The sequence below is a fragment of the Salvia hispanica genome, chromosome 3, assembly GCF_023119035.1.
Source record: "Salvia hispanica cultivar TCC Black 2014 chromosome 3, UniMelb_Shisp_WGS_1.0, whole genome shotgun sequence".
NCBI lineage: Eukaryota > Viridiplantae > Streptophyta > Magnoliopsida > Lamiales > Lamiaceae > Salvia > Salvia hispanica.
Window position 1 is genome coordinate 23,933,267 of NC_062967.1, and position 68,794 is coordinate 24,002,060.

The 68,794-nt window shown below is 35.6% G+C and overlaps 11 protein-coding genes across 18 annotated transcripts in view; 3 read left to right on the plus strand and 8 right to left on the minus strand.

The window, feature by feature from the left end:
• Positions 1-8,176: 8,176 nt before the first annotated feature.
• Positions 8,177-10,182, plus strand: LOC125210721 (NEP1-interacting protein-like 1). Its single transcript, XM_048110300.1, has 5 exons — positions 8,177-8,438; positions 8,962-9,140; positions 9,277-9,360; positions 9,452-9,619; positions 9,734-10,182. The coding sequence occupies exons 1-5, from the start codon at positions 8,255-8,257 to the stop codon at positions 9,854-9,856; spliced, it is 738 nt and encodes a 245-aa protein (XP_047966257.1). The 5' UTR covers positions 8,177-8,254; the 3' UTR covers positions 9,857-10,182.
• A 4,080-nt stretch (positions 10,183-14,262) lies between these two features.
• Positions 14,263-18,427, minus strand: LOC125212027 (la-related protein 1B-like). 2 transcript variants are annotated; one of them, XM_048112036.1, is made up of 6 exons: positions 17,591-18,427; positions 16,658-17,243; positions 16,408-16,555; positions 16,235-16,325; positions 15,149-15,220; positions 14,263-14,871 (listed from the first exon to the last, which is right to left on the minus strand). In XM_048112036.1, exons 1-6 carry the CDS (start codon positions 18,023-18,025, stop codon positions 14,734-14,736), a joined length of 1,470 nt encoding a protein of 489 aa, XP_047967993.1. In that variant the 5' UTR covers positions 18,026-18,427; the 3' UTR covers positions 14,263-14,733. The 2 variants fall into 2 exon arrangements, with proteins under 2 accessions (XP_047967993.1, XP_047967992.1); XM_048112035.1 differs by having other exon boundaries at positions 17,576-18,426.
• A 3,043-nt stretch (positions 18,428-21,470) lies between these two features.
• On the minus strand, positions 21,471-24,953 carry LOC125212028 (la-related protein 1C-like). 2 transcript variants are annotated; one of them, XM_048112037.1, is made up of 6 exons: positions 24,297-24,953; positions 23,757-24,186; positions 23,516-23,681; positions 23,339-23,429; positions 22,289-22,360; positions 21,471-22,092 (listed from the first exon to the last, which is right to left on the minus strand). In XM_048112037.1, the coding sequence occupies exons 1-6, from the start codon at positions 24,618-24,620 to the stop codon at positions 21,970-21,972; spliced, it is 1,206 nt and encodes a 401-aa protein (XP_047967994.1). In that variant the 5' UTR covers positions 24,621-24,953; the 3' UTR covers positions 21,471-21,969. The 2 variants fall into 2 exon arrangements, with proteins under 2 accessions (XP_047967994.1, XP_047967995.1); XM_048112038.1 differs by having other exon boundaries at positions 23,516-23,660; positions 24,297-24,949.
• Positions 24,954-26,357: 1,404 nt separating this feature from the next.
• LOC125212029 (rac-like GTP-binding protein RHO1) lies at positions 26,358-29,681 on the minus strand. Its single transcript, XM_048112039.1, has 8 exons — positions 29,567-29,681; positions 29,195-29,332; positions 28,367-28,454; positions 28,133-28,242; positions 27,936-27,999; positions 27,025-27,089; positions 26,832-26,897; positions 26,358-26,727 (listed from the first exon to the last, which is right to left on the minus strand). Exons 2-8 carry the CDS (start codon positions 29,291-29,293, stop codon positions 26,626-26,628), a joined length of 594 nt encoding a protein of 197 aa, XP_047967996.1. The 5' UTR covers positions 29,294-29,332; positions 29,567-29,681; the 3' UTR covers positions 26,358-26,625.
• An 84-nt stretch (positions 29,682-29,765) lies between these two features.
• LOC125212026 (cell cycle checkpoint protein RAD17) lies at positions 29,766-36,003 on the plus strand. Of its 3 annotated transcripts, none has more exons than XM_048112032.1 (12): positions 29,766-30,155; positions 31,340-31,397; positions 31,838-31,917; positions 32,000-32,047; positions 32,792-32,848; positions 32,983-33,085; positions 33,219-33,529; positions 33,609-33,963; positions 34,568-34,693; positions 34,936-35,122; positions 35,192-35,252; positions 35,699-36,003. In XM_048112032.1, the coding sequence occupies exons 1-12, from the start codon at positions 29,949-29,951 to the stop codon at positions 35,912-35,914; spliced, it is 1,809 nt and encodes a 602-aa protein (XP_047967989.1). In that variant the 5' UTR covers positions 29,766-29,948; the 3' UTR covers positions 35,915-36,003. The 3 variants fall into 3 exon arrangements, with proteins under 3 accessions (XP_047967989.1, XP_047967990.1, XP_047967991.1); XM_048112033.1 differs by having other exon boundaries at positions 30,074-30,155; positions 31,340-31,387; XM_048112034.1 differs by lacking the exon at positions 29,766-30,155 and adding an exon at positions 31,697-31,758 and having other exon boundaries at positions 31,340-31,387.
• A 512-nt stretch (positions 36,004-36,515) lies between these two features.
• On the minus strand, positions 36,516-38,503 carry LOC125213249 (L-ascorbate peroxidase 3-like). Its single transcript, XM_048113682.1, has 9 exons — positions 38,384-38,503; positions 38,171-38,295; positions 38,025-38,074; positions 37,889-37,954; positions 37,769-37,817; positions 37,301-37,383; positions 37,151-37,230; positions 36,974-37,076; positions 36,516-36,887 (listed from the first exon to the last, which is right to left on the minus strand). Exons 1-9 carry the CDS (start codon positions 38,482-38,484, stop codon positions 36,705-36,707), a joined length of 840 nt encoding a protein of 279 aa, XP_047969639.1. The 5' UTR covers positions 38,485-38,503; the 3' UTR covers positions 36,516-36,704.
• Positions 38,504-39,453: 950 nt separating this feature from the next.
• LOC125213247 (pentatricopeptide repeat-containing protein At5g08510-like) lies at positions 39,454-41,559 on the plus strand. Its single transcript, XM_048113680.1, has one exon. It carries the CDS (start codon positions 39,517-39,519, stop codon positions 41,119-41,121), a length of 1,605 nt encoding a protein of 534 aa, XP_047969637.1. The 5' UTR covers positions 39,454-39,516; the 3' UTR covers positions 41,122-41,559.
• A 65-nt stretch (positions 41,560-41,624) lies between these two features.
• LOC125213248 (alpha/beta hydrolase domain-containing protein 17B-like) lies at positions 41,625-46,648 on the minus strand. The gene is made up of 5 exons (XM_048113681.1): positions 46,143-46,648; positions 45,642-45,678; positions 44,172-44,408; positions 44,026-44,073; positions 41,625-42,228 (listed from the first exon to the last, which is right to left on the minus strand). Exons 1-5 carry the CDS (start codon positions 46,445-46,447, stop codon positions 41,797-41,799), a joined length of 1,059 nt encoding a protein of 352 aa, XP_047969638.1. The 5' UTR covers positions 46,448-46,648; the 3' UTR covers positions 41,625-41,796.
• Positions 46,649-56,753: 10,105 nt separating this feature from the next.
• Positions 56,754-60,098, minus strand: LOC125210664 (putative lipid phosphate phosphatase 3, chloroplastic). Of its 4 annotated transcripts, XM_048110224.1 has the most exons (10): positions 59,974-60,098; positions 59,377-59,442; positions 59,072-59,153; positions 58,300-58,521; positions 58,131-58,218; positions 57,910-58,019; positions 57,717-57,807; positions 57,408-57,596; positions 57,267-57,326; positions 56,754-57,122 (listed from the first exon to the last, which is right to left on the minus strand). In XM_048110224.1, the coding sequence occupies exons 3-10, from the start codon at positions 59,084-59,086 to the stop codon at positions 56,944-56,946; spliced, it is 954 nt and encodes a 317-aa protein (XP_047966181.1). In that variant the 5' UTR covers positions 59,087-59,153; positions 59,377-59,442; positions 59,974-60,098; the 3' UTR covers positions 56,754-56,943. The 4 variants fall into 4 exon arrangements, with proteins under 4 accessions (XP_047966181.1, XP_047966182.1, XP_047966179.1 ...); XM_048110225.1 differs by lacking the exon at positions 59,072-59,153 and having other exon boundaries at positions 59,974-60,097; XM_048110222.1 differs by lacking the exons at positions 59,072-59,153; positions 59,974-60,098 and adding an exon at positions 59,622-59,882.
• A 2,114-nt stretch (positions 60,099-62,212) lies between these two features.
• Positions 62,213-64,128, minus strand: LOC125209640 (probable pectinesterase/pectinesterase inhibitor 51). Its single transcript, XM_048109227.1, has 2 exons — positions 63,240-64,128; positions 62,213-62,895 (listed from the first exon to the last, which is right to left on the minus strand). The coding sequence occupies exons 1-2, from the start codon at positions 64,126-64,128 to the stop codon at positions 62,213-62,215; spliced, it is 1,572 nt and encodes a 523-aa protein (XP_047965184.1).
• A 4,356-nt stretch (positions 64,129-68,484) lies between these two features.
• The window catches only part of LOC125209641, a 333-nt gene continuing 23 nt past the window's right edge, over positions 68,485-68,794 (minus strand). The window contains exon 1 of the mRNA XM_048109228.1: positions 68,485-68,794. This exon is cut by the window's right edge and continues 23 nt beyond it. Within this exon, the coding sequence (XP_047965185.1) occupies positions 68,485-68,794 (310 nt within the window).

Below are 68,794 nucleotides of genomic sequence, written 5' to 3' on the forward strand. Positions count from 1 at the left end.
TTAAAATGGATAAATGTATGATACATTCTCAAATATCTCTTCTTGGGGAATAATTTTTCTGTAAAAGAAAGCAAATGGTAGTTATAAGACTTTACATCTCTATCTACCTTTCCCCTTGGAGATGGGAGATAATTTTATATGGAGTATTATAATTATTCTAGTTTTAATATAATTTTAATATATTTATTCTAAATTTTAGATTAATTTATATTTTTAAAAATTTCTTCTTATATTTGAATTTTCTTAAAATTGATTGAAAATACAATAAATTTAAATGTACATATTTATTCAATACATAAGTATAATATTTTTATTTAATTTTAAAATTATCCAACAAATATATATAAATTATAACTGAAATACAAAATCTTATAAATAATTTAAGTTTTTATATACAATTGTATTTTTTATTGTACAGGTATTCCTCAAAAATTTAAATTAATTTGAGAAATAAAAAAAATATATGAACTTTTATTTAGCAGAATTCAGCCCAGCCCAGCCTATTTAGTTAAGTGGGACTGGACTAGGTCTAAATTTATTGGAAAAAAAAAATCAGCCCTATCCGGCCACGCCAGTGGTGGGCCTAAGTTGGGTCAGGTCCCAAGTTGCCTGGTCTGAGGCGGGCTTGTGCGGAACTGGGCTTGACCAACGCAATCCATGTGACAACTCTACGAGCGAGCGTGATTATATTCTTGGGTATTATAAATTAGTAGGAATACTACATTCGTCCACCAAAAATAGACTAATTTTACAATTTCATTGTGTACCTTAGTCCAAAAAAATTAGGCTGATTTTACAATTTCAGGGTGTTCATCTAAATTAGACCAATTCTAAATATAAAAAGTTTTAACAAATATACTAATCATACACATCATTTTAAATGTGGATTCCACAATCTAGTAAAACTATTTCCACCATCTTTTTTCTCCATTTCTCTTACTTTACCAATTACACATTAAAATCGGTGTTATTTATAATTTTGTCTATTTTTTTTTTTGAACAGATGTAGTATCTAAGACTGAGATTGTCATTCATTTCTCACCACCTTTAATTAATGTTGGAATAAGCATGATCTCAATGGATCCACAAAGCTAATTAAAAGTCCTAGCTATGACGAAAGTTGAAATAGTACTACTCCATTTTTAACACTATGAAAGTTTTTATTGCAAATAATCATGGAAATTAGTATATAGGAGCACATAATTATATTTGTGTGCGCATTGTTGCATTTAATCTATGTCAGTGTTTCTATTGTACTTTCAATTTTTTTTACTGTATAGTGGAGTAGTATCTTATATACATAATGGAATCATTAATTTATATATTACATAGAAATCAAATTTGAAGATATATGAATTTTTCATTCACTTTTAAGAGATGGACGGAAGTGCATATTAAGGTTTGGCAAATGTTTTGCAATAGTTCTCCAAACAATTTTTGAAAAAATTAGACTAGTAGACTTCAATTTTCTAATTACCCCTTTATTTACAAATAATCATAGAGCGTAGGGACTACGGAGAGGGGATTTAAAAGATGAAATACGTCATTTTCTTCAAATTTAATCCTTTTATTAGTAGTAGTTTAGAATCTATTGCTCTATTAAACTGAATACGTCATTTTCAATATAATAAGAATAACTGTCTTTTTCTCTTTTCCTTTTATTATGTATTGTATATAACCACACTATATCATAATTATCATTATTAAATATTTTTTTATCTAAATTCATGCAATTTGGTTCTTAAAATAGTAGACCTTCCAATATCATTTTCCTACATCTGATATTTCAACTAAATGGAAAGGGTACTCCATATTATTCAGCTGCAATAAATGAAGTGTATTATCTTAGTGAGGAAGAAATAATAATGTCAGTAGAAGTAGGTTGATTCCACCTCCTTTCCAATTTACAGTTGAGGAATATCATAAATAATAATATAAATTAATTAAACAATAAAAGCCTTCTACTAGTTTTGCAGAGGATCCGACAAAATTCTTCATTTCTTCTTCGAATTAATTATATTTCAGATTTTGGGTCCACGAATTTGTACATATCTCCAGACGCCATTAATAGTATTTTTAGGTTTTCTTATTATAAATTTTGATATAAATAATCATAATTTTGAGTAACCTCTACCATCAATATTTGCGTGGCTCACCTTCCTCTAATTATTGGCACATCATACGGCAACATCAATAGTTGCAAACTTGCATGCCATTAGATTTGGGGTCGAGGTCTACCCTAATAAAGTGAATCATGTAGTATACCTATTTACAAATTTTTTTTGTTTGACTATCGAATCCCAAAATCTGATTAATCTTATTTGATCGGATTTGAGGATTAAGGCTCTTAGCGAGTTGAACTCGTGACCTCAACGTCACTATAACTCTATATTGTCAACCACGCTACGACCAGTTGATAATACTACTGTATAAAATTTAATACTACAGTATTGATATGAAATAAAATATTGCGCATGCATTTAAAGATTGAATCTGATCTGGACCCCCCTAACCCCCTTATATAACCAAAACTTGAGATTTAAAGTTTGGATCTAATTTTTATAACTAAAAATATGTATTTTAGACTTCGTGACTAATTATTTATTTGCATGACGTCTCACACACAAAGTCCGATATAATCATATTAGTGTAAGTTGCCGATCCAACTGGGAACAATAATTTTTTCGTGTTATTATATAATTATCAAGTAGTATTTATTACATATCTAATTATGTAGCTCTAAAAAAATTATTAGCAATTTTCTTTGTTATTTGAATTTACCGATATGTCCTTTCTCTCAACAATTCCGATTCTAACTTCTGCGTTCGGAGTCAATGTAATTATTTAATTATCATAATAATAATAAATTCTTTTAGGTATAGCCTGAGATATTAGTGTCCACAACGACTTGTTCAACTAAAGTAAGACTAAAAATCTTGATTAAATTGATTTAATTAAGATTTAAAGTTGAAACCGCCCATGGGTTGAAATAAAAACTGAGTGCATTGTAAACTAGTGGATGAAGAGAAATTAGAGAAGGTGAAGCATGTGACAATTAGTGGACCATTCTCAATACTTTTATAACACGCTTTCTATTTTGTCAAAAAAGAAGCATCCCCTCTCCACTGTCTCTTTTTATTTATTTACTTTATTCCTCATGTAGAAGAAAACGACACAACGGTTATCATCACAAAAACATTGTTGTGGTGTTGGACTCTTTAGTTTATACTCTCTGTTAACAAATAATAATCTTGTTATGTATATTAAATCCTTCATAAAAATTAGGAGTACTAGTATTCATTTTCTATATTAATAATTTACCTTCTAACATGATAAATCAGGACAAAGGCAGATTTTAATATTGGAAAGCTCAAAAAGAAGAAATACTTAGTTCTACCACCGTTAATAATTGCAAGTATTTCTCTCGATGCTCGTGTCCCCAAGAAGAATAAAAAAGAGCGGACATATAAGAGGTGTAAAAATAGCACTGGGAGAGGGTGGGAGAGGGTAGAACTGAATAGTCAATATCTCATGATAAGGCTTAGACCATCTCCAAGAATACACTAAAACCTAAAATGGGATAGATATTTAGCTCTAATAGTACTTAAAAATGAATCTCGTTTTTGGTTTTTGACAAAAAAAATACCTATTTTTAGATTTACACTAAATCAAAACCTAAAAGTTTTTCAAATTTTGTGAGTAAAAAAAATAGTATAATATAGAGAATATTCTTTTAAGTTTGAGTTTAGTGTAAATAATTGGAGTAAAATCATATTTAATATGACATTTACACTAAAATAGGTTTAAGTTTAGTATAAATAGTTGGAGATGCTCTTACATCCCGATCAACTGCACAATCAGCCTAAAATACTATTTCCTAAATTTTTGAATTTAGCTACATCCCCAACAATATTAGGTTGCCCCTGACCATATGCATACGTATCAATATTTTTTAGTACTTTTTATATGCATATAATATATAACTAATTTATTTAGTACGGAGTACTTAACTAATTTTACATTTAGATTTATATTACTTAATATCAAGACAATCGACAGTGAACAAAGAGAGTATTTTTTCAATCCATCTGCATCAATAATGTGACAATAATCAACCGTTAGAGCATATACAGGGGCATGCTTAGTGGCTGCCCAAATCAGCTGGTGACTTGGTGCGTGCTTAGCGCTTAAGCACGATGCTACGACAATAAAATATATAATGGGTAATTTTCTTTTAAACGATCATATTTTATTTTTCATTTTATATAACCAAAATTACCCATGAATGTAACCCCCAAACATTTTCTATACGACCCACCATCTAATTTCGTATTATATTTCACAATCTTATTTCTATCTAGTACTTAATATTTTTGGTTTCGATTTTGATTTTTCATTTTATATAACCAAAATTACCGATGAATATACCTTAATCCCCCAACATTTCCTATACGACCCATAATCTTATTTCTCTCTAGTAGTACTTTTTTCGATTTCGATACATCCAATCGAAAATGATGATGCTCCCTCGATGAGGAGTTGCCGAGCACCGACTACAACCAATTTTTTGGGTGCGGCAATGTGATAACTGAAAAGCACAAGAGATCAATGAATGTCGTCGTAAGACATACAAACATCGGAAAAGAGAAGCAACATACCAATGATTGTTTGTGGATCATTTCTTCGAAACCCCGTAATGGGGTCTTGGAATATTTCCTGTCGATTCTGTACTAGTCATGGTTTATTCCTGCGCATTGGCAAACCAATTGTGATCACTAGCAATATTGGTTTAATGAAATTACTAATTTTTGTTTTTATTATAAATCTCTACTGTGACATATAAAAAGAATAATCGATGATGAATGATGATGATGATGATGATGATGATGATGATGATGATGATGATGATGATGATGATGATGATGATGAAATAAATAAATGTTAATAAGTGTTAAATATAGTATAAGTGTTTTGTGTATATAATCGGTTGGGCATACTTTTAAATCATGAAAAAATCAGTGTACAATCAATTCAGATTTTCAGTGTGATGCATCCACTTACCAAAATGAATCGATGGTGCATGCTCTTAAGTTGCTTGAAATTCATGCAATCTTCAATCTTCATTATTCAATTCATGTTTTGAGTGTGATGCATCCGCTTATCAAAATGTTTAATCATATTTCTTTCGTTGTCTTATATACCAATCAATTTAATATTTCATTTAATCATCGTGCCAAATAAATCAATTTGGACACGCATGCATTTCTTCTCTATGAACAAAATTATTTACTATACTTTTATTCGTCTGTTTTTCAATTTAGTAGAGGAAGACTAACTTCGACAGTTTCCAAACACAAATATATAAGCAAATAAAATTGATTATACAAATAAAGACGTACTAGTATTGTGTTTGAGTGGAGTTCCTGAAGCCGACTGAATAAATCAAAAAGAAGAAGATTTTGTTGTTTTATTTAGTGAAAATTGTCTTAAAAATCATAAATTTTGGTTTAATTATGGCATGTCTAACAATTTTAAAATCATCTTACAAATCATAAATTTTACTAACATTTTTCTTATTGCAAAACATTTTATTTTCCTATTTGTAATATGTACTGATCATTAGCGGACAAGTGTTTCAAATTGATGACATGCTTGAATCATTCACTAAATTTATTTTAAAATAATTAAATTTATTTAAAAAAATAAGTAAAATTTATTGCCAGTCTTGTCCTCGGCTAAGTTTTTATAAATTATTATTTCACTCAAATGTACTATTCGAAAATTGATAAAATTGGAAAGTTTTATGGCAAAATTTTCTTGAACTTTTCACTGTTCCATAGGTTTTGTCAGTATTTTTACTATTAAAAGCTATTGGTTTTGCTATAATTTTATTGTAATCAATTACTACATACGTATATAAATTTCTTTTGATATGGTTATGTCATCACCCTCATCAAATTGTGCGCTGACATTTTAATAGTTGTATATAACAAATAACTACTCCATATGCATTGGAGTTGCGTAGACAAATTCACTAAATAATTAATTTCAGGATTAATTACATTTTGAAAGTTGAATTTATGAATTTTTATATTGCATGTGCCCAGTCACATCGCAATTGTCACTTGAAATACTATACATTGCATTCATGGGTTAGGAATCAATTTATAACTTAAATTTCTATAAAATAAAAATAAAAAAACGAAATGTGGTTGGGTTTTTGGTGAGCATGTTGAAAAAGATCAATAAACTATATCAAATTGACAACTGCAAATTTCATGCTAGTAGCAAAAAACAAGCGAAAAGGGATATGCAATCAATCATTAATTTACTATGTACTTTACAAAATCGATTGCTCATTATCATGTTATATTAGTAGTAACTTTTTGACTTTTTACATATACGTCACACGTTCACGTACTTAGGCTTTTTCCTAGAAGAAAACTTGATTGAAAATGTTGAAATATCAAAAGGGGGAAAAGAGAAGGGTCTGAAGATTGAAGCATTTATTGAGTGAATTATATACCATATATATATAACTATATGGGCATGTTTGATAAGTTAGTAATACCAAAATAGAGAATTATATATGGACATTTCTAATTGTTTGATATCATAATTAAGCTTAACTCAAAGCCCAATATAAAACCAGGACCCTATCTAATCTTACCAAAATTATAACATTAACCTTGTTTATGTATCCCACCAATTTGTCAAGTTAAGCCATGTTATTTAATATACAATACAAATTTAGATAATTTCTTTTCTATCAAACAACAACGGAAAAAAATTATATATTTGCATATCTTGACATGAAGCCCGTATTTCTTATCTTGTTTTACATATCTTCTCATATCCCATCTTTTTTATCAAACGAGTCCTAAGAATCATTGACTATTTCCGTATACAAGAATTATTTGAACGCGATATAAAATGGTCATTAAATTGAATTGAGTAGTTATGAAAATTCGTAGCTTCAAAACGAGTTTATATAATGAAAGACATTAAATGAGCAATGAAACATTTCGTGGCAAGCGTGTTATGTGACGACTTCAACAATCAACAATCAACAATCAACAATTTTGAAAATTATATGTATTACTATTACTTCAATATTTTCTAGAAATCTAATTTTATGTTCTGACTTGGTTAAGTTCGTCTGAATTAATCTTGCACTTATTATTGTCATTTACTACTTCTTTTGAAAGTCCACTTATTGATTAATATGAAATTTGTAAAGTGAATAGTAATATTAAGAAAATAATAATAAAAATAAAATTATTGTTCTATCCGTTCATAAAGATAGATACTTTGAGAATGAACGAGTTTTAATGTGAAATTAGTAAAATGTAGGAAAGATATAAGAAAACGTGATTAAATATTGCTAGTGGAGATTTAAGCTCACACCACCAAAGATAAAACTTATCAAAAAGTGGAAGTTTACTGATTATACAGAACTAACCAATATGATAAGTTGTTGAAAAATGCACGATTTCTAAGCTTATTTAGCCATTTTCTATATCAACAATTTCAATCCTAGTTTTTCAGATAATTTTTCATTGTAAAAGAAAATTTTACTAATCATATTTTAAGAATGATAATAATTAGTAGTAGTATTTATTCTGTCTTATTTAAGATCTCTATTTTTTATTTTATAATTTCTCATATTTGCATATTTATCATAAATTTCTCTTTCTTTCATCTCATTGAAATATTAAAATATACTATTTTTTCTAATTAATTGTACTAAACAATTCTACCTAAATTTGCATTCAACTTACATGTGCATAATTCGCAAACTAAAAATCACCCTATTCATCTTTCATTTTTAGTCTGTCCATCTTTTTTATATTTTGCCAAAAAAAAAAATCAATCTTCATTCTCATTAAAATATTAATATTTTTATTATTTAATTACACTCAACAATTTGACGTAAAATATAGTATTTGATCAGCGAATTACAATCCAACTGAAATTTAGTCGAGTAAATATAAATAAGTGTGGCTGTTGCAGATATTTTTCGGAAATGAATAGATTTATAATAAAAAAATTGGAGTCGCGGAAGCGCAGAGATATTTCCAAATTAGTAAATTGAATAAATAATTGGTGACAAATGAAAATGAAAATGAATATTAAATTGATACGTGTTTATATATTTGGGACAGCTGTTTCCTCACCTGAACAAAATAGGGGAAACCAATTTCAAAGAAAGAGAAAAAGGTTTGTAATTGTAGACTCTCCGTTTCAGGAATCAATGGAGTTTTACGCATACCCGTCTCATCATTTCCCCCAATCATCATCATCATCGCCTTCCTCCTCCGAAACCTATTCCTCCTTCGGATTTCTACTCAATAAGATCAAAGATTTCATTCGATGCGCGGTTTCTGCTCTACTGGGGAACGTGTTCTCCGCAATTTTCACATTTTTCTTCGCTTTGAGTGAGTAATTCCTCATTTCATTCCGTTTTGCTCATTTTTTTCTAATTTATTCTGCACATTTTTTGTGATCTTTGCATGTTGTTGGGTTTCCCTAATTCTTGTTCGTGCTTTGTGTCTTATCCCTCAATAATTGGGCGAATTAAGATCTCTGTGCCTGAAAATCTTTATCACCTAATATTATTCAATTGCTCTCAAAATTGGCTTCTTTTTTAGGCTTTTTAGCTGTATTGATTTTAGCGGGGGAAAACCAAGGTTTGGACTAATCTAGGTTTTGAGATTTTGTCTCTTTTTGAGGGGTTATTATTTATATGCAAAGTTGCTATTTTGCCATTTTACAATGCTTGCAATGTTAGATACGAGGTATTATTGGACCTGGATTTTTTTTATTTCGAATTCGATATACTATCATTATAGTTTTGAAGATTTGGTGCTGGGATGATGCATTTTGGCATCATATACTTCTCTGTTTTGTGTCCTTTTTAAATATTTAAGCTAACAAATGCGTCGGTCCATGTCTATGCAGTTGGAACTCTACTTGGGGCAATTACAGGAGCTTTGATCGGCCAAGAGACGGAAAGTGGGTTTATTAGAGGGGCTTCGGTGGGAGCCATTTCCGGGGCTGTTTTCTCTATTGAGGTCTTCGAGTCGTCTCTGCTTTTATGGCAGTCGGATGAATCTGGATTAGGGTGTCTCCTCTATCTGGTGAGGGAAACGTCCTTCATCTGTATCATTGTTGCGTCTTTTAGTTTGTCCATTAAAGCAATGTGCATTGTCAAGAATCACATTTTTAAATATGTTCAATTCCAAAACCTTATAATTGGTTTCTTGGATTGTGTAGATTGATGTCATAGCGAGCCTCCTGAGTGGGAGACTTGTACGTGAACGTATTGGACCAGCTATGCTTAGTGCAGTGCAAAGCCAGGTATATAAGGCTGTGTAGGTTCCAGGAAGTATTACTGGACTTGTACATGAGTTGATACCTTTTGCTTACTTAGTTCTTTTTCTTGAATCAGATGGGAGCTGTCGAAGCACCTTTTGAAGAAGTCCCAAACATCTTTGACACGGGAGGGGCAAAAGGTTTATTGGTAGACATGGTTGAGAAGATCCCAAAGTTCACAATCACCGGAGATGAAAGTGCTGATACTTCAGGGGATGGAGTCTCATGTTCAGTTTGTCTTCAGGTACCAATGCAGTTTCTCGTACCATCAATTGCATTTTGTTTATTTGTATTAAAAAATGATCTCAGTAGCCTTATTGAAAAGTTTTTCTCAATAGTCTCCTTTTTGAATGTATAGGACTTTCAGCTTGGGGAGACTGTACGTCGCTTGCCACATTGTCACCACATGTTTCATCTACCTTGCATTGATACTTGGCTGGTTAGACATGGTTCTTGCCCATTGTGCAGAAGGGATCTGTGATATTTATTCTGATTATATTACACGGAAAACTGCTTTCTTTTTTTAAAAATTTCTTCATACTTACATGTAGGGTATGACCATTCATCCTTTCGAACCATTAGTTGTAGAATATCTCCCTATAATCTCATATGTATGATATGTAAATAAAATTCTAGACACTAGTTTCAGGTTTGGTCATTCTGCTTTTTTGATCATCCTTTAGTGTAGAGAAAATTTTGACTTGTGATACTGGTCTCATTGTGTCCTATGTTCGGATTTAGCTGTATACATTGTAATTTAACAACACCAAACCTTGCTTCACAATAGGATGTTACACTGTTAATGTATTCTACTCCACGAGTTAGGGTTTCTTGGTCGAAAAACGGTTGGGTTCTCATGCATCCTTAACTACTAAACTCTGTTGCTAATTCGCTAGTCTTTAATTATGTCGACCTTTGTCACTTCACCGCTGTTGCACCCGGATCCAACTGTAATAGCTCTGTTATTTGGTGATCTAATTGATTTGGTATTTCAGTGGTATTGCATGTATATGTGATTGTACAGTTTGAGATAAACTAAGTTTTTCTTGTATTCTTAAGCCTGTCCTTTGCACATCATGCCATGCTCCTACTCATTCACTTTAGACAGATTGATGTAAATCATATAATAACTTAGGTTGGCTCAATATTTATTAGGTTTTTGTTTCACCCAATTTTTGAGGCTAGTTATCTCAAAATGTTAATTTTGAGAATGTCATCATCCCTGTGTGGGGCAAGTTGGCATTTTGATCTAAAGCTACACAGCTGTCGAATTTTCATTTGCATCATAATTCACAACATTGGATAAATTCCAATCTTTTTGATCAATGTGAAATATATATTTCAGATCTATTTTTGACGTTCCTAATTAAGATGTTTTAGTAGATGCTACATTTGAAAAGATAACTAGTTACTAGTGCATTATTAATACTCTCTGTGGAAAACAATTTCATTTTTTCGATTTTGGTCCATTCACTAAAATTAACCTTACTGTTATTGCATCTGTATCTCTCTAATATGGTGGATTTTATTTTTTACTAATAATAATTTAATTATTTTATTTAATATTCTTTTTCTTTATTAATTTTGTTATAAAATTTTAAATTTGTATAGCTATATGGATCATTATTTTTCGTGGATGGGTGCAGTATAATATGTTATACCCCTGTGACTAGATTGTCTGATCTCCAATCATCCTTCCTACTGAAATATCTGAGTTTCCACGATGCTATTTTTTTGGATATGCGTGTGTTTTCGGGTTTTTGTGTGGTTTTTTTTTTTTTTTGTTGGGTGGATTTTATGTTTGACAATGATGATTCGGAAATGTAGAGAAAAGAAGCTGATGATGGGATAGTGTTAGTTTGATCATATTGATTCTTAATTAATGACATTAATGGGAGTTAATTATTTATTTAATGGATTAATTAAAATTGATTCATATTTATAATAAATATATTTAAATTTTATGTTATTCTTATCAACCAAACACCTTATTAAAATTATTTTAGATATTATCTTGACAACCAAACATCTTATTATAAATCAAGTACTATTAATTTAGTACTCCTTTCGTCCCGGAATAGGAGTTCACATCTGTTTCGACACGAGTTCTAAAAAATGTAAAGTAGGTTAAAAAAATTAGTGGAATATGAGTCCCAATATATCTATATATATATATATATATCATTTTTTTAATAAAATTTAAGTGAAATGAATTAGTAGAATGTAAAGATAAGTATTTATTTTTATAAAGTACGAGCAAACTCTTAGTATGAGAGACAAAAATAACAAGAGGGGAGTTATGGGACGGAAGAAGTATTAGACCAAATCTATATTAACTCGTCAAATATTGTATCTCATACTAATTTATCTTTCAAACTGGATATATTCATGTTTATATACGAATATACATAATTGTATTCATCAAATAGTGAATTTTGCGATTGATAATTTGACACAATTAATCACCGAAAAATAGCTGAGTGTCTTTCTTGGAAGGAGAATAGAAAACAATGGGAATGATAAATAAATGGAGGCTAGTTGGTGACAATAACATTAAAACAAAAACATAAGATATTGACCTCCTAAAAACAAAAATAGAAGAAATATTTAGAGCATCTTCAACGGCGGACGTCGCGGTAGGATGTCGCGGAAGTTCGACCGGACGTCCGCCGTAGTGAACGAAATGGTAGGACACACCCGTCCCATTTGCCCGTCGGATGGGCTCGGACGTCCAAGTAATTTTGATTTGTTTTTTTTTGTTTTTTTTTAACCCTATAAATACGGCTCGTTGAACTTCATTTCATTTACACCACTTGTGTTGACAAGTTTCTCTCTCTAAACTCTATTTTCAAGTATATCTAGAATGACTAGTAGTCGTGCGGGTGGTAGTGGCGGAGGCGCTAGTGATAGTGATAATGAATTGGATCTCGCTGTGGAAGGGGCGATTGATCGATTGCTACGGCAGAGGCAGCAGGCGGCAGGCGGCGGCGGTACCTCGGCCGATCCATCGCCGACGTCATGTACCCCGGGACCACATTGTTGCACATATTCGGTTGTATCAGGACTACTTCACTCCGCAGCCGCGTTTTGGGGATGCCTTATTCCAACGACGTTTTAGGATGCATTGTCCGCTGTTTATGCATATCGTGGGTGCTTTAGAGAGAAGATACGAGTTTTTCGGGATCGGGGGAGGATGCGGCTGGCAAACCCGGACACACGCCCTTACAGAAGTGCACTGCCGCAATCGAAGGCAACTGGCGTACGGAGGCCCGACCGACATGCTCGACGAGTACCTCCACATTGGCGAGTCTTCAGCCGTCGAGTGTCTGCTGAATTTTTGCGCGGACGTTAGATCGATATTCGGGGATCACTATCTTCGGAGTCCGAGCCCCGAAGACTGCCAGCGGCTGATAAATATGCACGGGTCGGTGCACGGGTTCCCTGGGATGTTGGGCAGCATAGATTGTATGCATTGGGAGTGGAAGAACTGCCCCGCCGCCTGGAAGGGGATACACACTTCAGGCTTCAAAGCCAAACATCTCACGATGATCCTTGAAGTTGTAGCTGACTACCGGCTGTGGATATGGCATGCTTATTTTGGAGTCGCTGGGTCGAACAACGACCTCAACGTCCTCCAGTCGTCGCCCCTGTTCAACGATCAGTGCAATGGCGTTGGTCCCGCCATCAGTTTCGTCGCCAACGGCAACCAACACAATATGGGATACTATTTGGCGGATGGGATACACCCAAACTGGCCCGTTTTTGTGAAGACGATCAAGCATGCGATCGGACCAAAGAAGTCCTACTTTGCGAGCCGTCAGGAGGCAGCGCGCAAGGATGTTGAGCGGGCATTTGGTGTGCCCCAGAGTTGATGGGGGATGGTGAAGGGTCCTGCACGGTAGTGGTATATTCCCAACATCGGCGACATTTGCACAACATGATTGTCGAAAGTGAAGGGGACGAATTGACTCAGTGGACCTACGAAGATGATACGGGAGCCGGTCCAAGCCACGGCGTGGCCAGCACGAATGTGAACATGGGGGTACCTCATGGAGAGGTTGAGCGGTTGCGCGCATTTGCCGACATGCGGCAAAGAGATGCCCATATTCGACTTGAGGAGGATATCATCGAAGAGGTTTGGACGCGGAGGGGTGGACGTTGATGTGGTTGCTTTTTTTTATTGACTATGTAATTTTTTTTTCCGAATAATGTATGCTTTTTTTTAATGAAATATTCGCATTTCCCCGTTCGTATTCGTGTTGAAATTTTAATTCCGTAAATTGAATAATTGTGAATTTTAATTTTATTGCGGGAAGTCTTAATTAATGGATGTCCTAGTGGAAAGTCCTAGTGATGTGGCAGTAAAATGGGAAGTCCTAGTGATGACGTGGCATGAAGTTTTTGTGGGAAGTCCTAGTGGGAGAGACGCCAACGGAGATGCTCTTAGAGAGTGAACCTATGGATCCAATAATGATGCGACCCACTATGGATCCAAACTATTCTTGAGAAGGGTGGTTGAAACCAGAACTTTCACTAGTATTTATATCCAAGTTTATAATTTCATTACCTGAGCATAATTAGTAGTACAGTTAAAGGCATGGACTTATATCTCAACCAATAATTCACGTGATATTTCATAATCTCGCATCAATGCTTTTGACACTATTATATCGTTCAATACAATGCATTTAATACTATTTGGCCTCTGCCCAGCCACTTGTAAAAAAATTAGATTCATACCCACACTATATAAAACTACTTTTATCTTTCTCAAGGTGTTGAATGAAACTTCCTGTCAAACAAAATATATGAAAACGTAGACAAATTCAAATATAACCGAAAACAAAGGATCATCACCTTCTCAGTACTAAAAAATGCAACACAACCTTCAGGCGAAGAAATAAGTAATTTATAACCATAAAGCATCCACAAATGCCCACGCAGCAAAAACATCAGCCACGAAATAGCGAACAATGGCATACAAAAGTCGAACCCAATATTTTAAAACAAACTGTCCATTATTTTCTATCCTCCTTTGTTCTTCACCAAGCTTAGTGTTTTTATTTGTCTATAGAAATCATCCCATCACATATATTAAGATCAAAATCAACTATCTCCCGGTAAATAAATATCCAGCATAAACGGCTGGTCGATCTTTCATCAGGTTCTCTCCAAAAAAATCACAGAAGAAGGAAGAGACAGAGAGTGATAGATAGAGAGAGAGAGAGAGAGAGAGAGAGAGAGAAACAAAAGTTCAGCACTGTGGGTGCGGTGTGCGTCATCTGAACAGCTTGGTCTGTCGTAAAAGATTGTGCCAGTGATTCCACATTTCTAGAGGAAGGCGTGGGATATGCCTCTCTATTTGGCTGGTTTCTCATCCAGTGTTGCAAGCATATTCGGACTGAATCCGTTAATTGATTGAGGACTCATTACAGTGGCTTGAGAGGGTGGCATTATCCATTTCATCCAATCTCCTTTGCGCCTCACTTTATCACCCTGCAAAGCAAAGAAATTCTCACTTAAGCTAACTCGAAAAGTAGCTAAAATGTTATCCATCCTAGCATAAAATACTATAGTAGTGCAGTGGGACTAGAAATTCAATATAAACCAAATAAAAAAGGACCAAACCATTCAAGATCAATATAGTGCTAAATACTAAATCCAATATAAACAGAATTTGACTGAAGTTGATTATCCAATGTAATTAGAACTGCCCTGCCTCACATGGGAGACATCATGGTGACGGATACAAAGTACTATCTTATTAACTCACCTGCACTTCCACAGCATTCGAAGATTTTATAACATCCAAGATAAGCTGAATATTGTCTGTCAGCTGCATGACCTGTAAGCATGAGTTACAATAAACAAAACATATAAGGAGAAGATTGTGGTGATGTTAAAGCTTATATCAAACAAAAATAAAATAAAAATAATTGAATAATGGCAAATACAGTACAGGATCAGTGAGTACTGTTCTGACAACTAAGAGTATCCAGCCTAATATTGTTACAGAGTCAATTTACAAATATTTGACAGAAAAATCTTCATATATCTCAGCTTTATAACAAATTAGATTAGTTACAGGTGGTGCTAAATACTCCCCCCGTCCGATTAGAAGGCCCATTTCTTGGCAGCACGGGTTTTAAGAAATGTTAAGAAACATGGGTGGAAAAAAGTAAGTGGAATATGGGTCCCACACTCCCACTTGTATATATTAGTTTTAAATGAACTGTGAGTTGGATTAGTTAGTGGAATGTGGGACCCTATTACCATTTATGGTAAAAGTGAACCGGACTCCTATTCGCGAACGGACTAAATTGGAAAAACGGTAACCCTATTCATGGACGGAGGGAGCAATTCACAGCAGAATTTGCAAGCCGCCTACTGAAACTAGATTTTTTTTCTGATGGTGAATTGGAAGTGAGAGCTTTGGAAGGCACATGAAAAAATTATAAATGGTATTTCCAAACATTTTAAAATCCTCCAATATAATACTCCATATGACCCTTCATAAAAGATTTCTAGCAACCTAGGCCTAGAACATAATCTTCTAACCAACTTGTGGTTTAGATTAACTCAGTATACACTATGCACAAATCTTGTGCTATTGACATTCTTAAGGACATTGATCCCTTTTATGAAGGTACCAAATCTCACCAAAAAGATTCTTTCCATTCTCATTCATTATATATTGAATCAACTAGTTCCACCAAAAGTTATAATCACACAATTTAATTTCCCAATTTTGATTATTTTTGGGGCCACTCAATAACTTGAAGGCCCATAAAATTCAATATAAAAGACAAGGAAAGAGAAAAAACAATTAAAATTTGAAAATCGATTGTGGTTTTCTTACTTTCTTGAAGCCTGCTATTAACTTAATAGGAACCCATCCCTCGCCATCCATATTCTGACGCAAGAATGTGTCTTTTACCAAGTTCTCGTTACTACAAGACATTAAATACAGTAGATATGAGCTAAAGAAATAAGACCTAAATGCAAAAGACAAAAGAAACCACCAAACGGTACCTAAAATAATAATCAATCTGATTCACTATCTTGGTAGGCAAGTGAGGATCAGGCATGGGGAAAAACATGGATGGCATTGGAACCATAGACATAGGAGTAAGTGAATCTGGATGAGGTCCAGGGACATAAAACACAGGAGATGGCATTTCTGTATATTCACCAAACAATTGTAAGAAGAAACATTATGTTATATAAGCTCCACAAATACATTCTACACACTCAAAAGATTAATTCAAAAGAGCAAACTCACCGGTATAAACCACAGGTGCAACAAAAGGTCGTACAGCAACCGGAGGTGGGGGAACAAAAGGCGTGTTAGGAGCTGGTCCACGTAGAAAAGGCCTAGAGCCCGTTCGCTGTTGGGATCCATGACTTTCTCTATTATGGTTAAAACTTCGATGACCCCAATCTTGTTTTCCACCACGTTCTTGATCACGTCGTCCTCCATGGTGATAAGAACCATCACCTCGAGTAAGTGGCCCACTATTATTCCTTCTATAAGTACGTTGTTGTTGTGGTTGTGTCTCATTCGCACTATAAGATCCTCCTCTTTGTGCATTGTCCTTATTTTTTGTGTTGTTATCCCTAGAAGGTTCTCCGACTGAAAGTTTACCTGTACTATGAGTCAGAGCATCAACCGTTGAACCATGTTGTGGAAGAGGAGCTTGAGAAATATTGTCCGTAGATGGCATGTGCGGACTAGAGCTGCCACTGCTATGCTTAGCTGACTCTCGCTTGGGGCGAGAGGAGTTAACATGGTTCGAAACTGATTTTGGACTTGAGACACTACTACCAACTTCTTTTGGTGAAGACACAGATCCTCCAGTCAAATCCTCCTATACATCACAACACAAACACAAACACAAATTTACAGATAATATTTTCATTTTCAACAAACATTCAGAACTAAATTAACACTAATATACATTCATTTCTTTCAAAGTGTAAAATAATATAGGCATAACATTCAAGTTCAACAAATCAAATAGTACATAATTCTATATATAGTAGTAGTAATAACAGACATAATAAAATCAATATGCAAGGAAAAAACATCGATCCTGAAAAATAGATTAGTAATAAAAATCATTCAAGCTCATAATAATCTAGATGAATACGAATATAACGAATCAGATTAAATTGAAATCAATGCACAACGACCAAAAACCTGTGAGATACTGACTGATCCATGAGAGAGAGGCTTGAGAGAATATGTAGGAGATTTAGGGGATGCACGAGCAGACTCGGACAGAGCTGGCCACAACTCAGCACCCATGACAGCACCCACCGCCTTGGCAGCTGCCCCATTGGATGGCTTGTTCCACACTGGCTTCTTTCCGGCCTCCCCATTTTCCAGCTGAAAATCTTCACCCGCCGCCGCGGCAATACCATCATCCACCACCGTGTTGACTTCTTTGACAGGTAAGGAATCCGAAGACGTTGAAGAAGAGGAAGTCAAAAAGTGTTCCTGATCAACGATTCCCGAAATCGGCATAGACGGAGGAGAGGCGGAGGGGGAAGGCACGCCGCGCGCCGCCGACGACCTCCTTGATTGGCGGCCCCTGGGAGAATTCTGAGCTTGGATAGGATCGGAGGAAGCGTCAAAGGCCGTCGACATCCCAAAATTAGGGTTTTCTTCCTCCACCAAATGAGGGTTTTGGTACTCCCCAATTCAACAACTCAGCAAATTCGAAGAATTAGTAGTAGCTTTTGGAATCTGATTCCAATACTTGATTGGGTTAGCGAAATTTCAGTGGATCAAAACTCAAGACATCACTTGGATTAAAGCCGATCAATTGAAACCAAAAGAAAAAAAAATCGAAGGAATAGAAATGAGAAAGAAAAAAAAAATCGAATCGAATCCAATCGAATCAATCAACGAACATTCCAAAAATCGATCAGAATCGAAGGAAAGAGCGGAGACGGAGAGATTTTTCTCGTCACTGAAGTTTCCTTCTTTTTTTTTTCTTCTACAGAGAAACAAACCTCGACTCTCGCTCTTCTCTCTCTCTTACTAGCTTTGTCTTTTATTCTTTGCTTAGCACTAAATATTACCACCGCAATTTCTTTTTATTTAATTTTGAGTAAAAGTATAATAAAATAACGTATGTTGTCCAATTGTACGTATCAAACAAGTGTATTAGTAGTAACTAAATAATCATGATTTAAAATTTAAAGTACTTAGGTCCATCTCTATAAATAGGTGTGAAAAAATAAATGTGATTTCCTCCATTAAATTTTCGGCAAGTTAAGTAAGTAGGATGTACACTTCAGTTTCACAATTACTACGTTGAATGTATATATGAAAATATTAATTATAGTAGGATTATTTAATGCCAGTGAAATCAAGCAAAAGAATTAGAATTTATTTTCACGCCTTAAACTGTCCTGACTCTCACCAAAAAAATTCCAGATTTTATAGTAATTTGTTTTAATGAGTCTATAAACTAACTGAAATACTAGAGCAGTATTAACAAAGTAAAAAAAAAAAAATTAAACTTAAATCGGGATAGAACGTGCATACTATGCATAGAAATATGTAGTGTAAATATAGAAAGGAATGATAGAGTTAGAAATATGTAAAAAATTGTACTTCTATAATTTAGATATTTATTCGATTCTATTAGTACTCCTATAATTTAGATCTTTATTCGATTCCGTTTTAGGTTTATTGTAATTAATTTACAAAGTGGTAAAAATAATTTGTCTAGAAAGGACAATTAAAAGAAATTGTCGCAATTGTTTTAAATCGTTTTTTAGAAGATAGCCTAATTCAAGTGGCTTGATGGGACTCTTGATGCTAGTAGACAGGACACTACACGCATACACAACAGATTCAAAACGTGTAAGAGTAGTAATATAGAATTATAATATCAATAATTAGTCATCAATTTAATTTTAATTAATTGATTGTATTTTCGGATAAAATTGCATTTTGAATATACTGTATTATTGTTGTAGATTCTCGTGCAAGAAGAAAAAACCAGGTAAATGAAAAGCTAAATTTAATTTCTTATGTACTCCTATAACATTACGATCAAACGTTTTCATTTTTTTACATTTTCTCTTTTAACATGTTCATTGTAACAAAGCAATTTCCAAATGACAAGAAGACGAAGGAAAACTCTTGAGGAATAATGGAGTGATAAGGTATGTTATTCACCTTCCAATGCATTCATTCTTATGATATCAAAATGTTAGTACATTTGTGAAGTACGTATAGATTGGTATGCATAATTTGAATTAGTATCTAGGTCATCCTATGCATTGGAAGGTGAAAGTTTGGTATGCATGGTATGAATTCACTAATTCAAACCATGAATACCAGACTTACACGCATACAACCTGTGTGTAATGGGCATCGGCACTGCATGGTTATTTGGAGAGATGATCGGAAACTTCATCCCAAAGTGAAATATTGTATGTTTTAAATTTGATGACTTTGAGTGATAGCCTATCGTACTCTGAGTAGTCGTTGTTTTCTGTAATACTCTCTCTATCCTATAAAAATATAGGCATATGAAATGGCACAAAAATTAAGCATAAATGATAGTTAAACTAGTGTTAGTGGTTAGTGGTTAGTGGGATCTATATTATTATTAGTGTTAATTTATTCAGTTGTAATGGTGGGTTATAGTAGTATAAATTGTAAATAAATTGATATATATTGGTAACGAGTGGGGAGAACTTTCCATAAAGTGAAATGCTCATATTTTTATGAGATGGACAAAAATAAAAAGTGCATAAATATAATTTTAAGAGATTAAGGGAGTATACATTAGTGGTCAAATAAACTTTTGAATAACTATCAAAGTTAAATGTAAGAAAGCTTGGTACTTTTTTATACCGTTAATGCAGTCGAGAGAGAGAGGGGAGGAGACTAGTTAAAGAGAATTGTCGAGAAAGACCAAATAAAGAGAGAAAAGTTAAAATGAATGAGTTAAGAGCATTTATATTTCTATATCTCAAAATTTGGCTACACAATGTGAAAATAAAATTAGTTGTCAACTAATAATTTTGATTATAAAAATGGCGTATTATTATATTACAAAAACTGTAGTTTAGAAAATATAAATGGTGGAACTAACAAATCTTTTTGGTGGATCTAAATCATAAAGTGATCGTCTTATAAAGAAAGAAATCAAGAATCATATACTGGTTGAAAAAATCGTCTCGGTCAAATTGTGCAGCTTAAATCTTCTTATTCAATTAATATATTATTGTTGGTCAAAACAGAGGAAGAAGAAAAATCATCCAATGAATTTTAAGACTACGCGAGGAGGAATTTCTATGAAAATAGGCTCGATTTTACTAGTTTCTCACATACGATTTACAACGTGAAACTTAGGTATATAACATGATAATTTGTTTAAGGGTGTTTGGTTATAGATAAAAGAAAAAGTGAAGGGCAAAGGGTGGAATGTCATTGTCATTATTATTTGATATGTTAGGTTGGAATATAAATAATTTAATGAGTCCCTTTATTTTCTTTGCCATGTTTTTCCCATTGATAATCATTTATTTTTTTTCTTCTCTTCAATTCAATCGTTGTTTGTTTCTTTAGATCTTTTACAAAATAACGGCTCAATGTGCTATACACATTATAAAATATAAGCATACTATATATCAATTTATTAAGCTAGAAGGGCAAATAAAGAGCTAATTCCCCTGGTCGCAATATCCGACAAATTGTAATTAGTTAAAAGTTAAAACCATAGATTTTATTAGGGGCATGTACCTAAAGGCTACAGTTTTTTAATTGATCGAGATCATGTCCATAAATAATCTTGGTTAATTGAGAGTAATTCATGAATTTGACTACAAAAGTAGGAGGAGCTAGATAAATTAAAACAAAGAGATATTATTCCACAATGCTATGTTGAAAATCAATCTTCCCAAAGATGGACACATCCCATTCTTTAAAGTTTTTATTTACTTAGAATGATTTTGAGCTGCCTTTTATATTTATTTATACATAAAGTATTAACTAAGAGAAAAGCTAAACACATTATTAAAATGATGGAACAAAAAGGAAAACAAATAAACAAGAAATCAGCCATAAATGAAGAAAACATGAAACACCTTCAACAAATCCAAGCATTGGCTCACAAATTGGACTTATTCTGTACATATCTCATTTCTATGAATTATAAAGCTAGGCAAGAAGAAAGTAAAGAAAAAACTCATCGGAAAGTTGGAAACAAAAATTGAACCTGAAAAATCAGGCTATAAAGTCACAAAATTCCAACTACAAATAATTTTCTACCAATTGTTCTCTTATTTGTGATTAACCAAGAAGTGAAGCCGCTGTCAGTAAGGAGAAAGACATCATTCCGTCACACATTTGTGATCAAAATCAGATGCCTGCTGCTTAAAATAATCGTTCCGGCATATGCTGCCAGGGTTCTTTTTTTCCTGTTTTCTCCTAAAATAAAAGCAAACAAAATTGTGCCAAGGGGGGAGACATGGGGATTGTTTTCCATTCAAATGCATCTTGGATAAATGCACGCTACGCAGTTTGGGTGGCTTGAGTTCCCATACGGCGTTAAGCAGGGCAGGTCTCTAGCCAATATCTTCTAAATAGTTATTCTGACTAGAAGCATAAACTGCAGGGCTTGTGGTAGGATTTTGAGTAGGCGGCATCAACCATTTAAGCCAATCACCTCTGCGTCTCACTTTATCACCCTGCAGGCAAATGGAAAGGGGGAAAATGCATTAAGCGACAGACCAACATAACTAAGGTCCCAAAGATTTTATGAAAAAACATTGATCTCGCAGACTTATAGCACAACTAGCATTACGCCAATATGATTTGGACTAATATGTATGTATAATAGGTATGTTGGAAGTAGTGGATAAAGACTAAAGGTCATATATTTACCTGCACTTCGATGATAGAGGAAGCTTGTAAGGCATCTAATATAAGGTGAATATTGTTTGTCAGCTGCCTGACCTGTAAAATTGATGAAATGTAAACTGAAATTTACAGCAAAGGCTAAAAACCATCCCATCAGACAAGTGAGTTTATATGGATATCCCAGAGAGCAAATTCAGACATTGTGAACCAATAAAAGAAAAGGAGATGCAACATATCCCATAGTTTGTCAAAGGACTATAAACTTCCAACATCACAATGAATAAATGAACATAATCCATTGATATAATTAAGACTACGATCCACATAAGCAAAACAGACATCTACTTTGACCCCCACTCAAGATATCAACTCATAAGCACATCAGGAGCTGAATATGTAACAGTAAGTACTCTAACTAGGGCATACCATAATTCTTATGTATAAATATGAATATATGATTACAGAAGTACAATCCAAAAGACATATTTTTAAAAAGTTAACATATTTACTGTCTATAATTAGTTAGTTTTATTTTCTTTATGAATAAATATAGTACTCCCTCCGTCCCACTCAAGATATCCACCTTTCCTTTTGTTTGTCCCACTAAAGATGTCCACTTTCTATGTTTGGAAATAAATCCATCTCTTCTCTCTCCTCATTAAAATATTCAATCATCTTTTCCACTCTATTTTATCACACAACTACTTCACCTAAAATCCCGTGCCATTCAAGATTGTGGAGGTATTGAATGGGACGGAGGGAATACTTATTAAGAACCAAAAGTATCTTATCACATTTTTTCCAACAATTCAAAAACTGATTTTTTGAAGAACCAGAGTAAATAGTTAAGGATTTCACCTGTGTCACAACTTTTTTAATAAATAGAAACACATTTATCTCTACTTTATTCCTTCTCCCTTACTTTATTCTCTCCACCTAACACACGAAATAAAATAGCATAAAATCCCGTGCCGCCCAAGGGGTCATCTTCCCTGGGACGGAGGGAGTATTCACCATTGAAGTTTGCCAGAACTCAAACATCAAACTAATAACAATATCTTGTAGGCAACTTACTTTATTGAACCCAGCAATAAGGTGAACAGACACCCATCCTTCACGGTCCATGTTCCTGCGCAAATGTATGTCCTTGACCAGGTTCTCATTACTACAAGACAATAGTGAGAACAAATAAATAAGAGGCTCCACTTAGAAGAAACCAGGAAATGAAGGCCAAACACAAGTAACAAATACCTAAAATAATAGTTTATCTGGTTCAAAATCTTGTTAAGTAAGTGAGGATCGGGCACAGGAAACAAAAGTGGCGTATATGAGACCATAGGTGGCGGCCTTGGTGAATCTAGGTGGGGGCCAGGGACAAAAAATACCTGTGGCATCTCTGCAAGATTCATCAAAACATCTGCATCGTAATTACATGAAACACTATTCTACCTTGGTAAACCATGGGATTCACAAAAAGGTCACATAAACATACCGTGGTAAACCATGGGATTTACAAAAGGTCGCATAACTACTGGAGGAGGTACAAAAGGCCAACTTGGGGCTGGGCCGCGTACAAAGGGCCTAGAACCATCTCTCTTCTGAGATGCAAAGCTTTCCCTCCGATTATGATCACGTCTTCCACCGTGTCTATGATGGTAGGAACCATCAGGTCGAGCTTGTGGCCCATTATTATTACCCCTAAAAGAACGATGCTGTGACTGCTGTTCATTACCACCAAATGATCTCTCTCTCTGCCCAGAATTTCCAGCATTCTGCTTCTGTGATTCAGCTAAAGCTCCTATGATGCAAGGAGCTTGAGATATGGTGCCATCAGCCTCAAATCTGATGTGTTTCATACTGTAACTGCCACTCGTAGCCGTGTGGTTTTGAGGAGAGATGCTAGTGTCTGATACTACTACTCCCTATAAAAGAATTATAGATTCTACAGATATTTTGTTAACAACATGAAACGAACAAGAAAGGCAAAAAAAGCATTATAAACAACAGAAACATAAAATTGAGATGATGAAACCTCTCCATTTGACGAAACTAGCGGAGACTTGGGGGATCCACGAGCAGTGTCCGAGAGAGCAGGCCAAGCCTCCGCCCCCATCACCGCACCAACCTTGCCAGCTGCCCCACTCGAAGACTTGTTCCAGACCGTCTTCTTCGGCGCACCAGCAGCAGATTCATACGCAGTCAAATAATAGCGCGAATCAGGCCGTTCGTAATCAACAATGCCCACAGATGAAGGGCCAGGAGGCGAATACGCGCCTTGCGCCTCCATGGACTCCACGAACATGCGATAATGATCCTCATCAAAGAAAGTAGACGGAGGCTCCAACGACGCTGCCATCCAAATCAAATTTAGGGTTTTTCGATGCTTTTACGAAATCAAACTCCTCAAGCAGCAGTATGCGAATCCAATTTCGAGAAAAAATTGAAAGAACAAGGAAATTGATTCCAAAAATGGGGTTTCGATCACACAATTGTGAAAATCAGGTATTACACCTTTCCCTCCCAAGCTAGTTTTCTGAGAGAAACTATGAAATGAAAAAATTACTGTAGGTTTTCACCCACATTATTAATTTTCCCCTATGAAATTTGATCCAATTAAAATGTATACAATCCCTCAAAATCGGAGCTAATACGAATTCTAAGTCTATACTAACAAATCTTTTCCAAAATTTTGTTTCATTTCATCAGCCCTTAATATTTTCTTTTCTTGCATGATAACCTTTGCTTAAAAAATTTCAATGTTATTATCATCATATGCATTCAAAAGCAGCTACGATTATTCAATTAAAATAAAAAAAATGGAATAATAGCAATTTACATTTCGCCTTTTCTTATTTGTCAAATACTTATTTTAATTAAACATATCGATTTGAATATCGTTAAAAGACAGATATTTTATATGTGAATGAGACCATTGAGAAAAATTGAAACTTTGTGATTTCATATTTCAATTTCGAAGTTCATGGGATAAATTAGAATTTGACCAAACTTCGCGATTTAAATAATTATTAATCCTAAAAAATTACAATGGAAGTTGTCATTTATGTTTCCAAATTGTTATAATTCTGGTTAATTTCACGACATTTTGAAATGAAATTTGATATTGTTAATTTTAAACTACTGATAATTATCCCACTATGCCCAAGTGTGATAAACGTGAGTTGGTCCCAAACCAAGAGTGCCATGACGATTGCATGAGGCAAGACGGCTCGTGCATGTGTGCATGTATGTGTTTCACAACCCATCATTTGTGTCTGTGAACACGATTATTTCACGTAGTAATAGAGCATCTTAAATGTAGACATGTAGTATTGAAAGTTCATTTTATCATGTGGATTCATTAACACATTAATTAATTTAATAACTTCATAATTAAGTGACAAATCTTAATTAAATTTATTTCACTATCAAGAAGTGGTCTAGAGAAAATGATATACTTACCACAATCATCTAAATTATTTGATTTTAAAAAATTAAATATGTCAATCTACATTGGTTGGGCTAAATTTCAACATCTCATTCACTTCTCAGCATCTAACACATAATTTGACCGGGCTTAGATTCCTACATGTCATTCGGTCTCATCATCTAACGCGTAATTTGATTTATAATATTGATAGACATGTACATGAATGACCTGTAAGGGGTGAGGAAGGGCAGTTTATGCATGTTCACTCTCTGTATCCCGGGCCACTCGACTTAGCATGGTTTTTCAACTAGATAGCAAGGTCGCAGTTGATGGTCCGAAACAACTGTCACGCTTTTATGAATCCGGCGAAATTCTTCGATGTGCGAGGTTAATTTCGTAGCTCGTGCTCTTGCCCCTTCTGATAGGGTGTTTCTAGTTCTTAATCTATCTTGTTTTGTTCTTCATAAAAACATGACAGACATAATAAGAATGTACTATCAAGTATACTTCTACTTTTATATAGAGCAAGTATGTTTATGTGCAATAATCTAAACCGACAATTGAAAAATGAAGTGTGATGGATTTAGAGATATATAAAAACATTAGTGCAATTCTAAAAAAATATTACTGCAATTCTCTAGTTCTTGAGATGAATTACCTTGAAAGTAACCAAATAGAAGCCCACATTCACACTTTATAGATTTAAAACTCATGATTACAATACACAAAATAAGTAGAAGAAAACAAATTCAAGAACCATTAGCCAAAATCACAGTTTTATGTCTGATCGATACATAAAAAAAACAAAGGAAAACATAAAGGGCACAATGAAGGCCTAAAAGTGTGATCTCCTACTTGTTATGCAAAAAGAATAGAAACGGACATAGATGGGTGGAAGGGCGGGAGGTGGACGTATATCTTCACCTCAAGCTGATCACAATATGGAGCAAGCTTTTTGAGCCTTTCCCTTCTTTTTCTTTTGCTTGGGTGGCTGGAGAACAACTTTAATGGCAGCATCAAAAACTGCTTTCACATTCTGTTTTCATATATTATGTCACCAAACATGTTCATTTTTATATCTCGATATCGTGATGGAAATGGCTTTGTTTTAATAAAAGTGGCAACTCAATAGGATCATACCTCTTGTGTTTTTGAACTACATTCAACATAAGATGGAGACGTAATCAATTTCCTCAGCTCCTCTCCCTGTAGGTTTAGAGTGACAAGAATGAAATCTACAGCAATAGGGCTTAGCCATCACAAAAACCAGCACCACATACTAGAAAGAAAAACAAAAATAAGGCTGGTATAACCCGGGGTCACATAGTTTCACCTGTGCGTTAGTGATTGGTACAGAGCCTGGATGATTTTCGAAGAACTCCTTATCATCACGAAGATCTGAATCAAACACAAGTCGTAAACAAACAACAAATAAAACTTTCACCCAATGGATTATGCCAATTTTAACTTTTAAATCTAAGTAAGAAAACAGAGTGAACAAATCTCGAACAAATTTTCCATCTTTTAAATATGTGAACAAATCACACAAAATTTCAACAAGTGACAGACCAATATTCTATGTTAAAGAATTATAAAATGACCATCTAGAAAGGAACTCTAGAATCATACAATGACACCAGTACAAGGTAGACAGATCAATACAATTAAGAAAGACCTTGGAATTCCAAGTTTAATCATGCTACTTGTTTGATATGTAACTTGATATACACGGAAAAAGTCCTATGAAGCAGCCAGTGCGCTTAAATGAATATAGTCTGTGAGATGACCAAAGGAAGGTGAACTCTTAAGACTATCACATCACAGCTTCTAGAGGTGAGAAAGAAAGGATGGTGATTTCAAATGCTTATCACTTCACCTAAAATTTACTATTGGAAATATATTAAGCTATCATCAGCTAAAAATATGGGCAAGGATTTGCTTAAAAACATTTTTATCCTACATTATGATAGCATGATAATTGCAAAATGGATGTTTGTATTCATACAAACTAAACAAAAAGAGTCCCCTCACTCTTGGTTCTTGTATATTATTCCAGTATATTTACTACCCTTCCGACAGAAGCATTAGGGTGGTTGCAGAAAGCTTGAAGCTGACACAAATATATCTTTCATGCTCTAAAGAAAGCAATCATAATATTCCCAATACCAGTAAACACAATATCATCATAAGAAACTTAAATAAGGAAACTGACTATTTAATGCACTTTTAAATTTGATATCTCACCAAGTTTTGTGCCAACAAGAACTATAGGGACACCAGGAGCGTAATGCTTCAATTCAGGAATCCACTGAATCAGAAATACACCAGAGCCCAAAACAGAAAAAAAGGACAATTAACAAAAAACAAATTGGTGCAAAAAAAGAGAGTAGAAAAGTGATGAATATACAATTATACATACTGTATGGCAATCAAATCCTTACCTTCTTGGAAACATTTTCATAGCTTGCCTTGCTGATAAGAGAAAATGCCAGAATAAAAACATCAGCTCCACGATAACTCAAAGGCCTTAATCTGTTGTAATCTTCCTGCCCTGTTCCACAGAACAATAACCATAGGCTCACATGTTTGAACTATAAGAAGTACTATCATATAACTAAATTTATCCCAGGTGTAATCACCTACGGAAGTACATGGAAATTATCTCTATTACTTACCAGCAGTATCCCACAGGCCAAGGTTAACAGTGGCTCCATTGACAACGACATTGGCACTGAAATTATCAAACACAGTAGGCACATAATCCTGTTCCGCATAAAAAGCAAAACAAAAAAGTTAAAGACACATGATGGAATAATAGATCACTTTTCAAAGAATGAAGTGTAGAATCATATAAGATGCAAATAACCACCACAACATTTTGCTTTCAGGACTATTAAAGCTAAAACAAAATGAAATAACATAAGAATAAATCAGAAAGAAATGTTATGATTGAACTGGCAACAAAAGTAAATTGCCCCGAAATTTGCAGCACAATTACTGAACAAGTAGCACCAATATTATGGTTGACTTGTCAAGGGAAGAAGGTCCAGATGAACACAAAAGTGTAGAATCGATTCTCTTGCCACATATAGTAAAATACTTGGCCATTATTTAGAGCAAATATCACCTATGCAATATGAAATATGCAAATTTCGATGAGAAATAACTGTTCTCTATCTCGATGTGATTCTAACAATAACGAAACAAAAAGTTAAAATCAATAAACGAATACCGGTTTTTCTCAAAATCTCAATGCCCACATGATCAGTAACAATATGGAAACAAAATAAGGTGCCTCCATGCATATTTGGTTCTTTTCATTCACTAAAGCCAAGACAATCTCCTCAATCCTTCACAACGAGATCCATATGATCTATTTCCTAGTATTTCACAATAATAGGCATACAACCAAAAAGGGGAAATTTCATGTGATGTGAATAATTGTAGCATGCCACCAATTAAAATGGCAGTTCAGACAAAATTTAGGAATAAAAATGTCAGACCGTGGGGAAGGTGTTGCTGGTGTATGAAATCAAGAGACATGTCTTTCCAACAGCACCATCGCCCACCGTCACACATTTGATGAATCTTGAAGCGCTCATTCTTCCCGAATAAAACTATCTCTCTTTCTCTCTCTACACCTAATTAGCAGAAATGCACAACACACAGGTAAAAGGAGCACAGACAGTTTCTAGATTTCTCATTGTTCCTCCCTATCAAAGCTAGGACAACTAGATAATCAGCCAATTCGGACCCTAACCCTTGAGCAGAATGTACAGAAGAAGAATGTGGGATCAGAATCTAGAGAGAGAAACAAGAATAATAAGGTTAATTGATTGGTGTGGTTGAGATCGAGTGGCTATGACGCATAATACCTTATTTAGCCGGGAAACGCTGCCATTGAACCGCTCTACTCTCTTCCTCTCTCCACCATTTTTCTCGCTCTCCACCTCTAAATTTTTACTCCTTTAATTTTACTTACAAACTTTTGGGCACGCCATTTAAATGGGTTAAAATTTAGTAGGAGTAATATTTATAAATTAAATTAATAGGATTTGAGAATATCAATTTTAACGAATTTTGGAATACTTGAAATCATATTCATCAGTTAAACGTATGCGGTACGCTTCAATTTTATTTGATTATTATTATTTTCTTCAGAGAAAACCCGCGCAGGATTGCCATTTCGCTAGGGTTCCAAAATCTTACTGATAATTTGGAAATTTTGCGGAGGAGCCAAACTACGGTTGGCCTTCGATGGGGAAGGGGAAAAGGAGTTCAGCCATTGTAATTTCATCATCCGATGACGATGAAGTTAAAGATAAACACTTATCATCTAAAACTGGTGTCAGATTCTCGAAATCAGCTCCACCTCGGAAAAACCCTAAAAGAGCTAAGAAGCTTTCAGTCTCCAGCTCTTACTCATCGCCATTTCACAACTCCAGCGCCATTGATTTCGATGAGGTACATTCTCACATCTCTTACAATTTCATTTACCTTTCTACGACTGTTTTCATTCAATCTAAATGAAATTACTGGCTTAGCGAATTTGTGGTTAACCATGGCTCGGAATTTTTATTTTGTGATGGAGATTTGGGGTAATTTTGTCGAACTAGTTTTATACTAGTAGTATTAGTGGAGGGCTATAGGGAAGTTGAAGATTTTATTTTCGACCAAATTAATTTAGCATTCAGTAATACTAGTACTTGATTTCAAGTTGGTGCAGTAGAAATTTTAGCTTTGGCAGTTTATGCAGGCTATTTTATGTAACGAAGCTGAATATAAATTTGATGCTACTTATCAGTGGGTTATCATATGGTTACTCCTATTCTGATATATTGACTTTAACCGACTGATACATTGCTCCACGACGAACTAAGAAGACCATGGAAAATCATACTAGCCTGAGTCTTGGTCTTGACAAGTGGATGGAAGTAAGACTGAGAAAACTGCAATTGTAGTGATAAGATAGATTCTTACTCCTTTTTCATTACTCATTAGGCAAATGCATTTTGAGATATTCCTGAAAAATTACATATTATGAAGCATAAAATTCATAAAATCTGTTTGATCCTTGAGTTGATTTGTCTGTTAAAGTGGAGGCAGTAGCCACTGGAGCTGTTGGGTCTCTCATTGGCCCAAGGGAGCATGTAGTTTGCCGTCAATTTTTTGCATGATGACATTGTTGGCCTCATTCTGAGTCTTGATGAGCTGCATGAATAATGCATAATTTTCCTGTTATGTTGGAAATTGATGGGTTTGTTGGAAACTAGATCTTACTCAAGAATGATATCTTATTGTGATTATTGAAGTTATATATCATTTGATGATGTTAGTTGAACTAGAATACTAGATGAAGTAAAGCTGAAGACTGTGTGAAAATATTGTTTCCTAAATCCTAATCAGAATAACCACTAAAGGTTTCTTATGAAACATCAAATTTCAAACACATCTAATCTTCTATTTTTGGAAAATCATGTACGAGGTTTCCAATCCTGTTTCTGGTGAGTAAGAAAGATTTCTTAAAACCAGTGCATTGGTTGACTAGACCTAGTTAACGTTACTCTGGATCTCATTCCATTAATTACTTAATCTCTCAGTTTCTTATTGAAACCCTACACATTTTCTCATGCTATTTCTCAATGCAGGTCAAACAGATTTGTCAGGAATTTGATCAAGGGTTCCCTCAGTTCAAGGTAACATCTGGTATGCCATTATTATAATTTTATGCATTTGTTGCATTTTCTCACTCTTTATATTGAGATTTCCTTTCCTATTTTTTCTGGAGTGTATAGGATTTGACCTTCATGACTAATGGCTCTTTGTTGTTGAATTATTACTAATATACTCATGTTTGCTATCATGAATTCACGACCATGCTGTTGTAGAAATTGGTCTTCATTGTTCATTTTGTCTTGCTTGTTGAGTACTCTGAATATTTCACATTCTCTGTAGATTCATGTTGGCTTGTTGTATGAGAGAACTTAATCTTGATTCATCTGCAGTTGCTAAAATGTTCTGTTTTGAAGTATTGAATACATGTCACTTCCTTCTCCCAAATAGGCTGGTTTGTCTTCTAACATTTGAGGGATGTGTAATTTAAATTGATTTCCATCTGATCTTCTGTACCTACGGTTTTTGCGCAGATTCCAGTGGTAACAAGGATATGTGGGTCGAAAAGTATATGCCGAGTTGCTTAGGGGATCTGGCCGTTCATAAGAAGAAGGTACAAACCGCTTTATGATTGCTGTTCCTAACTCATCCATACCTAAGTCATGTAATGTTCATGGTTCCGTCGTGGTTGGCAGGTTGAAGAAGTTAAATCATGGTTTGAGGAGAAACTCAAAAGTAGTGCGGTACTCTTCTAACAAACCTGCCTGACTCTTCTTGTTCGTTTTCCTACTACCAAAAAATGCATCAACCATTCTGTCATCATTGTTTCTTGCTTATTATTTCACAGTCCTATCAACTTTTAAGAATTTACCTTTTAGTTTTTTTTGCGGGGTCTATTATCTTAGTTGGCATTTTTTGACTTAGTGTAACCTAAAGGCTAATGTTACCATGTCATTAACAAATGAAAACTAGGTATATCTCTCATCTGATTGGCGACTTAGTCCTACAATGACTTTTGTAACTGTTTGAGTTTGATGTGTGCTATTGCCACTTTGCCAGAATAAATTGAATAGTTCATAGCAAAGCCCAGAATACAGAATAATCAAGATGTTCAATATGTTAGTTATTTGTTGCAATCCTAAATGCATCTTTCACATCAATAAAGATACATAATACTGAATATGGTTACTTGGTAATTTAGGGTATCATATTTTCAAAATGCCCCAAGTGACAGAAACTATAACAACCAAGATAACTCTTTATGGATAACTGGACGGTAGTTATACCTTTTATGTTATTGCATAACTAAGCAAGAGTATTTTATATTCTCTAAATGTAATGGTCACTAAATAATTGACTTCTTTCCATTTCATTTTAACTATTTACAAAAAAACCAGTACTGGACATAAGTTGATTGGTTACCATTGAAAATATATTGTTCTTCTGCCACCTTTTAAGTAATAGGTTTTGTTTCTTACTATCTGCAGGATAATTCATTCAGTAATGTGATCCTCATCTCTGGTCAAGCTGGAGTTGGAAAATCTGTACGCTCTATGGTTCTTAGCACTGAAAATTATTAGCATTGTGAAAAGTGAAAAATAGACATTGTCTGTTAAGATAATTTCTGCTGATGTTTCAATATTGCATTATCCATCCATTGAATGGCATAATATTGTAGGCAACCATCTATGCTGTTGCATGTCATCTTGGAATGGAAGTGTATGAATGGAGAACACCTACCCCAACAATTTGGCAGGAACATGTGCATAATTCCAATTCAGGTACTCACAGTGTCTCTTCTAGTCTCCAAATTTATTCTAATTCAGGTCCAAAATTGTCATTTGATAATGTTCTATTCAATTTATTTCTATTTTCTATATTCACGTGTCTCTGGTTTGTGAATATGTGATATAGGGATCCAGTATATGTCAAAGTTGGATGAGTTTGAAAGTTTTGTTGAACGGATACGAAAATATGGATTAGTTTCTTCATCCTTAACCAGAGTATCTCCAGCATCTGTTGTACTGTTAATTGATGATCTCCCTATGGTGAATGGAAAGGTCTCTTATGGAAGACTTCAGAGGTGCTTGTATCTTCTTCTGCAATCTGTCCGCCTTCCCACAGCCATATTGATCAATGACTATGGCCGGTCTGAATCTGCAGAACAGCATAGCTGGTATTGGGAAGAGCTCCAGTCATCTCTTCAAAATGCAGGGGCTTATAAGGTTTTGTTTCTTACCTTGTCATATTCCAGAGCTACAACTTGGGTTTGCTGATGTTTTAGCATCAAACTCAATCTATCAGGTGACGTTCAATCCAATCACTGCCAATTCCATCAAAAGAGCACTTACAAGAATTTGCAGATTGGAAAGGCTCAAAGTGAATGATGAATATGTTGATTTTATAGCAAAAGCCAGTGAAGGAGATATAAGAAGTGCTATTACATCTTTGCAGTACTTCTCGTTGAAACCACATCCCCTTGATACTTTATCTGTTCTGAATTCGGTAAAGACATATCGAGAAGAAAAACAGACTGAGACTAACAGGTTGTATGATAGAGTTCTTCTGCCATTTGGCAAAGATCCGACTCTGTCACTATTTCATGCACTTGGAAAATTTTTGCACAACAAGAGAGAGACTGGAAGTGCAGTTCCATCAGGTATATTCATGCAATTGGCTTTTTGTATATCATACACTTCAAGTGTTGGATACTGATGGAGATATATTGAATGCAAATGTGGTGCATGAAATTATAATCTGGATTTTATGCGAAATGTGAGCTCAAACTTAATTTTGGTGTTCGACCACCACCATGATGGTGTGAGCTAGACCCACCTGCTTTACCTAAATACACATAAATATTACTTCCTCCGTCTAATTGTAATTGAGATCCTATTTTGGCTGTCCCACACTCCCACTGTAGTTGAGCCATTTCCTTTTTGGCAAAAATCAACACATTTGATCTCTCTTACTTTATTTTGTATTCACTTATCTACTTTATCTCTCTCCACTCGACTCATTAAACATCCATTTCTTAATTTCTGTGGCCAAAACAATTGCCCTCTACTATAGTGGGATGGATGGAGTAGGACATAACAACTTGTTTCTTTCGTAAAACGAGCCAAACTCTTGAAAAGATAATCCTTCAACAGTCATCTTCAGATGTGTATTTGAAATTCCCATTCATAATTTTATATTCATGCAGAATAAGGAAATTTATAAATTTGTGGCTGCTATACTGATTTTTTTACATTGTTCTGTAGATACAGATGTGATTCTTTTAAAGGAAAAATTTTCCAGGTGTCAGATCAAAATGGATGATCCAGAGCTGGTACTTTGTCAAGCACATGGGCAGGCACGGCTTGTTACTGATTTTCTCCATGAAAATGGTAATCCATACTATTATATGCTATCTTATCCTATAAAATGGTAGCTTCTTTTGCATTTGAATGTTTAGTATTGTACTATTGTCTTAAATCTTGTGAGAAGGCATGTTACCCCATTGTTTGTACTGTTACCCTGTGGTATCAAATATGTGTTCCAGATTGCACTTTTGTTATTTGCTATGGGATTGTTCAAGTAAGAGATGGGCCATTGGTGATTTTATTTTGTTTGATGATTGCAATTACAGTTTTAGATTTTGTGAATGAGGAAGCAATCGAGGATGCATGGGTTGTAGGAGCATACTTAAGCGATGCCGACTTGCTTCTCACCCCATCCAGTAAAACCTGGGAAGCTGAGAATGTCTTACAATCTGCTGCTGCTTCAGTTGCTGTCCGTGGAGTTTTATTTGGGAATACCAGTCCCCTATCTTCTCGGTATAGTTCCTGAGAAATCTGTTCTTTGTTTTTTGTGAACCAGATGCTAATGGTATTCTGAATATGCAGGTGGCATGCAATTCGCCGTCCTGTGCTCTGGCAGATTGATCAATCTCTGAAGCACAATAAGGTAAGTCAGATAACCATCTTCCGCATAACATAATAAGATTTTCAAATGTACCTAATGCATCCTTTTGTTATGAGTTAATCGCTTATGAAAAGAACCATTCCGAGGCTTACTCATAGTTTGTTTTTATTTTACTTTTGGAGTCAATAACACTCTTGGAACCAGCTTCTTCTTTTGGCTAAGAAAATATCCTTTATTTTGGTAACCTTTTAGTTCCACATCCATTCAGGATCTTTTTAAGTATCAATCTATCTCTCTCTTCGTCTTGTGATGGTACCCTTTACTCATACCCACACATCTACATCTTGTGTCATCAAACTATCTTTACTCTGCAATGATCCATTGCTTGTTGGTAGTGTTTAGGGGCCTGGTGCAGGACAGACATGTACTTCCCGTTATGGTTTGTTTCTTATTCATACTGTTTTCTTCTCTTGTGAATGCACTTGCAGAGTCGAATACTGAGTCGAAGGGTAGATGATCCTACTAGTGCAAGTTTGTACAGCCATTCTACTTTAGCAACTGAATTTAATCCTGCACTCAAATGGCTTGGACATAGAGTTTCAGCAGACCATCAAGTCCTAGCTGAAGTTAGCTTTGATGAAGATGACTGCAATGGTATGAGTGTAGACGGCGAGGTTGATGATGATGAAATAGAAGAGTGGTAGCTTTTGTTGCTTTACTGCAGCGTTCTATTTTTGTGAATTGTAAATGATGTACATATATCAGTTCTAATTTAGGAGGTTTCTTATCTTTAGTCAAAATATTACTTAAAACCTTCATATTGAGGAATTGTTAACTCAAACTGCATTCATCTTGGCAAGGGGTGAAAAAGTCTCGAAATAGTTCATACATGTGTTTTGGTTTGAGGAGGTTTAATCTTCTGACATGTTTGGTTTGTGAGAATGGCTACATATTTATTGCCTTGTTTGATGAGTTTGATAAAGATATTGAACGAAGTTATTTATGAGTTTTGTGGTTTGATATGAGGATAGTTCGATGCCATATTATGTGGTAGATGCAATTTTGAGGGTTTGAAATTGGTTCTATATATTACTCCCTTCGTTCCATAGTAATAGAGTCATTTTGCCATTTTGGTACGTTCCATAGTAATAGAGTCATTTTCCTTTTTAATGAAAGTTAACACATTTTTCCACGCTTACTTCACCCTCTCTTACTTTTTTTCTCTCTTCTTTTCTCTACTTTTTTCATTTTCTACTTTATTCTCTCTTTATTTAACTCATCTAACACAACTTTTCTTAATCTCCGTGCCGAAAAGAAACGCCTCCATTACTATGGAACGGAGGGAGTAATAATTGTCTTCTTGTTACAACCTTTTTTGTACAGTAATTTATTGACTCTAATTCTAATGATTTTGGGGTTACACGGTTTGTTTGAAATGGATTAAATGAAATTTTCAATTTGGTGAGAAATGTAATTACAAGGCAACAATGCTCATCACTTAAACAAGTCTCTTTTGTTCATTTCATAGAAGTAACTCAGAAGTGCCACTGTCACAGCTACAGCAGCCGCGATCATTGTCTTCTTGATAACTAATCCCAAAGACGACGGTGGACTGAATCCTAGCTCCGACAGCCTTTTGTGCGAAGCAGCATAGTCTCTGAAGAATGCTTCTTCATCCTTAAATACAACATACACACTAATGATAACGAGTAATGACTACGACAATGGTTATTTAGAAGAATGTATTATAGTCATGAGTGTACCTCAGCATACAAGATCACGTATTTCCTGAACTCGGGATCCTCTACGAGAACTTTATCAGTCGGTAGTTTTAGCAGACCTTTTGAATCTCCTTTAAGAAGCTCCCTGTCCATTTTAGATATGAGATACAAGTTGATTATGAAATATCAGTAGTTTGTTGTTTAATAGTAATATCTTACACAAAGTAAGAATTGTCAAATTTGAGAGGATCTTGTGTCCAAGGGCCTTCAAATCCTGACCTCTCACGATGTGCTCTTCCCTGATCGATATACAAAGTTACATTACATGCATTTCATCCAAGATTGCGAAATTCGAGATGTAAGAGTTACCAGTGTATGCCCCCCGGATAGTGCTACAATATCTTGGTCGGAGAGGCCCATTCGATTAAAAACATTCCTTAGGTGGGAAGCACCTACAAATATGAGTGTGAAAGAGAGAGGAGAGATCAGTTGTAGAACCATAAGCTGCACCAACACTCAAAGGAAGATTGTATAGATCAGTGAAAAAAGTTGCTTGAACCAAGAGGAAGGAATCATTCCATTTAATTTTCCTGTTACTTTTGGACTATCCAAAATCAACATATTATATCCAGTATCTATTCAAGTTAATGTTCACAAAATAGAAGATGAATGGAAGACTTTAGACTTTAGTATAAGGTATAGGATGGGAATTGGTAGGACCAAGTTCTTTTACATCAACTTCTAAGTTGATGATGAATGCAAGTCACTTGAATTATTGAAGCACAAAAGGATGACAAATAAAGATTCTAGTGTCAGAGAGATTGATCGATTCCTAACCTTGTTTGGCATCGGGAAGGCGCCCTTCTTCCGGGGAGGCCATGGAATCCTGTCAAATAGAAGCAACGATGTTGGAATGTTCCAAACAGTCTTTACCAAATTATGTCAAGATATCTCTACCTTTCGGCCTGGAACAAAGTCGATGGTGGGGCCTCCGGTTACCTCAACAGCAACGACGCCAGCAAGCTGAAGACTCAGGAAAGGATTAAATAAGTACAAAGCTCATCACATTCTGCAAATCATATACTTATGCTACCTGGTAAAGATCTGCATATGAGATTCTTGGATTTTTAGCTTTTACTTCCTCTGTAGTCAAAACAAAAAAAAATGGTATTTAATGAGAAAGAAAATAAGTATTGTTTGGTATTGAGAAAAAAGAATAGATTGAGATTAGAGAAGGACCACAAAGTTGAATGGCAATATTGAGACCAGCATTAGCAGCATGATTGAGCTCAGCTTGGTTCCTAATAGAAGCATTGGGACCTCCAGTCTTTGTTTTTGCATCATATGTGCCTGCATCATGCCACCTACAAACACATGTTTATTACTCCAAAGTGAAAGGAAGAGCCTCAACTAACTTGGGACGAACGGAGTGTATAATTGTATTAGACTTACGCCAAGCGAAGCATGATGGGGGCACAGTTGTTGGAAGAGATGAGGGCTCTTAGGTCCCTTCGCGCCCTCTCCATCTGCTTTGAATACTCTCTCTCTGCCATTTCAGTTCCAACTTAATGACTTTTTCTGTCAAACAAAATCCCCACCACTATAAATAAATGGATGGTTCCCTTCTCACAAGAAATTTGGAGAACAAGTCATGAATATTTATATTGGATCAACACAAGAAAAGTAAAGAATCCAGCATCTCTTAATTTTCAAACTAATTTATTCCTTGCATGCGATTTTCTTTATTCAATTTCTGATTCTCTCATGTTTCTCAACACCCGCTTACTCTATCCAACACCAATTAGTGACTAATTAGAAAATATGGAGAAATCGGTGCTTAATTTTAATAATAAATAATCAAATACTCCCTCCGTCCCATTAAATATATAAATTATTTTCAATGGATCGCCATGTCCAAGAACATATAAAGAAATGTATTAATGATTGGAAAAGTACGATTAAATAAAAGATTTTGGTCTCTAAAATAATACGCCCTCCGTTCCATAGTAATTGAGGCATTTCTTTTGGACACGAAGATTAAGAAAAATTGTGTTAGATGAGTTAAGTAAAAGGAGAATAAAGTAGAAAATGAAAAAGGTAGAGAGATGAAGATAGAAAAAAGTAAAAGAAAGTAAAATAGGTGTGCAAAAATGTGTTAACTTTTACTGAAAAGGAAAATGACTCTATTACTATGCAACGTACCAAAATGACAAAATAATTCTATTACTATGGAACAGAGAGTACTAGTAGGAGTACTAAACTTCAACTACTTTTCTTACAACCCAAATTTTGGTAGAAATAAATCATAAATTTAGCCAAAATTTAAGGTTGTGAAAACTGAAAAGTACCCAATATCGATTTAAATTTATGATTTTTTGGACTAATACTAGCAATTTAAAAAAAAATTATTTTTGGGTGCTAAAAGTTTAAATAACTAAAATTTACGCGGTAAAGTCTTGAATTCCATAAATTTTATCAGTATCCATTTTGAGACATGAATTTTTCGTATTTGAAAACATAAACCCCAAAATCCCAGCCACCGTCTGCACCCCTCCGCCGCCACCATTTCTCGCCGCAAATTCTTCATGAAATGGAACCACCAAGCTTCTATGAGACCAGCAATGGCCATACTTCTAGATCCCCTCCTCAATTCATCCCAGTTCCAACACCCACCCTCCTCCTACGCCACCGTATTCCAAGCTTTCACCGGCAAAAACCTCCTCAAATTAGGTCAACAGCTCCACGCACACATCGAAATCCGCGGCCTCCGCCCCACGCCCTTCCTCGCCGCCAAAATGGTTGCAATGTACGCCAGCTCCGGCGACATCACTTCCGCCGCCAGGATCTTCCACTCCGTCCAAAACCCCTCTCTTCTCCTCTTCAATTCCATAGTTCGAGCTTACAGTCTGTATAAATACTCCGAAGAGACTCTGCAGATTTTTACGAAATTGCATTCCTTGAATCTTCGCGGCGATTATTTCACCTACCCTTTCGTGTTGAAATCAGTCGCGAATCTGGAGCTTCTCCGCATCGGCAAATGCATACATTCGATGAGCATGAGAGACGGGCTGGAATTCGATTTATACGTGGCGACATCGCTGATCGTCATGTATGTGAAATGTGGGAAGCTCGCCGATGCGCGCAGGCTTTTCGACGAAATGCCTGTGAGAGACGTCTCGTCTTGGAACTCATTGATCTCGGGTTATATGAAAGAAGGCGCGGTTGATTCAGCACGAGAGCTGTTTGAAGAAATGCCAACGAAGAACATTGTGTCGTGGACGAGTATGATATCAGGTTACACCCAAAACGGCCTTGCAGCTAACGCTCTCCAACTGTTTGATAAAATGTTGGGGAGAGGCTCGGATTTGAAGCCGAATTGGGTGACGATCATGAGCGTTCTCCCCGCTTGTGCCCATTCGTCTGCGTTAGAGCAAGGCAGGAGGATCCACGGCTTCGCACGAGAGGAGGGCTTGGACGGTCATCCGTCAGTGCAGACTGCGTTAGTAGGAATGTATGCGAAATGTGGGAGCCTTCCCGATGCCAAGCTGTGCTTTGATCGAATCAATCCAAGATCGAGGAGTTTAGTCGCCTGGAACTCGATGATCAGTGCTTATGCTTCTCATGGGCGAGGCGAAGAGGCAGTCCACACATTCGACCTCATGGTTCAAGAAGGTTTTCGCCCGGATAGCATTACGTTCACAGGGCTTCTATCGGGTTGCAGTCATTCCGGTTTAGTGGAATTAGGGTTGAGATTCTTCGATTCCATGAGCTCGGACTATCAAGTGGAGAAAAGGCACGAGCACTATGCATGCATTGTGGACTTGTTGGGGCGCGCTGGGAGATTAGTCGAGGCCTATGAGGTCATCTCCAAAATGCCAATGCCGGCTGGGGCAAGCGTGTGGGGGTCATTGCTGGCTGCAGGGAGAAGCCATCGCAATCTTGAGATATCTGAGCTGTCAGCCAAGAAGCTATTCGAGTTGGAGAAGGAGAATAGTGGGAACTATGTGATACTTGCGAATATGTATGCAGAAGCTGCAATGTGGGATGAGGCGAAGGCGTTGAGGGCTCTGCAGAAATCGCAGAATGTGAGGAAGAATCCCGGATGCAGTTGGGTTGAGAATGACGGGAATGCTATTATTTTTCTTGGTGGCGATGATATTTCATCAAATCCTCAAACAGTAGAGATTTGATTTGCCTTTTTCTAGCACGATGTACTGGGATATTAAACAAGCGCCCAGGGCAGTTTTGCGCGTAACGTAGAACCTTAGGGGACCACCACCAACGCGTTCAAATTGGTGTTGAAGGCGTATGAGAGGGAGAGATTGTGGTGATGGATGTGAATCAGTTTCATCGTTTGGAGGAGGGGAGGTGCTCTACTGCTGAGGGAGATATGAAGGATGCATTTTGAAGAATTTTTTGTGGCGGAGATTTTGAGAGTTGGTTGCCACCATTTGAAGGGTTTTTTGGTGGAGTCTCACAGTTCTTGGAAGATTGAATCATATGATCTTGTTAACATATACTACTAATTAGAAACAATTTAATTCATTAAACTATTTAGTGGATATATATGATTGGAGTTAAATGGCAACTCAAATCAACACGCAATTTTTGCAGTGAGAAATATGGTGACATGCTGGAGATCTCATAGCAACTTCTTTCCTACAAACCACAGATATAATATACAGAATTGCAGTTAAAAAATAACAGTAAACTGCTCGCATCTAATCAACACAAAATTTTACAATTTAAAACAAATTATTTTGACAAGATCAGATCAAATATGATTTGAGTTAAGTTACTAAATCAGCTCACAGAAACCTTCCCAGCTGAGTGAGAAACTCAGGTTGAACAGAACCTGATGTCTACTACCAGATCAACCCTTTTCTTCTCCGGAATCTTTCGACACGATCTGTGCTCATTCTAGACTTTTCAGGCTTGCTCGTCTTCTTGGACTTGTCAAGTCGGCTATCCAAACTATTTCTAGAAATGTCTGGAACATCTGGTTGCAAATCAAATGACTCTGTGCCGCTGCTTTCACCAGCTGTAAGCTTACTGTCTGAACTAACTGATGTTGTAAGCTTAATGTCTGAACTAAGTGATGGTGTTACCACACCATTCACAGCTGGCTTTGCTCTCCCAAGAGCCAGAACAAACCTTTTTAAATGTTTGATGAACTCGGGATATAGTTCAAGATTGCAGTGCCCACCTCCATTTATCCATAAAGGTTCATATTTTACCTTGCAAAGCTCCCAAAGCTGCTTCCCATGGGAGCAATCGACAACTTCATCAGCAGTACCCTATTATAGAACCAATATTTAGAGACATTCTCCCCAATGCAAGAGAAAGCTAAAATCACCTTAAACTATTGGAATTTCATGTTAAGTAAATGTCTAACATGAAATAGTTATGCACAACGTCCATCATATCCCAAGTAAAAATAATGTTACACCAAGGCAAATACTCATTGTGGCAGACCAGCCAATTAGGTCTGCTATAAATCTCAGTGTTAAGTAAAACTTAATCATGCAAGCGTATAACTTAGTCTGACCATGTAAGCTATATATGTCAAGAAATGTCTAATTGTAAGGTTTCTGGATTACATGTCTCTCTTCCCCTCAGTCCGTTTAATTCATCAGGTATTTTGTCATTCGGAATTTACATACTCAGAGTCATTCTGGATTCTTTGGCCCACACTAAACTCAATCTGAGTGAAATGAGCCAAAAAATGAAATAATGTGAATTATATGCTAGCTTAACATTTCACAAGTTAAGACTTCATGGCTAGTGTTTTAGACTTTTAGTAGTTTCCTCATACTTAAAATTGTACAGTTTATTAATGGTCACTATTCCATCAGAGCTAAAAGATCAAAACAAGTCTCGAGGGAGAACTAATTCCTCTGGAAAGGATTCCACTTCAATAACATAGTTGTTTATGCATATTCAAAGAAAGAATAGTAAAGCTTCCCCTACCTTTTTTACTTTTTGTTTATTCTTCTATATATCATCTTTACCACTTACATCAAGACACTAAAATTTCATATGATCTCTAAATACCTTCCAGGCATCTCATAAATTCAGCACCCTTGGGCTTGTCTAGTAGCTGATGCCTTGATTGTGTTCCTAGAAATATTGTTTATCTCGTTCCCTAATAGAGAGAGAGAGAGAGACTACAGCCAATTTGTTTTATCTCATCAAGACACTAAAATTTCATCTCGTTCCCTAATCTTCTGTTCTACTTCTTCATTTGTTTATCTCTCTAGTCCTATTCAGATCCCACTTCAGTCAATTCAAAGTTTTATGAATTCACTTGAAAAACTCAACTCCACTTTACTCCTGGACCCTCTTCTGATAGAGAGAGAGAGAGGCTACACATAACAGCCCAAGTTATTAGATATGCAAAATAGAAGTCAGAAGTATGCATTTGTCACATATAAAAGTTGTGCAGAATACATAAGAATTGTGCAATTGTTTTGTGTTCGAGCTTTTCGTAGGAAAGGAGTCATACAAGGTCCTCATTTCTGGTCCCAAATAAGAACCTCATGTACTTCTTAACTATGATGCAGATAAGAATATTATTTTTACGAAGTTACTCCAGATGTATCAGCCAGCCAACAATAATAGGAAGTAACCCTTGGACATAAGCAATACTCCCTCCGTTCCGTAGTAGTGGAGTCATTTTGGTACGTTCCATAGTAGTGGAGTCATTTCCCTTTTCTGTACAAGTCAACACATTTCTTTTCACTTACTTTACTCTCTCTTACTTCTCTCTTCATCTCTCTACCTTTTTCCATTTCCTACTTTATTCTTCCTTTACTTAACTCACTTAATAAAATTTTTCTTAAATAGCGTGCTGAAAAGAAACGCCTCCATTAGTATGGAACGGAGGGAGTATTAAACCAGTGCTAATCAATGCATCTCAATTGCAACCTACACACAAAACGAGGGAGGTCTGGTGGGGTTGCTAATAACCAAGAATTAACAAGCAATTTCTTACTATTAATAGACATAGTTTCATTGATCAATTAATTATGTGCAATAAATGTTCAGAAAACAGGGAAAAGGCAAAAATAAACATACAAAGAAAAGCAACTTACATGGATAACAAGAACTGGACATTCTATAGCACCAATTTTGTCAATATTCTGCAGTTAGAAAGAAATAACTGAGCGTTAATCGTTGAAATGTCCAATTACCAATACAACGAAAGAGACAATGAATGAGCTGTAAGATCAATGATCACCTTGTAGATATCAAACCAATATGTCCGCTTTACAGGGTACAATACTCTTAAACCAGATAATATCGGGCTATGTAAAACAACACCTCTCAAGTTTGGTGACCGTGATGCTAGATCAATAGTGGGACCACTACCAACAGACTGCCCATAAAGTATTAACTGTTCGTCTTTCACTCCATACTTCTCCTTCAGGCATTTATATACAGCATCAATGTCTGTGTATGTGTTACACTCTGACGGCTGTTTCACAGAAAGCAGAGGGTTGTGTCATACCGTGACAAGAACTAGTGGCATAAGCACTTATAGGGAAATTCAGAATTTCTGATAAAGCTATTCGATAAACTTTATTATCCATAATGCTTATTCAGATCAAAGAATGAACAGACTTTTGCAGATACAAGGAGCAAGGAAAGTGCCCCATGAATCTTCCAAGATATACTAGGAGATTCAAATAGCATGAAATCTAATAAAAAAAATTGAAGCACACTTAATACATAGTCACTTGTATAAATCCAGAAATTGCTTTTCCCTGTGAAATTATAACCACTTAGCACGTGATGGCATGACTAAGGTGGCAATAAATATGGAGCATATCTTAAAAAAGTAGTTATACTACTTTAAAAAAACAGCTTAAAATTTAATGTAATCTTGAGCAGATTTTGCCTTACTGAAAGTGCACATATCCAACCGAGATGCCAATTCCAATTCTGAACAAAGGTAAGCTGATGCTTTTTGCAGTGTAAAATTAACTAAAATACACAATTATCACTACTCATAATTTATATTCTCACCCTAACCTTGATAGCTTGGACCGATTTTCTTGTCACTAGATTATTGAAATTATGAGTTGGTGATTGCCTAGTGAAAGGGAATAGCAACTGACGAGATGTGATATTTGGGAAAAGAGGAAACCTATTGCCGGTTTTCATTTCCAAGTTGAATGCATATTCAGAAAATAAATCAACAAGGGCAAGGACAATACACAACTCATCATGTTGGAACTATGGATTCTTCACAAAAACTTTTGCGCGGCCGTGTGATTAACGAATCATCTCAAATTTGAGCTTCTGCGAGGTGGTATCTGGGTTCTTACGTATACAGTTACATTTCTGAACAACAACCATCTAAAACCTTGTCGTTTATTATACACTATAGGAAAGAATGAAGAACCATGTCAATGGCCGATATTTCCCCCGATTTTTTTCATCCATCACTTTTTAGTAACTTGTATCATGCTTTCTTGATAATGAAACAGTACATTTGTCATTGTTATCATCACGGTCAAGCTTAAGCTAGCAGAAAACAAGTGAAAGATGCAATACCATTTTATCATGATATATAACCTTCCTAAGGTTTCGAGAAAAACTGATTTCAAAAGGAATAACCGATTTTACTAGCAAGCAGTCTGACGGTCCCACTAACTATAACCTTCTAAGTTGGAAAAATGTGTTGCTGTTCAAAGTAGGAAGCTACCTTTCCGGACGACTGACCATAACCTGAGTAGTCATACCTGAAAAAACAGAATAAGCAAGTAAGGAAAATAACCACTGATACCATTATAGGTAACTAATTTTAACAGCCGAGACGGAAGGTAACGACTACATTTTGCAATGCTTGGAGGATCTCTTAAGGTATTTCTTATTGTAATCAATTATAGATGATTATCCTAGCATATACTTATCCTAAGTATTCTTCATTGAGAAAATTTTGAAATCTGTCCAGATTTAAACACTGTATTCTCAGTAGATTCTGCTACCTGCAGCTCAACGGTTTTATCCTCTCATTCCAACTAGTCTGATATGGAAATCTGCTCGACAAGTATGACCAAATACTACCAAATAGTAATACTAATTGATTAATGTAAATTTCACTACAAATCTCTTCCCTAATTTTGACCTTTCCAAGTTTACAAGCGTTACTTGAATTAATACTACCAAATAGTAATTGATAAATGTAAATAAATCAAAAAATTACCCCATCAGATTGATGCGAAGGCGGAGGGTAATCTCCACGAACAGCTCATACATCTGACCTAAATCGGCGGCGTTTCCGTGTGAATAGAGCATCGTAGCAGTGGCCTTGGGGTGGGTGATGTACACCGCGACCACATCGTTACCGCGGCGCGTCCTCAGCTTCAAGACGTCGACGCCTTCCCTCTGCGGAACCTCCGGTATGCAAAGCGCTCCGCCGCGAGAGTCGTCGGCCACGACCGTGTATGAAGGCGGAGTCGGAGGGAAGAAGGCAAACTTAGCCGCGATCGATGACGTCACCCCGCCCATACCTTTTTGTCCTCGTCAAACTATTCCCCTTTTTTCTGTGGCAGCTGACTGAATTGACTTGCACAGTTCATAAATCAAGCTCAACTTTCTCACTGTAGCAGCTACCGCAGTCGTATTGAGATCTCCTTTCAGTGAATGAAGGCGGCCGGCGCGGGGAGGTGGTGGCGCGTGTGGAAAAGGGCCGAGCGAAGAAAAAAGTAAGCTGAATTTCAAAGGAGGGTAGTTTTATGGGGATTTTCGAACGTTGGAAAAATTAAATTTACACTAGTAAATTCAGAATACAGTAATGTTCGTTAAATTAGAAAGTGTTTTTTAGGGTTATTTTTAGTTTATTTTATACGATATTCATTTTAATACGGTTTTATTTTATTTTTAAAAAAATAAAGTACAATGATATAAAAATGAAGTAAAGTGATCTAATACTAATAAACTATTTATTGATTCGACAGTAGTAATTAGTATATTAGAATTTTTTTGAATATGGAAATATAAAAGGAAAAAAGAATTAAAAAAAGGCACAATAGTCAATTAGTAGCAAAAAAATTCGAATTACATCCACAGAAGTATGTTAATTACAAAAAAATTTTGATAGAGGGGAAATGTTTTACTACGTCAAGTGTGTTGATATATCTAACGAAAGGAAGAAAATAAAATTAAATATTTTCATTAATTGCTTTCCATCAAAAATTAATTTAGAATGTGTCTTTGAAGGCGACTCTGACTCATATTAAATGTAGGCATATTTAAAATATGTGCTACTTTAAATTTATGCGAACAAAACTATTAAGCTAATGTTCTAAACACTAATAACTACTCCCTCCGTTCCACTTTAGGTATCATACTTGAGTTCGACACGAATTTTAAGAAAGGTAAAGAAAAGTTGGTAAAAAATATATACTGAAATGTGAGTCATATTTTTTTATATTAGTTTTATAATAAAATGTGAGTGAAAAAAAGTTAAGTGGAATGTGGGGCCTTAATACCATTTATGGAATATTTCAACCGGAACTCTAATACCATTTATGAAATAATTTAACCGGAACTCCTAAAGTGAGACATTCAAAAATAGTAAATCGGAACTTTAGAGAGAGTATCATATTAAAGAGACGATAAAATTGTTTGATCATTTCCCAAGTTAGAAGGGAAACCCACTACCAATGTGCCATCTATCATCTGTGGCTATGCACATTCCCTACCTAATCTCACAAACAAATCACGGACAATAATTTGTTATAATAGGAATAAAAAAGCGAAATCACATTGAAAGTTGATTTTAGATATAACTTTTACACTTAATCTAAATTATAGACACAGATTGCTGACCTCAACGTGGAACACATGAAATAGATAGTTAGCGCATAAGAAAATTAGATAACAAAATATAGAATAAATGTAGCAATAACAAAGATGGTGTCACATTGATATCAAATCAATTTGATAACAAGTCAGAGTCCCAGGATCGGGCCAGCTTGACGATATTGCGCTTATGCCTAGGTTTTTTGTTGAGGCGATGTGATCATGCTCTGGGTACGAAGACTCATTTGGTTTTTCCTCCGCCGTGGTAGTTGTATCAAGGCTTGTGTCAAGTACATTTTCAGCGATGCCCCATCATTCAGCAGAGGCCGAGAATTTGAAAATGAGAATGAACACATGGAAGAATGTAATGAAACAAATGAAGATAAAACTAGAATACCATATTGTCGTCAAAAAAGTTCTGTTCTAGATCAGAAAAATGTGGTTCACTATAATCCATGTCCACACCGTAGGTTTCGAGAAATTGTTTGAGCATTTTCGTAGATTAGGAAGTCCAAATGGAACTTTCTCGAAGAACGGAAGAAGAAATCGTTTGAGCATTTTGTAGATTAGGAAATCCAAATGGAACTTTCTTGAAACATGTCTAAATGGTCATTGCCGAAGTCTGTATTGTCTAGCAACAAATCTAATTCTAGCATGTCCGTATATTTGAAATCTCTTCAATAAGAATGTGGTTGTTATCTGGCAGAAAGAATGTGATGGTTTAGGGTGTGTTCACTTTATAAGAATTCTAATTCTAACATTTTCAAGAATTGAGGGAGAATTAGGCACTTATATAATTTAAGGCTCCATTATTCAGTGTACAAGATTTGATTTCAAATATCGCCCAAATAGTAACCTAAATGCTGACTTTGACCTAATGGAATTATTGGTTGACAAATTTAACCCCAAATGATGAGTGAAAGAGAAGGTAATAAGGTGGAAAGGTGGGACAAATATGTAAAATCAAGTTCATTCTTGGTAGAGAGCCCAATACATAAACAAATATTACCTATTGTCCAAGATTTCAATTCTTGCCCATTTCTTTGAACAGTGCGGGCCTTTGCCCAATTCTAGGGCTTCCTCCAATTAATTATTGGAAGGTGAACAATCATAATTCCCCCAATTGGGAACACGCTCCTAGGCAACATTTGAGATTGAAACGAAAATTAAATTGTGATCAAACAAAATAAGAAAAAATATTGATCCACCCCATCATATCCCACTAGACACTTAGAAAAATAAAGGTATGGAGCTCGAAAAACTATACTAACCCCAAAGCTTACTAAAAATAACTTTTTATTATCAATCAATACAATAAGAATGATGCTTTTGCAATCTTGCTATATTCTTGCCAAATGAATAACTTCTCTGTCACTTGATGTTAGAATCATTATCACAAAGGACTGTTCTCATCATTAATATAGTTTAGCTAGATGTACATCAATACACATATGATGACATGTAACTTAACTAAGTAGAGTGATACTCATGCTCTTCAATACATGTTATCATCCGGCGAATCAAAGAATGGCATAATATCATGTTCAAGTTTTTAGCACAAAAATGGCAACGTCAAAGTAGAATCCAAGGCACAATATAAAAGAGCAAGCATGCTTAACACTCTAAAAAAATACTATACATTAATTTAAAGCTCAAAATCTTTGGGTTTGTCCAATGCTCAAGATGAATGCTAAAAAATGCACATTTAACACTCTTCATTTGTTTCTCCATCTGCCTGATGTCATTCTAGAAGACGTGATGTGTTGAAAGTAAGGTTTCAGAACTCTTCTATTATCCTTCCTCTAAATCCCTCGACACGAAACTCCGACAAACAATCAGGTTCCGTTGTGTCTCTCCAACCATCACATTAAGAACGGAGGTATGAGACAGATTTGAATTCGCTTCTGATTAAATTAAGAACTGAAATAAATAGATGTTGAGGTATTGAAATGAATTTGGGCAATAATGTTGATGTGTATTTAGATATTTGTTTTTGTATTTGGTTGAAAATATACATCATACTCCCAAAACAAAACATTATCAAATGTAGGAGTATGAATATGTGATAACTTTAATTAGCCTGGGGAATACAAATTATGAATTCACTTTTATCCAAGTCTGGTTATACTCTATAAATATTTTTTTTATGTAAGGTTTTTAAAATTATTGACGAATCAGGGATTAAACCTTCACATATCTAAACAATTTCAAAATTATTTAAATCAGAGCATAGCATTTCAATAATCCGATTTTTCCAAGAAATGAAAGGGTCAAAATATTTAATTATGGTCGCTCAAAACATGGAGTAATAATTAATAAAACGCAAAAAGCACTAAAAATTTTCCATAGAAATTAAACAAATGGTCACTCAGGTATGGCGACAAGTGCCGGCCGCCAAGCCCTCCTCAACAACCGTTGCCGAAACGTCACCGACAGCGCGCGGGCCCCACCACCTCTCCTCCCTCCAACCCTCTCCGGAGCCCTCTCGCTGAACGACGGCGGCGACGACACGAACAAATCCTTGAGCTTGTGGCTGACGGCGACGGAGGCCTTCTCCGGCGAGCGATCGGGATCGCAGCGCCTGCGGCTGAGAAGCATACGGAGGGTTGTGCGGCGGCGGAGGTGGATTACCGGGCTGGTGGTCGGGCTCCGGGTAGGGCTTCCGGCGACGGCGCATTGCGTTGCTAAGAACTTGAATTTCTGCATAGAAAAGAAACCAATTTGGGGATTGGGGAATATTCAGGTGGTAAACTGAGATCTACTTATGTATGTATGATGCACCCTTTAATAATGGAGTATTGTGTTTTTATAAGATTTCCCCATAAATATACATACACAATACCATGTATATTCGTAGAATGAATTAATATATATCCAAAATTTGATTACTAGGATTTTGTGTATTCGATAATATTATTCAAAGTTTGATAATTTTATCTCAAAAATAAAGTTCTATGTGAAGAATTATGAGTATTATTCGAATTTAGTCTCCTCCATTATTCATTTATTTCTCCATCCACGACGCCAAAAGAACAAAAAAAAATTGTACATAATATTCCAAAATTTGTACTCCCTCCGTTCTATAGTATTGGAGGAAAACTTTTCGGCACGGAGATTAAGAAAAATTGTGTTAAGTGAGTTAAGTTAAGACAGAATAAAGTGGAAAATGAAAAAGGCAGAGAGATGAAGATAGAAAAAAGTAAGAGAGAGTAAAGTAGGTATGGAAAAATGTGTTGACTTTTACTAAAAAGGAAAATGAGTCTATTATTTTAAAACGGACGGAAATGAAAAAATGCCCCTATTACTATGGAACGGAAGGAGTACTAGTTTTCATTGATTGATTATAAGAAACGGAAAAATCACCGTGCAATCATTGACGGAGCATTGCAGAAAATGGTTCATGGCCTTTAATAAATTTAAAATTTTCACAATATTTTAACTTTAAGTTTCAGAAATATTATTCAACCTTCCAAATAAAAAAGTCCACTGTATTCCAAAAATTCATTTCTAGAGTATTAAATTTGGATTGAATAATAAAATAACGAAAACTTATCTTGTACAGTAAAGTTTCATTTTTATTTTTTAATTATAATTAATTTTGTAAAAATTAAATAACAGGAGTACTATAATAAAAAAAAAACTACTCCAATTAATTTTTTTTAATCAAAACTACAATTTCTGAAAATTTAAAAATGATTTAAAAATAACTGTATTTATTGAGTTATAAATTTGAATTAAAATAATAATTTTTCGCCCGCCCTTCTCCTCACCCTAACAGTGCAACGACTCCCGAGAAATGAGCATAGTCATCGCCCCGCACCCCTACCCGACCGTGGTGCCGTACCCCTCTTTCCCATTAAAAATGCCTAACGGAACGAAGGCAGCAGTGGTGGATCCAGGATTAATAAATGGAGGGGGCAAAATATATATTAGTAAGTTGGTTTAGGGCGAAAATGATAATTTTTTTCGATATTTGGGGCGATGTCGGGACAAACGGAGGGGCCGGACATGATAATTTTACGTCTAGATAAGAAGAAATTAGTCGCACGGAAGGGGCGACCCCCCCCCCCGCCACTGGAAGGCAGAGAGGGAAACTAATGATATCTTTATTGGAAATGGTTGTCTATTTATTAGTAAGACACGCACCAAACTATGATAGTGTCACATAAGACGACACATTACTCATTTGAATCTTTGGGGTTCTTCTTTTTCGTACTTTAATAATGTGTGTGTAATCATTCATTTAGCACAACTCATCAAAGATAACTATACAATAAATAATTAAGTACTAGACGTAAGTTATAGGATAAAATGCATGAATATTTTATGTGATACTACTAAAAACCATATGTTATGCAGTTATAGATTTAATGAGTGTGCTCAATGGACATGTAAGGATTAGTTATAGTTTATATCTTGAAGTTTATGACTTTTAGCAATACTATGCAAGATTTTCACACTAGAATTATAGATAACAATATTGACAATGATAATGGTAAAATAGCTGATGGTATGGATTGAAACAACGAATTTTAGATAAAACTTTGTCTGAATATAGTTAGAAGTGCTTTCTATCACTATATAAGATATTAATGATAATAAATAATGATGTTTGGTTGGCTTTTTCCTAGTTTCTTTTGTCTTAATTTAACGGTCTTGTTAGCTTTTGGGTGTAGGGCTGGGGAAAAATACCGAAATATCGAAAAATCGGTCTTATCGTACCGAAAAAATATCGAAAATACCGTTTTTTTGGTATACCGTGACTTTTGGTATGGTATGATACCTTACCGAAAGATTGCGGTAAGGTAACGATATGAATTTTCAAATACCGCGGTATACCGCTGCATACCGAAATTCGGTATATACCTTAGTTTACGGTATATACCGTAAATTAAGGTATATGCCACAATAATATAAACACAATTGTATATAAAATATATTTTATATATTTTTAAATTATAAATCTATTGTGAAATATAAATATAATTATGAATAAATTATATTTAATTTATTTTTAAAATTATAAATTATAAATAATATTTTAAAAACTCTAATTTTCTATTTTAATTGATGTTGAAAGTCAGGTATACCGCAAAAATAAGGTATACCGAACTTCGGTACGGTATACCGAAAATGAGGTACGGTATCGGTATGAAATTTGTCATACCGAATATAAGGTATACCGAAGTTCGGTATACCGAAAACTTTGGTAAGGTAAAGGTATGACTTTTTCGCATACCGTATTTACGGTAAGGTATACGGTATGGTGGTTTCGGTAAGGTATACCTTACCTACCCACCCCTATTTGGGTGCCCGTTGATTATCTTTTGTTGTTAAAACTAAGGGAGTTTGCTTGAATAGCAATTGTGAACTCATGCCCATCACTCATGACATGAGCCTTTTATTTTTAGAGTGAACTGCCTAATTGGGCCCTAGACTTGTATACTCTCACTTTTGCGGTGCCTGAACAAAAATAATATCATCAGCGGTACTCGGACTTGTAGTTATGCACGTTTGAAGGTTTTTTGCACTTTTTGATACTTTTTCTAGACATTATAATCATTGAAGGGGTGAAAGGCTAATTCGTCCGCACAATATCTTTCTTGTCTACAAGTCTGTCGCCTTTTCATTTGCATTTAGATTTGAGTGGATTTTGGACAAGTTTGAAATGATTTAATATCAATTCATGTTCAGATAGTCAGTAGAATAGGACAAAGAAGTGTACGTCTGTCTTCCTAAACACGAAAAAATTGACCAACAACAACATTCCCATTCCTACCATTTCATTTTCGGAAGCTCAAATCACAGCCCCCCTCTTCCACTTCACCCATTTCCACCGCCTATACCATTACAACCATTTCACCCTCCCTAACAATCCACACCCCATTTCGTTTTCGTCAAGAGATGCCTCTGCAGAGAAAACGGGGAAGACAAGCTCAAGCACCAGCTCATGCACCACTTCGACATTTGTATGGTGGCGGTTGTACAACTCCAAAATATACAAATCCAAGACGAAAAAAAAGAACAAGAGAGGGAGGAAGAGATGCACAAAACAAATTCAATCTTGGGAAGAAGAAAAGAAAGAAGATGACTTGATATATAGTGAAAAGGATGACTTGATATATAGTGAAAAGGGGACAAGGTATTTCAAAGAATAATGACAATTGACAAATCTTGGGAAATTAAGATGTCGCAATTTATAGCTTGTGGACAGAGAAAGATATTGTGTGGACGAATTAGCCCTTCACCCCTTTGAGGGTTATAATGTCCAGAAAAAATATCAAAAAGTGCAAAAAACCTTCAAACGTGCGTAACTATAAGTCCGGGTTCCGCTGGTGATATTATTTTTGTTCAGGCACCGCAAAAGTGAGAGCATACAAGTCTAGAGCCCAATTAGACAGTTCACTCTTATTTTAATAAAAAAAAGTCAACTTCATAGAAAATCTAACGACGTTATAAGTTTGTAGTTGAGAAATTGTACGTACATGATAAATAATCAGATGAATGATATGAGTATGAAAGACGTAGTAATACATATTTGGTTCTAATTAGTTAGAGCATCCCCATCCGTGCTCTTAAATAAGAGCACGGAGGTGGGCCCGGACCCACTTTTACTCCTTGTCCTTAGGCAAGAGGCACAACACTCACATCCATGCTCTTCCACAAGGACAAGCTTGGTCCCACCATTCTATTATTCAATTTAAATACTTCAATTGCAAAAAATATTTCTACAATATAAAAATACATTAAAATATAAAAATTACATAATTAAATCCTAAAAAATAAAAATTACATAATTAAAATCCTAAAAAATAAAAATACATAATTAAAATCCTAGAAAATAAAAAAATACATAATTAAATCCTACAAATTAAAAATTACATAATTAAAGACTAAAAAATACCACGTGGAAGACTAATCCTCTATCCCCAATATTCTTCGGAGACCCGTATAAATGGGAAAATTGAAAAATAAATTAAAGTGGGTAGAAAATGGATATAATTTATTGGGAAGTGGAAAAAATATTTTTTTTATTTAAAAACAACTTTTTAAATTAATTTCAATTTTTTTAAAAAAAATATATCTATGCCGTTGGCCAATCGCAGCCCGCCACGTAAGCAGCACCGCCCTGCCGCTGGCAAGGACGGATAACGTGCATTGGTGAGCAGCGGCGTCCTTGCCAGCGACAAGGACGGACAACGTTACCGCTGTGGATGGTCTTACAAACGTTATGGTTTTGAGTAAACATATGTGCCAATGACAACAAAACAAGTTTATATGACAATGCTGTACTAAAAATAATTGTCATATTAGTATAAATGGCAAATAAACATATTTAATATAAAGACAAAAGTCTAAACGTTATACCTTAAAAGGATTTGATATTTTGATTAATAAATTTGCTCAAGATTACATATAGGCTATAGCTATTAGTAGTACTCCATTTTTCTTTACAGCAATATTCGTATGTACCAAACTGTAACAGGAGGGCTTGTTCAAGATTTTTATAGAATGTTATTGTATGCAAAGAAAATAAAGAATAATAAGATTATTAAGAAATTATCTTAGAACCATCAAAGCCATGAGGTTCTATCCAAGATCAGTTATAAAAAAAACATCCCACTTACATTAAAATAAAATATAACAATTCAGTGCAAGTGAAAATATGAATTGATCGGGTGATAAAATGATTAATATTTGAGGCCAAATATCTCAGATTCAAACATTAGGTTTAAAAATTGATTTAAGATAAAGTCGGTGGTATACATCCATATATGGGTATGAGGTGCAGTTGGTGATTTGTTTGAGACAAGAAAATCTGAGGCGGGCTTTGCTTCATATCTAAACACAATTTTCCATTTAATTTCTCACCCACCATTTTATTGGACTTGGATTCCTATGTCCCTACTACATATACACATATGTATTTTCACTAAGGTTTTCGTCATTTTCAACACTATCTAAATTAGGTGTTGCATATTACCAACGAAATTAGTAAGCTAGCCTTAACTGCTAAAATAAACAAAATACATAATACATAATACATATACGATCTAAATTACTATGTTATTCATACACTCTAAAATAAATAAAGATACTATAAATGCTTATTATTTTTAAGAATACATGCTTTTATTAGGGGTGGGGAAACAGTCGGTTCGATTAGAATTGAACCGATTAGTCGGTTAACCGACTCTCATTTTTTCCAAATACATGAACCGTTCCTTGAGGAACCGATCGGTCCTAACCGACAGGTTCTTCGGTTCCACCAAAGGAACTGAAGGAGAGAGTAGCGGCGTGGAGAGTTAGACAGCAGCCTCGTCGTCGCCGGGGTGAGAGAGATCAACAACCTCTTATTGCCTCGTCAGAGAGAGCAGCGCAGCGAGGAAAAAGCAGCAGCCTCGCCATTGTCGGCATGGGAGATTATTTGAATTGACTTCATTGTAAACACTCGGTAATTTTTTCACGGAAGTATGGGATTTATAAGTTATTTGCTAACGTTCCATAATTATCGAATACGTTGAAGTTCCAAATTTAATAAACAAAGTAGCTGTCATGAGATTGGTTATTGAATCAGAGAGATTATTTGTGTTTTCTCTTGTTTGAAATGCTGACAAATTATAGGGACATAGAGTTTGATTTCTATCGCAGCGTTGTTCTTTGAAAATTGAAAGTTGTAGGGTTTATGAAATTAAAGTGAATCTATATAAAATCAAAATTAAATCTACTAATCGGTTCTTCGGTTCTAACCTTTCGGTTCTTGGTCCGAGAACCGTCCAAATCCTAACACTAACCGACAACCGAAAAAATATGGTTCGATTCTCGGTTAACCAAGAACCGAGAACCGTTTCCCCACCCCTAGCTTTTATAACGTTTGATAGATATAGATTGAAACTGTGGTGTTGGAAGGATATGAAATTGAAATTTAATTCGAAATCCAAACATTTATGTGATAGCACAATAATGATTAGGAATTGATTTCTCTATTTCTAAGTCAAATCCATAAACCTGACAAAAAAAGGGATTTTGTGACATGAATGTATAAGCACATATGAAGAAACAATTCTTGTTATACATAAAATATTCCTAATCATAATAGCTCCAACATCATTAACTACAGTGAGATTTCTCTCTTCAAGAAAGAAAAAATGTCCTAACTCATATGCACATTAGCTCCACTAAACTGCCAACCTTTGAAACTATCTTCTTCCAGATTCGATATCTTCATCTGGCAAGCTGGATGTACCAGCCTTGGCAGAATTGTTGTTCATTTGATTTGGCTGGATTTCGACCTCGGCAGCCTGCCCGTTGACCTGACCATTGTCCATATTGGCTCTCAGCTCCTCCAACACGCGCAAGTAGGCGTAAGTCATCCAACCTGCGCGGAAGCAACCAAATCTAACTCAACAACATTTCTCTTGCATTTTAAAGCGGCCGATTTTAGCCTATCCGGAGGCACTCTGATAGACGCCCAAGTTGTAATAAAGAATACAACTATTTATATAGGAAGATTAGAAGATACCATTGACATGATATGGAGGTGGAAAGAACTGCAAATAGCAGACAGTAGCAACTACTAGACCTGCCAAGAGAAACTTCCATTAAACTTGGTTTCGGAAACTTACAATTTAGCTATCAGTTACTGTAACTGCAATAGACCAACCTATCAAACCTCCTGCGAACACATCCTGCCAGTGGTGCCGATAGTCATCCACACGAGAAACGGCAACCAGAGACGCAATGAGTAGAGGGAGCACAACCAGGCACAGTTTGGCAACATGGCCTCTGCGATCAAACACCTTTATCTTCCCTGATAAATATAGAGACAAGAAGCCCAAGCCAGCAAATGCCCCTGTGTGTCGGTTTGATTAGTCTTTTAATTGATAGAACAAGATATTCTTAAAATGGTGAACAGGTGAGAGTTTCTTTCATTGAAAACTATAATGACGTCCGAATGAGATCTCAGTCTTACATGAAGTATGCCCACTGGGAAAACTCTTATGCCCATGCATTATGAGATGTTTGTCACCATGGCAGATTACATTTCCCCATCGATCGTATGCCTGAAGAGCTATTGAAAATTAATTAGGTGAATCGATGTCTTAAAAAAAGAAACAAGGTTAACCAGAAAAAAGGAAATACAATCAAATATTGAGGCCACGTACATCCTGTCCATCTGGAAAGCATCGCCAAAAGAAGTCAGGCCGAGGGCGGCCAACCGCATTTTTTATCGCATCAGTTATGACCCCCGTTATGAGGTCAGAAAATAGGAGTCCTATACATAGACAATAGCATTAAACTTTACAAACAATTGTCAAGTCATCCTTACTGCATATTAGAATATGATGTGCTATCAAAGGCCAGAGATCTGAAAGTATCATAATACCTAGAATGGAAGCATGAAGATCATATACATCTCTTTGGCGAAGATAGAATAGTAGGAAAATGAAAATCGGCAATGGAACTGCAGCTAGCTAGAAAAAACCAAGAAAATCAACTTACAGTGCTAACTATTAGGAAAACTCGAGATTTCTTAAGGAAAAGTATTAACTTACCACTACAGCCCAAAAAGGAACTGTGTTGTTCTTATGAGGATATTTGAGATCGGACATCATATCCTTCCCAACAAAGCGATAAAAGGGATGGATGACATTCAGACTAAGTATAAGAAAACCAAGCAACACAAGTATTAGCCAATCATGCATATGTATCTTTGCTACTCTGACTCCATGAGACCTCACGGTATGAGCTCCATCCCTCGCTTGCCACATTTCACTCTGCACAATATGACACATACTTCAATTTCACACCTCTGTGAAACTTCACATTTCAGAGAAATAACAAAAATTAAATAAGTAACTTTCTTCATCTTCAAATATCTACTTTAGGCAAATATGGATTTACTCACTTCATATAAATGCATAAAGAGAAAAATTGATAAATGGAAAGTTCGATGGAATCAGCTGTGCAGTCTTCGTTCAGAAATCAGAAATAAGTGCATATGGTTGTATATTTTGTTTGAATATGTACAGCATCTACCTCCATTTATTTTCTATGCCTTTATTTGAAATGGTTACTATATTCTAGCCTTAGTTTTGGTCTAGAGATTAGCATGATGACAATTTAATTGAGTAGTAAACAGACTAATGGTGTTGTACTTAAACCTCAGTAACACTCTAATTATACTGCACTTGATCTAATCCTATCAGAGCTGCAGGCTTTAGTGCCAATTAAAATAGGGATGATGTAAATATCACTTCTAATGATAGCTTCAATAGGTTGAGCCATAGTTAGATAATTGCCAATAAAGATGAAACATGCTTTGACCTTGATTTGCGACATCAACCGAGGGGAGATTCGTGATACTGCTACCCTCCTCAGGGAGGACAAAGCAAACAAAACTAAAAATCTGTTCAACAATCGATGAGATAAAACTCGAGATATATCTAATTACTGATTAGTACATACACATTGACAAACTGCCAAAAATGATGATATGTGAGTATAGCAAGAATAACATTGTTGACTACTGCTAACTGCTTATAGGTTTCAGTTACATAATGATAAAACTGAAGTAAGTGTGAATGCCATTCATATTCTAAGGAGATCCTCAATATTCAAAAGATCCGGACCTGGTGGGGGTTGGAGCCGATCAAAGGAGAATCTAGTTGAGAAAACCTATCACCGGAATTGCGCCTCTGAATTCGAAAAACATAAGTCAAATTAGTCATCTTTTTTCTTAAAATCTGCCAACGATTTACTTGTCAATCAAACAGCAAAAAAGAGAAACATTGAAACCACCCGAATCGAGAAGCACAAAATTCGTGAATTTATCACACAAAACGAATTGATTATCATCACTAGAAATCCCAGAGACCTGAGACTTGAAAGAAGCTCGGAAAATTCTAGAACAATAGTTGGATTCGGAATCCAGCGACGGCATGTTTGGAGATGAATTGGTGGTAAAAATGCAAAAAAATGAAATTACAAAGGAATAAAGGTTGCAGTTGAAAGACTGCTTTTATAAGTAGAAAAAATGGCACTATTCATGAAAGCAAAGTAGATACTACAATTTGCAAGAATCAAAGGGTCCACATGAATTCCAGCGAATCAATAATTGGGCGGAAGGCTACTTTAACGGAATTATAATTCTTAATTTAATTAGTAGTAATATAAAAATTGACATGAGAATTAGTAGAAAGATGACGGGAGGAAGAACACACATTCACCTTTTCAATTAATTGAGAAATTCGATGTTCAAAGCGAGAGGAGGTTTAAGGTTTGGTTGATCGGTGGCTTTGAAGATCTTCAGAGTGCGTGTGAGCGAGAGGCTGAGGCCACGTTGATACTCCGATGTTTCGTTGTCAGTTATTGCCGATTCCTATTTCACACTTTCCAGTCAACTATTTACTAAGTCCATGCATCCAGTAAATGAATAATTACTGAAATGAGGGGTATTTCCTTTGAAAATTCGACGCAACTACCAAGTTTAAAAATTAAATAGATTCACCAAATTAAATAAACTTTTCCTCATTACTTAGGTGATATAGCTTAAGGATAGCAAATTACAGTGGTCACGCTAAAAGCAGAGCCAAAATTCAAAATAAATTAACTCAATAATTATTAAAGGCCCATTAACAATGAATGTTTAGTGCATCCCAACGCTAGAGGTCGGGCCGCAAATCGCGAGTCCCAGCCCGGGATCAGGGTTAGACGGTGGAGAGTCACAGCCTGGGCCGGTCCCGGGGCCGCAGTTGCGTCCCTGGCCGTTCCCGGGGTCCGGCCCGGCTCAGGGTTACGCGCGACGGGACGGGCTGCAAACCCCCAATTTTTTTATTTTTATTTTTTTGCCTATTTATACCAATTTATTCAACATTTTTCCACCAATTTCTTCATTTCTATCCTCTATGTTATTTCAATATTTTTCTAGGACTTGTAATTTTTATTTTTTAGGTCTTAATAAATTTTTTTTCTAGGATTTGTAATTTTTTTTTTTCTAGAATTTGTAATTTTCTTTTTTCGACTGAACAATGAATTTTCCCGGTTTTAATTGTTCGGCATTTTTTAATTCATGCGTAAAATATGTTGAAATTGTGAATAGTGCAATTTAATAGTTGTGGCTGGGATGGACCTGCAAGGTTAGAGCAATTGTGGCCTGGGACTTAAATTTAGAAAAATAATGACGTGGAGAGGACTTAAGGCCTAAATTGGGGACGAGGTTAGGGATGTCCTTAAGCTATCCAAGATGTACGTGTGAATGGATCAAAGATCGAAGCAAGTAGACTGTAGACTGACATGTGAATAAAAGAGTCCAAGAGTTCATAATAATCTCAATATTTACGTATCTTGAAAGCTACTGAATTGTTTTAGTACTCCATATTTATTTGTTTCCTAGTTCATAGATATGTGAAATTGTATTAATTGTCTTTTCTTCAACCAAATTAAAGTTTTCATTCATGTTTATCTTCTACTAGCCTATTTCCTTTATATTTTATTATGTTTGAATAGGTAGACACATTTAAAGTGTATTTAATGATTCAATCTAGTACTATTTGATATGTTAGTTAAATTTTTTATGTGGCCCGTTCAATGGAGAAGAGTCCGTTGAATCAAGACTGGAAAATGGTGTTTTATTATCATGAAAAATTGAGTGATAATAATACATGCAACATTATTTCAATCTTAGATTACCTAAAATTATTAATATAGCCCTCAGTCTTGAAAATATAGAAAAAGTCAGAGGATAATGTTGTAATTTCCTACTATTATGTGACTTTAATAAACCAAACATGTGATTATTAAGGACTATAGATATATAGCATCAATTCAAACACCACATATATATAGAAATGAAAAACCAAGAAAAGCATTACTACAAAATGGTTGTATTCTTATCTGATGAAAGATAAACTTCAATTCAAACACACAACTAACGCTTATAAAAGGCCCCCGTATGTTGGATGAATTTCACACCTATTTTTGAATCATATTTTATGAGTTTTACTTCTCTTGAGTTAGTATACAAATTTCCAATTCACTGAGATCTTTATCTGACTTATTAAACGAATTTCATATTCGTCTGTGGCTTCATATACTCCATATCACAACTTATCAAATGGTCCATATATCCCGTTTGTGGCTTTATTCATTCACTGTATCAGTTTGATTCGTTGTTAGATCTTATATCAAGAACGAGGATCGTTTCATTAATACTTAGAAAATGATCAAATTTTTAGTAAATATATTAATTAATTTAATAATCCTTCCATAAATCAACTTTTGATAAATAGACAGGCCAGTAAAATACTAGGATGAAAATGATGGCATACACATGGGTGATTATGATGGGTGCAATTTACAGGTGCATTTAACCAATATAACCGAGAGTTTTTACTGCTTATTACCAAGTAATGTTAATTATTTTTTCAATTATTCCTACATTTGAACGTTCGAACAACACGTTAGAACTTATATGCCATGAATCCACTGATCTCCTTGAACGAAATTTCCAACGGAATAAGACGCAACATGCTCCGCCGGAATCTGGCTGCTCCACCGTACTCTTCCCGACGTGCCCGATCCGGCTCCGGCATTCTTGTACTCTCCATAGTACAAAGTCTTCAACCCAGAATCCCCGTCCCACGGCATCCATCCATCTGATGTAACAATAGCTTCCAAATCACACGAGATAAAAACAGTCCTCGAGTAGGCCTTCCACGGCCTCCCCAAGAAATTAGTGTGCACCTTCGGATTGCTGCGGAACAGAGCCATGTAGGCCTCTGTTCCGTTGACCACACAATTTTGGAAGACGAACCCTATTGACTGGGCAGGGTCCGTCCTCCCGTGGGCCGTGACAGCATTTTTCTCGCCTTTCTCGGGCTTTTGCTGGCGCGGAGCAACGAGGATGTGGCAGTCCTTGAAGAATGCGGCTGCATTACCGAAGATGAAGTCGACGTTCCCTTGGATGCGGCAGGATTTGTAGTACTGTCGCATGCTGTGTGCGTAGAGAGTGTCTTGATTGCCGAGGAATTCGCAGTTTTCGATGATGGAGCGGTCGCTGTCGGATCGGAATGCCACAGCTTGATAAGTTTTCGGGCCAGCTGTGTTTTGGAAGGTAATGTTACTTGCCATGAATCCATCTCCAAGAACTCCTGTATAGACAAGAATAAGTTTCATAAACCCTAATTTTTGAATAATTCGGTTTCAAAATATAACATGATATATTGGTAGTCAGTAATGGATCATATATTTGGATTAAAGAAAATTAGAATTATAGCCAATTAGTCATCGTGCCTTATTAATGGTTGAATGGTTGCAATTTAAAAATGTTTATACTAGTACAATAAATGGAATGCAACAATAATACTCCTTTATATCGGAATCCAAATGAAGATTTATAGAGTGGGAAAGAAAACCAATTCAATTAATGACACATTCCACTACTTTTTTTGAAGGCAAATACACAAAACAATAGATTTCATTCAAGTAACCTTACCAACAGTGAAGGACCGGTATGTGGACATCCCGGGCTGGCCAGCATTTTTCGACCCGGTAATGACCGTTTTGCCCATCCCATCTCCCAAGAAAAACACATTCCTCTTATCCAATCCCACCAAAACCGTCTCCTCATAAACCCCGGTTTTTATCCAAATCACGAACCGCTTATCCGAACCGGAAGGCGCCCTGTCGACCGCATTCTGCACCGTGTCGTAGTCGCACCTGCCTCCGCCCTTGCACACCACCACATCAGCCTTCAACCCCCGCGGCACGCCACCACCGGAACCGGGTTTAGAACCGGAAACCGGTTCCCAGAAGCCATCCCGCTCGGTCCGGACCGGGCCCCAAGAACCGGTTTTCTCACCATACAAATCATAGTTGACCAGCATCGCCAGAGTGGCGCTGCTGCAGCAGATCAAGGTAGAATCGAAGAACGACATCGTTTTGACCACCTGGGACGTGTCGTTGACGTACTTGAGCGCCGACCAGCAGTCGTACTTGTACCCGAGCGAGCCGCTCATCCAGGCGCGCGCCTCCTTGGTCTCGCCGCGGTGCAGGGCCCGGGCGACGAGGTCGGCTCGGTATTCAGCGTAACGCACCATCTCGAGGCAGCTCTGGGCGGCGGCGGTGCGGTTGGGGTTGCCGGCGGAGGAGGCGAGGATGTCTTGGAGCATTGCTCCGCCCTTTTTGACATCGGTGGAGATGGCTTGGAGCGATGATTGGATGAGCTGCAAAGCGGTGGCGTTGGGAGGCACGTGACCGGAGAGGGAGAGCCAGTCCTGGCATCGGAGAGGGTCACGTGAGGCTTTGCAGGCGTCGTGGATGATGCTACACGAGGAGTGGGCGATGAGGAGAAAGAGGAGGGTTAGGGAGAGAAATGCTGCCATTTGATTTGAAACACTGAGTTATTGTTATATGATCTTCAATATTTGATTATATAGGTATCCTACAATGAGTCGTATCCTTTTTCTTTAGTAGTAATTCATAAACGAATGTACTCTCTTTACAATTATGAAAATTTATCTGAAAAAGACAATTAAGCAATCAAGGTGGATTTTGAAACATGTCAGGATGCTGGGATGAGATTTATGGCATACACGCATTATTGTATTTCATTTGTTTCTACAAATTGTAATACTATTTAATGCACTAGGTAATTTTTCTGGTCAATTTATACAATATACTATGTGTGGACGCAAATTTGGTAATGGGTAGTATGTATTCGATCAATTTATAATTTTATAGCATATATAAAACATGTGCCAAATGTCCATACCTTCTATTACCATACTCCTCTATGCCCTCGTAATTGAGGCAGAACTTTTTAATGTTGAGAGTGGGCTTTCTGATGTTCCTTGGATAGGGTCGATGCAGCTTGAAATGGTTGGATGGAAAACTCATACTCCCTCCGTCCCATTGAAGATGATCCACTTTCCTTTTTAGTTTATCCCAACCAAGATGACCCATTACTTAAAATGAAATTACTTTTGTCTCACTTTATTCTCTCTCTCTTACTTTACTCTCTCCTCTCAACACACAAAATAAAGTTGCATAAAATCCCGTGCCGTCCAAGGAAGGGGTCATCTTCCTTGGGACGGGGGGAGTATTATCTCCTTTTATCAATGGGCTGGATCCAAGTATAATCTAAAATTTTCAGAATAGTTTTTGGACTTTATTTTTGGATATTTGGCATATAGTCGTATTGGGCCTTGACTGTCGTGATTATGGGCCAACATTTTTTGGGCATTTTTTTAGGAATTTCATTTTATTTGAATTGCATGTTACTCCCTCTATCCCGATTAAAATGACACATTTCTTAGCCGGCACGAGATTTTAAGAGTTATTAGTTAAAGTGTTTAATTGAAAAGAGAAATGGTGGGTGTGATTATTAAAATAGAGAGAGAAAGAAAGATAAATATTTTAGTAGGAATGAGAAAAAGTAGTTGGGTGTATTAATTGGAGAGAGAAAGTTTCCAAAAAAGGAAATGTGTCATCTTAGTTGGGACAAACTAAAAAGGAAAACGTGTCATCTTAAGCGGGACGGATGGAGTAATATTAACTCATAGTACTATATAAATTGCATTTCTGAATAGTCGTCTTCTATCGAGTTTATCACCTTAATTCCAAATTGAAACTGAATATGGGCTCTTTGATCCAAAAATCAAAGGTTGAGATTGAATAAAAAAAATATCAATAAATAGTAGACAAAATATCAACAAAATGGTAATATCGTCATTATGTTATCATAATAATTTTCGTGGGTGTTTTTTTATATCAACATACTGTTATTGATATTTTACCTACATAATATTGAGATTTTGCATACACTATATTGAGATTTTTTTTTGAATTTGTTGATAAAATCTGCTTATCAACATGTACGAAAAAGTGAAATATAATTTATCAAATTTCATCACCCGAACATCATCGGAACATATGCAATTGAGATCTCGTTGGAATCCTTATAAAATTATCTTTAATTTGTTATATTTTTTGTGAAAAAATAATTTAAATCTAGAGAGTTACATAAATTTAAAATTTTAAGATGATTTTGATGAGAGAGAATTGACATTAATATCCTTTAAATTTATTTAATAATTATTTAATTTAGAATATAATCCATTGACATTATTTCAACCACTAGATCTTCTAATCTAATGGCTAAAATTTATTCTTAATTTATGATTGCTAATTAGTTAGCAATTAATCACTCCCTCCATTCATATTTTTAAATGCAGCAGATTTTATTTGTGTTTATCAAATTATTAAAAGTCATGTGTTTAAAACATAAGTTGTACGTATATGGAGTACTACTATAATCTATCAAATTTACAAAGATTCGCATAATTTTTTTAATAAACACTAAAAAAAAGGGTGTTCACTTAGCACACGAGCTTGGTTGTCAGAATGTTAAAGAAAATGTGCACAATCCTACCACATTCCCAACATGGTCAACGTACTAAGAATACCTATTGCAAATTGCGAGCATATTCCGAGCACCATTAGAACGTGCTAGGATAAATTCGAGCACCTACTACGTGCTCGAAATCAATGTCACGACTTTGACATGAGGTATGCTTTCCACCCACATTTTGCGAGCGCGCTAAAAGTGCTCGAAATATATCCTTGCACAACTTTAATGTGCTCGGAAAATTCCTAGAACAAATTGAATGTGCTTGGAAAAATTCCTAGCACTTGCAAGGTGCTCGGAAAAATGAGGATATTATTTCAGATCATATCTGAATCTCACTTCTCTAATTTTACTTCTTTCATTTTCTCTTCAACTCGATTTCTTCAATCTCTTCCTACATTTTTTTCAATCTTACCCTATTATTTCTTCGAATCGAAGTAGTCTCTTTACCCGTAGCCACCTCGGCCCTCGCCTCTTTATCTTTTTATTATCTAAAGGTACAATTTTTACTTATTAGTTATTCTCTCTAACTTCTATGTTAATTAATTGATAATATTATTATATCTGTTTTAATTTACGTTAATTTTATGCTATAAGATAATAAAATGAGTAAGTTATGTTGATTTATTTTTGGATCTAATGACTAATATATAGTAGACTTACCCATGAAAACGTTAGATTAGCAAACTATCATAAATTGCCCACGAGCCTAGCAAATTGTAGATGCATTTCCAATATACTATATTGCAAACATAAAATATAAGGTGAAGTATATATAAAGAGCTCTTTCAGTATTTATCAAAAGAATTTTATGCTTAATAGATCTATACAAAATCAAGTAAACAACAATCAAGATTTAAATTAATTTATGGTTACATAGACAACGAGCAAACATGTACCTCTACCATATTGAACAACCATGTGAGATAATGAGGTGATTATATACTACTCTTGTTATTGACAATCTAAACTTATATGTTCAAAGGTAGCTGCTTTTTTATTCTATGCCAAAATTATACTTTCCATTAGCTATTTCATCATATGCATCTATACACTTGACCGGCAACGACCCTAGCAAGATGGATGAGCTCTTCGAGCAACGACTTCAAGAAGAGCATGTGAGTAAATGAAAGCCCATATGGAAGAGAAAGTTAGAAAATAGAGGAAGCGTCGGATAAGAAAATGGAACAGATGAAGGAATAGATGAAAGAACACATGAAGATCCTATTTAGTGAAAAATTTGGTGAACTATAAATTTAGACTTGAGCATTTTGAACTCATGACTTTGTGAAACAATTTAATTCTCTCAATCCATTGGGCATTTTTTAAAATTTGTTTATGTTATTCTTTTCTTTTGTTTGTTTTATTCCTATTTTTAGTTTAATGTCATTTTAATTTCACTGAATTAACAATTTTAAATGAAGCTGAAATAATAATAAAAAAAATAATAAAAAATATGAAAAAGTCATAGAATTCCGAACACTTATGTGCTCGGAATATTACATGGCCGAAATGTCCGTTCCTTGAGAACACGCATGTGATAGGAATCTCATAAAGGAGTTGACAATGAAAGGTGCTCGGAAACTAGCTAGAGTTTTGCTCGGGAATAATCTCGAGGAAGCAAGTGGCTAGCACCTTATGTGATCGGAAACCTCTATTTTTCCTAGTACTTTGGGTTTCTCCTAGCATTTCGGTGCTAGATAAACGTGAATTTTTTTTAGTGAAATACCAACAGTTTTTAGTATGGCACACTTTTGCTGCATTTTCAGTATTATTGAATAATTAATTACCAATTAGGAAACAATTAAGGATTTAACTAGTGTAAAAAATTAAGTAATTTAATACTACTAGGAAAGAGGCCGCCGTTAGTCCTCCACACAAAAGACCGACCCACTTCTTAATGATCTAAAATATAGTATGATTTTATCATTAATTTGTATGATTAACTGACTGATTAAAAATGTATATTAACAATAAATACCTTCGATGACTCTCTGGCTATCTAGAAATATGTAGACAACCTACATTTTGCCATCATCATGATGCCGAGGTTAAGATAACTAATTAGAGTGAACACAAATGCTTTTTAGTCAAAGAATTCACTTTTATATAAGTCTAATTATACTCTAGAAAATTTGTTTTTTCACGTTATCAAAACAAATACTACTTCGAATCAGGGATTAAATCTAAATAGTTAGATTAACTAGAGCAGAGAATAAGATCCATAAAACGCATTACAATTATATCTGAAGTTTATAAGATATTAAATGATCAATATAATCAAAATATTTATTTATGATCCCTCAAAACCACTGAAACCAACCAAAAATGATCACTCAGGTATGGCTACAAGTACCGGCCGCCAAGCCCTCCTCAACAGCAACCGTTGCCGAAACGCCGTCGACAGCGAGCGGGCCCCACCTCTTCTACCTCCGGCCGCCGGCATCAGTCTCTCCCCAACATTCTCCGACGCCCTCTCGCTGAATGACGGCGGCGATGACACGAACAAGTCCTTCAGCTTGTGGCGGCTGACCCTGACGGGGCGCTCTTCGTCGTTGCGATCGCAGTGACGTGGGCGGCGGAGGTGGATTACGGGGCTCCGGGTAGGGCTTCCAGCGACGCCACATTGGGTTGCTAAGAAT

Coding starts and splice junctions, on each gene's coding strand:
- LOC125210721 (XM_048110300.1), top strand. CDS start 8,255: ATGGAGTTTTACGCATACCCGTCTCATCATTTCCCCCAATCATCATCA. Junction 8,439..8,961: donor CACATTTTTCTTCGCTTTGA/GTGAGTAATTCC, acceptor ATGTCTATGCAG/TTGGAACTCTACTTGGGGCA. Junction 9,141..9,276: donor TAGGGTGTCTCCTCTATCTG/GTGAGGGAAACG, acceptor TGGATTGTGTAG/ATTGATGTCATAGCGAGCCT.
- LOC125212027 (XM_048112035.1), bottom strand. CDS start 18,025: ATGTCGACGGCCTTTGACGCTTCCTCCGATCCTATCCAAGCTCAGAAT. Junction 15,221..16,234: donor TAATAGCAGGCTTCAAGAAA/GTAAGAAAACCA, acceptor TCATGCTTACAG/GTCATGCAGCTGACAGACAA. Junction 14,872..15,148: donor CGAATGCTGTGGAAGTGCAG/GTGAGTTAATAA, acceptor TTTGCTTTGCAG/GGTGATAAAGTGAGGCGCAA.
- LOC125212028 (XM_048112037.1), bottom strand. CDS start 24,620: ATGGCAGCGTCGTTGGAGCCTCCGTCTACTTTCTTTGATGAGGATCAT. Junction 24,187..24,296: donor TAGTTTCGTCAAATGGAGAG/GTTTCATCATCT, acceptor ATTCTTTTATAG/GGAGTAGTAGTATCAGACAC. Junction 23,682..23,756: donor AAATCCCATGGTTTACCACG/GTATGTTTATGT, acceptor ATTACGATGCAG/ATGTTTTGATGAATCTTGCA.
- LOC125212029 (XM_048112039.1), bottom strand. CDS start 29,293: ATGAGCGCTTCAAGATTCATCAAATGTGTGACGGTGGGCGATGGTGCT. Junction 28,455..29,194: donor CCAGCAACACCTTCCCCACG/GTCTGACATTTT, acceptor TATGCGGAACAG/GATTATGTGCCTACTGTGTT. Junction 27,090..27,935: donor TCTTGTTGGCACAAAACTTG/GTGAGATATCAA, acceptor TGTTTGATTCAG/ATCTTCGTGATGATAAGGAG.
- LOC125212026 (XM_048112032.1), top strand. CDS start 29,949: ATGGGGAAGGGGAAAAGGAGTTCAGCCATTGTAATTTCATCATCCGAT. Junction 32,048..32,791: donor AGAAACTCAAAAGTAGTGCG/GTACTCTTCTAA, acceptor TACTATCTGCAG/GATAATTCATTCAGTAATGT. Junction 34,694..34,935: donor TGATTTTCTCCATGAAAATG/GTAATCCATACT, acceptor TTGCAATTACAG/TTTTAGATTTTGTGAATGAG.
- LOC125213249 (XM_048113682.1), bottom strand. CDS start 38,484: ATGGCAGAGAGAGAGTATTCAAAGCAGATGGAGAGGGCGCGAAGGGAC. Junction 37,077..37,150: donor TTTGACAATTCTTACTTTGT/GTAAGATATTAC, acceptor TAAAATGGACAG/GGAGCTTCTTAAAGGAGATT. Junction 36,888..36,973: donor ACGTGATCTTGTATGCTGAG/GTACACTCATGA, acceptor GTTGTATTTAAG/GATGAAGAAGCATTCTTCAG.
- LOC125213247 (XM_048113680.1), top strand. CDS start 39,517: ATGAAATGGAACCACCAAGCTTCTATGAGACCAGCAATGGCCATACTT.
- LOC125213248 (XM_048113681.1), bottom strand. CDS start 46,447: ATGGGCGGGGTGACGTCATCGATCGCGGCTAAGTTTGCCTTCTTCCCT. Junction 44,074..44,171: donor ATTGGTTTGATATCTACAAG/GTGATCATTGAT, acceptor TTCTAACTGCAG/AATATTGACAAAATTGGTGC. Junction 42,229..44,025: donor GTCCAGTTCTTGTTATCCAT/GTAAGTTGCTTT, acceptor GTTCTATAATAG/GGTACTGCTGATGAAGTTGT.
- LOC125210664 (XM_048110222.1), bottom strand. CDS start 59,687: ATGCCGTCGCTGGATTCCGAATCCAACTATTGTTCTAGAATTTTCCGA. Junction 58,522..59,376: donor TCGGCTCCAACCCCCACCAG/GTCCGGATCTTT, acceptor CATATTGTGCAG/AGTGAAATGTGGCAAGCGAG. Junction 58,219..58,299: donor TTCCTTTTTGGGCTGTAGTG/GTAAGTTAATAC, acceptor GGTTTTTTCTAG/CTAGCTGCAGTTCCATTGCC.
- LOC125209640 (XM_048109227.1), bottom strand. CDS start 64,128: ATGGCAGCATTTCTCTCCCTAACCCTCCTCTTTCTCCTCATCGCCCAC. Junction 62,896..63,239: donor ATACCGGTCCTTCACTGTTG/GTAAGGTTACTT, acceptor TTGTCTATACAG/GAGTTCTTGGAGATGGATTC.